This window comes from Bombina bombina, chromosome 4 (assembly GCF_027579735.1).
Source record: "Bombina bombina isolate aBomBom1 chromosome 4, aBomBom1.pri, whole genome shotgun sequence".
NCBI classification, from domain to species: Eukaryota; Metazoa; Chordata; class Amphibia; order Anura; family Bombinatoridae; genus Bombina; species Bombina bombina.
This window is the reverse complement of record NC_069502.1, coordinates 1085896658-1085968746: the sequence shown is the minus strand read 5'-3', so window position 1 is coordinate 1085968746 and position 72089 is coordinate 1085896658.

Genomic DNA, 72089 nt, shown 5'->3' with positions numbered 1-72089 from the left:
AATGCAGGTAATGAAGGTATATATTCTTTATTATACCCCAAAGTACCATTATTCAGTTGGGTCCTGCGTGACACCCGGTACTGAGGTTTATTCTTTTGAAATGTATATGTTTTTCATGTGTTCCTTATAAAATATAAATACATATTTAAAAAAAAAAGATGTGGCATTTAAGTTGTCATAGAGAGATATAAAGAATCAAGAGAAGTCAAGGACAAAAAAAGGACTGGAAGGCCAAGAAAACTTTCAAAATCTGCTAAGAAGTTTCTCAGAGTTCTTCTTTGAGAGACCAGAAGAAGTCCAGCAAGGACCTGGCTCAGCATCTTGCATCTTCATGGGAATGCCAAGTTGAACTTTCTACAGTCCGAAGAAGCTTGATCAGGAATGGTCTGATCTGTTGTATACAGTGAGTTCGTATGGACCCAGTTGTCAGGGCACAGGTAAATACATATATATATATATATATATATATATATATATATATATATATATATATATATATATATATATATATATATATATATATATATATATATATATATATATATATGTATGTCAATAGGACAGGGAAATGTGTTTATGTATGAAACCATATTTTTATCAGATATTACTGGAATAAGGTTTAAATTCTGGTGTCAGGATTTGATTCACAAAACCCCCACAAGTTTGAATAAACATTTCAGGACTAAACTGCAGACAGAATATCTCCAGAGTTTTGACACTAAAGCATCTGCTCCCTAGATGAAAATACAAACATGTTTTACCATAATTGAGAGTTAACATAGCCTTTGAAGCCCACTTCCTGCTGTGTAAAAAGACAACATTTTGATGCATAGATCAGGATACCATTTGTTTTTCAAAGTGGAAATGTGTGATAAACTCCCTACTCCTCACAGAGAAACCTGATAGTATCTCCAAAGTGACATGTTTTGTGAGAATTTCAGCATTACTCTCAGGTGCAAAAAGACCCCATGTGGTGAGTAAAAGACGAAGAGTCTGGGAACTGATTTAGAAGAAAGAGCAGTGGGGGTTTAAAAAAAATGGCCTTTAACAAAAGGCACATATATATATATATATATATATATATATATATATGTATGTGTGATTGAAAAATCAAATTTATTAACGGAGGGGAAGCAGTCGCTATGAGCTTATACTAAGACAGAAAATGACCAACCAGTTGGCTTCTAGGCTAATACTGGTATGGTCTTGAATATATCAATTATATGGTGCAGACCCTTATGTAAAATAGATGATTTTATATAGAAAGAATAAATCCTGGAAAAGAAATAGAAAAGACCAGGATGAAAGACAGGGAATTCAGCACTCTTTTTACAAAATTAAACTAAAGCTCAAAAAACTTATTCAGAATGTGTCAGCCTCCAAGGCTTGTGTAGCTGCAAAGGAGAGAACTCTCTGGCACTTACTGTATATTACATATATATATACAAAGATAGAAAAACGCAAAAAAAAACCCAATAGGTAGATATGATCTCTTTATATGAATATCAAATAGCATAAAAAATACAACATATTATGTTACCAACCTGACCGGTCAGGGGATCGTGTCTATACCAAAACAGAAATTATAAACATGATATGTGGTTATTCTCACAGGCCTGTTGAGCCATGTGTATAAACTGCAGGATAAGAATGGGGGACAATAATTAGACTACTACACCCTACTGCTTGCGGCACCTTAATATGTAAGGCTATATGCCGGGCAGATTACTATATGGGATCTAAGTAGTTACAGTTAGTGTACCCCAACACCTATGCAGAAGTATTGATGTTCTTAAAGACTGATAGCACATATACATGTAACTATAAGATATATTTGTGGGGGACTGAAATACAAGCTACTACACCCAGCTGCTTACGGCACCTTATAGAGTTAAGGCTAAATGCCGGGCAGGTATATGTATGGGATCTAAGTAGGTTGTGGTGCCGTGCCCCAAAATATGTACAAATATCTTATTGTCATGCAAACAAACAATTTAGCACAGTAGTATACAGCCAGCCTCGCTGAGTAGTCACTTAGAGGCAGCTACTCTTGCTATCGAGTGAGAATGTCCCTTTGGAGAAAGGTTATGCAAGCTGAAAAGTTAGTCATGAAGCAAATACAGATAGTTGCAGAAAGCACAAGGTTTAGCCTCCATGTTGCGTAGTATTAGTAAGCTTCAAGCGCATATTAGTAGCATTTCCTCAGGGAATATTTAAGGTATACTCTCTCAACAGGGTATCATCAACCAAGACAGTCAATAAGCAGCCTATTAGTCAGGCAGTGACAAGGTAGTATACGACCTGTTTCCTTCAAAGTTATTTCTGTGACTGATTCTTAGGAGATGAGCCTCATTGGGTATTCAGGAACTCCATTCTAGAAATCCAACAGATATGTTTGTTTGCAGCGTGTCTGTTCCGTGTATTCAACACCTATCACATGCTCCGGTCAGCTTGTCCAATGCCGACGCGCGTTTCACCCGCTAGGTGTGTCGGGCTTCGTCAGGGCGTGATGACGTTGGGAGTGCTTCGTCTCCCTTTAAGGTTTGCTTAATGACACGCCCCTATTGAGGAAATCTCACAGTGCTTCATCAGCAATGCTAGTTAATAAGGGGACAAACCCTTAGAGGTATGCGTTGATTCATGCAAGTATAATAATCATACAAAAAATTAAAGTATGCTCATTTAAAACTGCTTACATACTAGGATAAAGAGATCATATATACCTGAAAAGAACAACAATTGGGTATTTTGTATGTGAAGTATTTAAAAAATATATATATATACATCAAGACATGTAATTTACCTATTTAGCCTTATTGTCCCTAAAGAAGAGATATCAAAAAATATTCTAATACACCCAAATGGGTGATGTAATATACAAAATGTACGGGCATATCTGTACCGGGATGAACAATGGACTTGGAGTGACAAAGACTACAGTCATATTTTATAGAAAGCATGCCATGTCTATTCTATCATTTAACCCTTTAGGTGTCTGTGTTTGAAGGATCGTAATCCACCTGCATTCCTTTTGGAGGAGGACTTTATCATTATCACCTCCTCTGTTATTAGTAATGCCTCTGTCAATGCCTATGAATGAGAGGGAGTCAGGAATACAAGCATGAGCATCTTCAAAATGCTTAGCCACATTGCTTTTCGGATTCTTGTTTTTTATGTCATCCCTGTGCTCAGTGATCCGGTCTTTAATGGCTCTCCGAGTTTTGCCCACATAGAACTGTGGGCAACTACAGGAGAGAAGGTAGATGACACCTTCTGTGTTGCATGTGATGTGATGCTTAAGTTTGTATACCTTACCAGTATGTGTGGAAAAAACTTTAGTTTTTACCATGTATTTACACGCTACACATCTTCCACATGGATGACTTCCCGTGGATCTATGTGTAGTGAGCCAATCAGTTTGTTTTTTTGGTGACATAAATTGGCTTCTCACCAATTTGTCCCTAAGGTTAGGTGCTCTTCTGGCAGTGATATTGGGGTGGTCTCCCACCTCCTTTAATACCCCTTCATCACTTGTTAAAACATGCCAGTTTTTATCAAGTATAGTTCGCAGAGCTGACCAATGGCAGTTATAGTCTGCGATTAGTCTAATTGGACCTTGCACAGGTTTCTCCTTTGGTATCAAGAGTTGCTCACGATTTCGGTGGGCTGCCTCATTCAGAGCCCTCTTAATGACTCTCTTCGAGTACCCCCTGTCTTCAAAACGTTTTTTCATTTCTTGTGCATGCTCAAAGTATTTTGTTTTTGATGAGCAATTGCGGCGTAATCTGAGAAACTGTCCTTTGGGTATTCCCTTTTTGAGATGGTCAGGATGGTGGCTAGTTGCAAGAAGCAAACTATTAGTTGCCGTCTCCTTACGGAAGTTCTCAGTTTCAATCAGACCCTGATTCAATTTTATTTTGATGTCCAAAAAGGAAATTTCCTTTCTACTGGACTGCAATGTAAGAAGGATATTTTTATCGTTCCTATTCAGAGTATCAACAAAGTCCAGGAGACCCTGTTCAGAGCCCTCCCATATGAGGAAAATGTCATCCACATATCTAAGCCATATGTGGATGTTTTCCTCAAAGAGAGGGCTCTGATACACATCCTCCATTTCCCATGCTCCCAAATGGAGGCATGCATAGGTGGGGGCACAAGTCGCCCCCATGGCTGTTCCCTGCTGCTGTACATATATCTTATTATCAAAGAGAAACACATTGTTAGTCAGAATAAATTCTAACAATTCCATGACAAAATCTGTGTGTTTTTGTGTCTGCGTTCCTCTCATCATAAGGAAGTGTCTGCATGCTTTTATACCTACATTATGTGGAATTGATGAATACAAACCTTCCACATCCAAACAAGCCATGATAGCACCTTGAGGGACCGAAAGCTTATCAATTTTCCTAAGAAAATCTGCTGTGTCCAGGATGTATGATGGTAATGTATTTAGAAAGGGTCTGAGGAAGAAGTCTACATAATTGCCTAAATTTTCAGTTAGACTGCCAATTCCTGCAATTATGGGACGACCTGGCGGATGACTAGCGTTTTTATGTATCTTCGGGATACAGTAGAAGACAGGTGTTATAGGGTGCTCCGGATAGAGATATTTATGCTCCGAATTTGTAATAAGCCCATTGCTCTTTGCCTTTTTTAGAATGTTAAACAGGGTATATTGTAGGGAAGATGTGGGGTTATATGTCATGGATTTGTAATGCTTTGTATTCAAAAGCTGACGTTTAGCCTCCAAGACATACAAATTCTCATCCCAGAGGACAAGGTTACCACCCTTGTCCGCTGGCTTAATTAGGAAGCCTTTTGCATTCATGAGTTCACCTAGAGCTTTCCGTTCAGGTTTTGATAGGTTGTCATCCACTATTCCTGTAAGGGATAGTTGGTTGACTTCCTTCTCAACCTGTCTCACGAATATATTGACTGCTGGTACCATTGAGAGTTGTGGCATATATTTTGATTTTGCCTTAAAATCTGAGGTAGTTTTGTTGTAACTAGGAATATTCTTTGGTTGCGTGGGGGTATATTGACTCCCCTCATTTTCTTCGAGGAGGCTTTGGAGAGTCTCTACTGTGGGCATGTCATCTTTAGTGATGTTAACATCCTCCACTAGGTGTCTGCTTTTGCCCTTCATTATCTGAGATAATACAATCTTCCGGGCAAACAGATGGAGATCTTTTATAAAGTTGAATTTGTCAAGGTAATTGGTTGGACAGAACGAAAGACCTTTTTTAAGGACCTTGATATGTTCAAGGTTTAATTTAAATGAAGATAGATTTATTATCTGAAGGCCTTCTTCTGCTGTTTTTAATATCCCCTGCGTCCCCGGTATCGCCGGGGTCTGCCCCTGACAAAATTCCCCTGATTCTGGTTTTGTCTCCGTTGCCTGGAGGGGTATCTCCTCTCTCTTGAGTCTGAATTTATCCCTCCTCCGCCTTCTCTTCCTACCTCCTCTCCTCCTTCCCCTAAAAAATTATGTGATTTCTCTGTGTTTGATCTATGATGTTCAGATTCTACATCAGAGACATCAGTGCCAGAATCATAGGTACCCCTTATTGGTAAATAATTATATACTTTGTTGTTCTTATAATCGTCGTTGTCTCTGGAAAGTTTTCTACCTTTTCTTAATTTTATATCATTTTGCAATCTAGCAATCTGCTCTTTTATTTCATCATTTAATTTAGCAAAATTAGTATTATTGGAAAAGGTGTTAACCACCTTTTGGCATTCTTCTGCCTGTGTGATTGTTATATCCAGTCTTTCTTTATTACGCTTTACCATTTTGCCCATTAGAATGATGGAACAATCAGTGAGACTGGAATTCCAGTCCTCCATGAATGCATCTCCTCCTTCATCCTCCCTTAAGTTAGTCCCCGGGTCTAGTCTCAGACGCAGACCCCTAGGTATAATGTTGTTTTTTATATAATTCTCTAGGCTGGATGTCTCAGCCCTCAATTTAACCTGTTTAACCAAAAGTTTTTTATAGTTTTTAAAGGCACCATATATATTAATCGGTGCACTATTTTCACTCTGACTCTCTTCCAGGCCAGAAATGGACAGAGACGCTGTTAGTTCAGCTTCCCAGTTCTCATCAGACAGTGTAAATGCCATTGTAATATCGTGAATTAGGATAAGGCACAAGTGTCAAAAATATTTCTATCCCCTGCAGCCACCAAGCTTATGAAACATTCAAGAGTTGTACACTCTTATTGGGTTTAGTAGTTAGCACAAGGGGATCACCTCTCCGGAAACCTCTGTAGTGGTCCTTGGACCTAATTGCTAAGGTATGGTGATTGAAAAATCAAATTTATTAACGGAGGGGAAGCAGTCGCTATGAGCTTATACTAAGACAGAAAATGACCAACCAGTTGGCTTCTAGGCTAATACTGGTATGGTCTTGAATATATCAATTATATGGTGCAGACCCTTATGTAAAATAGATGATTTTATATAGAAAGAATAAATCCTGGAAAAGAAATAGAAAAGACCAGGATGAAAGACAGGGAATTCAGCACTCTTTTTACAAAATTAAACTAAAGCTCAAAAAACTTATTCAGAATGTGTCAGCCTCCAAGGCTTGTGTAGCTGCAAAGGAGAGAACTCTCTGGCACTTACTGTATATTACATATATATATACAAAGATAGAAAAACGCAAAAAAAAAACCCAATAGGTAGATATGATCTCTTTATATGAATATCAAATAGCATAAAAAATACAACATATTATGTTACAAACCTGACCGGTCAGGGGATCGTGTCTATACCAAAACAGAAATTATAAACATGATATGTGGTTATTCTCACAGGCCTGTTGAGCCATGTGTATAAACTGCAGGATAAGAATGGGGGACAATAATTAGACTACTACACCCTACTGCTTGCGGCACCTTAATATGTAAGGCTATATGCCGGGCAGATTACTATATGGGATCTAAGTAGTTACAGTTAGTGTACCCCAACACCTATGCAGAAGTATTGATGTTCTTAAAGACAGATAGCACATATACATGTAACTATAAGATATATTTGTGGGGGACTGAAATACAAGCTACTACACCCAGCTGCTTACGGCACCTTATAGAGTTAAGGCTAAATGCCGGGCAGGTATATGTATGGGATCTAAGTAGGTTGTGGTGCCGTGCCCCAAAATATGTACAAATATCTTATTGTCATGCAAACAAACAATTTAGCACAGTAGTATACAGCCAGCCTCGCTGAGTAGTCACTTAGAGGCAGCTACTCTTGCTATCGAGTGAGAATGTCCCTTTGGAGAAAGGTTATGCAAGCTGAAAAGTTAGTCATGAAGCAAATACAGATAGTTGCAGAAAGCACAAGGTTTAGCCTCCATGTTGCGTAGTATTAGTAAGCTTCAAGCGCATATTAGTAGCATTTCCTCAGGGAATATTTAAGGTATACTCTCTCAACAGGGTATCATCAACCAAGACAGTCAATAAGCAGCCTATTAGTCAGGCAGTGACAAGGTAGTATACGACCTGTTTCCTTCAAAGTTATTTCTGTGACTGATTCTTAGGAGATGAGCCTCATTGGGTATTCAGGAACTCCATTCTAGAAATCCAACAGATATGTTTGTTTGCAGCGTGTCTGTTCCGTGTATTCAACACCTATCACATGCTCCGGTCAGCTTGTCCAATGCCGACGCGCGTTTCACCCGCTAGGTGTGTCGGGCTTCGTCAGGGCGTGATGACGTTGGGAGTGCTTCGTCTCCCTTTAAGGTTTGCTTAATGACACGCCCCTATTGAGGAAATCTCACAGTGCTTCATCAGCAATGCTAGTTAATAAGGGGACAAACCCTTAGAGGTATGCGTTGATTCATGCAAGTATAATAATCATACAAAAAATTAAAGTATGCTCATTTAAAACTGCTTACATACTAGGATAAAGAGATCATATATACCTGAAAAGAACAACAATTGGGTATTTTGTATGTGAAATATTTAAAAAATATATATATATATAAATTAATAAATTTGATTTTTCAATCACCATACCTTAGCAATTAGGTCCAAGGACCACTACAGAGGTTTCCGGAGAGGTGATCCCCTTGTGCTAACTACTAAACCCAATAAGAGTGTACAACTCTTGAATGTTTCATAAGCTTGGTGGCTGCAGGGGATAGAAATATTTTTGACACTTGTGCCTTATCCTAATTCACGATATTACAATGGCATTTACACTGTCTGATGAGAACTGGGAAGCTGAACTAACAGCGTCTCTGTCCATGTCTGGCCTGGAAGAGAGTCAGAGTGAAAATAGTGCACCGATTAATATATATGGTGCCTTTAAAAACTATAAAAAACTTTTGGTTAAACAGGTTAAATTGAGGGCTGAGACATCCAGCCTAGAGAATTATATAAAAAACAACATTATACCTAGGGGTCTGCGTCTGAGACTAGACCCGGGGACTAACTTAAGGGAGGATGAAGGAGGAGATGCATTCATGGAGGACTGGAATTCCAGTCTCACTGATTGTTCCATCATTCTAATGGGCAAAATGGTAAAGCGTAATAAAGAAAGACTGGATATAACAATCACACAGGCAGAAGAATGCCAAAAGGTGGTTAACACCTTTTCCAATAATACTAATTTTGCTAAATTAAATGATGAAATAAAAGAGCAGATTGCTAGATTGCAAAATGATATAAAATTAAGAAAAGGTAGAAAACTTTCCAGAGACAACGACGATTATAAGAACAACAAAGTATATAATTATTTACCAATAAGGGGTACCTATGATTCTGGCACTGATGTCTCTGATGTAGAATCTGAACATCATAGATCAAACACAGAGAAATCACATAATTTTTTAGGGGAAAGAGGAGAGGAGGTAGGAAGAGAAGGCGGAGGAGGGATAAATTCAGACTCAAGAGAGAGGAGATACCCCTCCAGGCAACGGAGACAAAACCAGAATCAGGGGAATTTTGTCAGGGGCAGACCCCGGCGATACCGGGGACGCAGGGGATATTAAAAACAGCAGAAGAAGGCCTTCAGATAATAAATCTATCTTCATTTAAATTAAACCTTGAACATATCAAGGTCCTTAAAAAAGGTCTTTCGTTCTGTCCAACCAATTACCTTGACAAATTCAACTTTATAAAAGATCTCCATCTGTTTGCCCGGAAGATTGTATTATCTCAGATAATGAAGGGCAAAAGCAGACACCTAGTGGAGGATGTTAACATCACTAAAGATGACATGCCCACAGTAGAGACTCTCCAAAGCCTCCTCGAAGAAAATGAGGGGAGTCAATATACCCCCACGCAACCAAAGAATATTCCTAGTTACAACAAAACTACCTCAGATTTTAAGGCAAAATCAAAATATATGCCACAACTCTCAATGGTACCAGCAGTCAATATATTCGTGAGACAGGTTGAGAAGGAAGTCAACCAACTATCCCTTACAGGAATAGTGGATGACAACCTATCAAAACCTGAACGGAAAGCTCTAGGTGAACTCATGAATGCAAAAGGCTTCCTAATTAAGCCAGCGGACAAGGGTGGTAACCTTGTCCTCTGGGATGAGAATTTGTATGTCTTGGAGGCTAAACGTCAGCTTTTGAATACAAAGCATTACAAATCCATGACATATAACCCCACATCTTCCCTACAATATACCCTGTTTAACATTCTAAAAAAGGCAAAGAGCAATGGGCTTATTACAAATTCGGAGCATAAATATCTCTATCCGGAGCACCCTATAACACCTGTCTTCTACTGTATCCCGAAGATACATAAAAACGCTAGTCATCCGCCAGGTCGTCCCATAATTGCAGGAATTGGCAGTCTAACTGAAAATTTAGGCAATTATGTAGACTTCTTCCTCAGACCCTTTCTAAATACATTACCATCATACATCCTGGACACAGCAGATTTTCTTAGGAAAATTGATAAGCTTTCGGTCCCTCAAGGTGCTATCATGGCTTGTTTGGATGTGGAAGGTTTGTATTCATCAATTCCACATAATGTAGGTATAAAAGCATGCAGACACTTCCTTATGATGAGAGGAACGCAGACACAAAAACACACAGATTTTGTCATGGAATTGTTAGAATTTATTCTGACTAACAATGTGTTTCTCTTTGATAATAAGATATATGTACAGCAGCAGGGAACAGCCATGGGGGCGACTTGTGCCCCCACCTATGCATGCCTCCATTTGGGAGCATGGGAAATGGAGGATGTGTATCAGAGCCCTCTCTTTGAGGAAAACATCCACATATGGCTTAGATATGTGGATGACATTTTCCTCATATGGGAGGGCTCTGAACAGGGTCTCCTGGACTTTGTTGATACTCTGAATAGGAACGATAAAAATATCCTTCTTACATTGCAGTCCAGTAGAAAGGAAATTTCCTTTTTGGACATCAAAATAAAATTGAATCAGGGTCTGATTGAAACTGAGAACTTCCGTAAGGAGACGGCAACTAATAGTTTGCTTCTTGCAACTAGCCACCATCCTGACCATCTCAAAAAGGGAATACCCAAAGGACAGTTTCTCAGATTACGCCGCAATTGCTCATCAAAAACAAAATACTTTGAGCACGCACAAGAAATGAAAAAACGTTTTGAAGACAGGGGGTACTCGAAGAGAGTCATTAAGAGGGCTCTGAATGAGGCAGCCCACCGAAATCGTGAGCAACTCTTGATACCAAAGGAGAAACCTGTGCAAGGTCCAATTAGACTAATCGCAGACTATAACTGCCATTGGTCAGCTCTGCGAACTATACTTGATAAAAACTGGCATGTTTTAACAAGTGATGAAGGGGTATTAAAGGAGGTGGGAGACCACCCCAATATCACTGCCAGAAGAGCACCTAACCTTAGGGACAAATTGGTGAGAAGCCAATTTATGTCACCAAAAAAACAAACTGATTGGCTCACTACACATAGATCCACGGGAAGTCATCCATGTGGAAGATGTGTAGCGTGTAAATACATGGTAAAAACTAAAGTTTTTTCCACACATACTGGTAAGGTATACAAACTTAAGCATCACATCACATGCAACACAGAAGGTGTCATCTACCTTCTCTCCTGTAGTTGCCCACAGTTCTATGTGGGCAAAACTCGGAGAGCCATTAAAGACCGGATCACTGAGCACAGGGATGACATAAAAAACAAGAATCCGAAAAGCAATGTGGCTAAGCATTTTGAAGATGCTCATGCTTGTATTCCTGACTCCCTCTCATTCATAGGCATTGACAGAGGCATTACTAATAACAGAGGAGGTGATAATGATAAAGTCCTCCTCCAAAAGGAATGCAGGTGGATTACGATCCTTCAAACACAGACACCTAAAGGGTTAAATGATAGAATAGACATGGCATGCTTTCTATAAAATATGACTGTAGTCTTTGTCACTCCAAGTCCATTGTTCATCCCGGTACAGATATGCCCGTACATTTTGTATATTACATCACCCATTTGGGTGTATTAGAATATTTTTTGATATCTCTTCTTTAGGGACAATAAGGCTAAATAGGTAAATTACATGTCTTGATGTATATATATATATTTTTTAAATATTTCACATACAAAATACCCAATTGTTGTTCTTTTCAGGTATATATGATCTCTTTATCCTAGTATGTAAGCAGTTTTAAATGAGCATACTTTAATTTTTTGTATGATTATTATACTTGCATGAATCAACGCATACCTCTAAGGGTTTGTCCCCTTATTAACTAGCATTGCTGATGAAGCACTGTGAGATTTCCTCAATAGGGGCGTGTCATTAAGCAAACCTTAAAGGGAGACGAAGCACTCCCAACGTCATCACGCCCTGACGAAGCCCGACACACCTAGCGGGTGAAACGCGCGTCGGCATTGGACAAGCTGACCGGAGCATGTGATAGGTGTTGAATACACGGAACAGACACGCTGCAAACAAACATATCTGTTGGATTTCTAGAATGGAGTTCCTGAATACCCAATGAGGCTCATCTCCTAAGAATCAGTCACAGAAATAACTTTGAAGGAAACAGGTCGTATACTACCTTGTCACTGCCTGACTAATAGGCTGCTTATTGACTGTCTTGGTTGATGATACCCTGTTGAGAGAGTATACCTTAAATATTCCCTGAGGAAATGCTACTAATATGCGCTTGAAGCTTACTAATACTACGCAACATGGAGGCTAAACCTTGTGCTTTCTGCAACTATCTGTATTTGCTTCATGACTAACTTTTCAGCTTGCATAACCTTTCTCCAAAGGGACATTCTCACTCGATAGCAAGAGTAGCTGCCTCTAAGTGACTACTCAGCGAGGCTGGCTGTATACTACTGTGCTAAATTGTTTGTTTGCATGACAATAAGATATTTGTACATATTTTGGGGCACGGCACCACAACCTACTTAGATCCCATACATATACCTGCCCGGCATTTAGCCTTAACTCTATAAGGTGCCGTAAGCAGCTGGGTGTAGTAGCTTGTATTTCAGTCCCCCACAAATATATCTTATAGTTACATGTATATGTGCTATCTGTCTTTAAGAACATCAATACTTCTGCATAGGTGTTGGGGTACACTAACTGTAACTACTTAGATCCCATATAGTAATCTGCCCGGCATATAGCCTTACATATTAAGGTGCCGCAAGCAGTAGGGTGTAGTAGTCTAATTATTGTCCCCCATTCTTATCCTGCAGTTTATACACATGGCTCAACAGGCCTGTGAGAATAACCACATATCATGTTTATAATTTCTGTTTTGGTATAGACACGATCCCCTGACCGGTCAGGTTGGTAACATAATATGTTGTATTTTTTATGCTATTTGATATTCATATAAAGAGATCATATCTACCTATTGGGTTTTTTTTTGCGTTTTTCTATCTTTGTATATATATATGTAATATACAGTAAGTGCCAGAGAGTTCTCTCCTTTGCAGCTACACAAGCCTTGGAGGCTGACACATTCTGAATAAGTTTTTTGAGCTTTAGTTTAATTTTGTAAAAAGAGTGCTGAATTCCCTGTCTTTCATCCTGGTCTTTTCTATTTCTTTTCCAGGATTTATTCTTTCTATATAAAATCATCTATATATATATATATATATGTGTGTGTGTGTGTGTGTATATGTGTGTATGTGTGTATTGTGTATATATACATGCATATTTTGAAAGCATGAATACCTTAGCCTCTGTGTTTTTAAAGAATATAAATAGATATTTGTGGACCCAAAAAAAAAAAATATTAATAACACTTGCTTTTATTTCAGGTCTGCATGAAGAAGGTTCATACATCCAGGACTTATTAGAAACATAAAATATGGTATATTCATGTTAAAACACAATGCAGTACTGAATATAAAATAGGCTGTTATTTGAATAGAAATGACAGGATACTGATAAAATTGTAATGCATTTTAAGCTAATAATTAGCAGTATTAAATTGCCTTAATATAATACAATGTTAATACAGGGAGTGCAGAATTATTAGGCAAGTTGTATTTTTGAGGATTCATTTTATTATTGAACAACAACCATGTTCTCAATGAACCCAAAAAACTCATTAATATCAAAGCTGAATATTTTTGGAAGTAGTTTTTAGTTTGTTTTTAGTTTTAGCTATTTTAGGGGGATATCTGTGTGTGCAGGTGACTATTACTGTGCATAATTATTAGGCAACTTAACAAAAAACAAATATATACCCATTTCAATTATTTATTTTTACCAGTGAAACCAATATAACATCTCAACATTCACAAATATACATTTCTGACATTCAAAAACAAAACAAAAACAAATCAGTGACCAATATAGCCACCTTTCTTTGCAAGGACACTCAAAAGCCTGCCATCCATGGATTCTGTCAGTGTTTTGATCTGTTCACCATCAACATTGCGTGCAGCAGCAACCACAGCCTCCCAGACACTGTTCAAAGAGGTGTACTGTTTTACCTCCTTGTAAATCTCACATTTGATGATGGACCACAGGTTCTCAATGGGGTTCAGATCAGGTGAACAAGGAGGCCATGTCATTAGATTTTCTTCTTTTATACCCTTTCTTGCCAGCCACGCTGTGGAGTACTTGGACGCGTGTGATGGAGCATTGTCCTGCATGAAAATCATGTTTTTCTTGAAGGATGCAGACTTCTTCCTGTACCACTGCTTGAAGAAGGTGTCTTCCAGAAACTGGCAGTAGGACTGGGAGTTGAGCTTGACTCCATCCTCAACCCGAAAAGGCCCCACAAGCTCATCTTTGATGATACCAGCCCAAACTAGTACTCCACCTCCACCTTGCTGGCGTCTGAGTCGGACTGGAGCTCTCTGCCCTTTACCAATCCAGCCACGGGCCCATCCATCTGCCCATCAAGACTCACTCTCATTTCATCAGTCCATAAAACCTTAGAAAAATCAGTCTTGAGATATTTCTTGGCCCAGTCTTGACGTTTCAGCTTGTGTGTCTTGTTCAGTGGTGGTCGTCTTTCAGCCTTTCTTACCTTGGCCATGTCTCTGAGTATTGCACAACTTGTGCTTTTGGGCACTCCAGTGATGTTGCAGCTCTGAAATATGGCCAAACTGGTGGCAAGTGGCATCTTGGCAGCTGCACGCTTGACTTTTCTCAGTTCATGGGCAGTTATTTTGCGCCTTGGTTTTTCCACACGCTTCTTGCGACCCTGTTGACTATTTTGAATTAAACACTTGATTGTTCGATGATCACGCTTCAGAAGCTTTGCAATTTTAAGAGTGCTGCATCCCTCTGCAAGATATCTCACTATTTTTGACTTTTCTGAGCCTGTCAAGTCCTTCTTTTGACCCATTTTGCCAAAGGAAAGGAAGTTGCCTAATAATTATGCACACCTGATATAGGGTGTTGATGTCATTAGACCACACCCCTTCTCATTACAGAGATGCACATCACCTAATATGCTTAATTGGTAGTAGGCTTTCGAGCCTATACAGCTTGGAGTAAGACAACATGCATAAAGAGGATGATGTGGTCAAAATACTCATTTGCCTAATAATTCTGCACTCCCTGTAATGTAACATATTTGGTATCAGAATAATCAGAAAAAATAATCTAATACTACCCATCTATAATTGGGGTTATATATGATTAGTGCAGAGAGTTATGATCTGATTAAATAACCATTTTATGAGAATAATTAATTTGTTAAAAATGTTTAGAAATATTAAAGGTGAATTTGTTGTGTTGTGCTGTCTGCTGCCAACCAGTGTTATGTTGTGAGGATTGCAGCCATGAGATGATTGGTAATTGCAAGGATGCATCTCCTTGGCAACATATATTCCCAGATGAACCAATCCATGTTCAGTTGTTAAGGGCCAATCCGAGACAAGGTTTCCGTTTTGGGGCGTTTCCAAAATCACCAGTGAGGAGAAACCCATATAAGCTTAAGGCAAGAAAGAGAAAGGGAGATTTGTGCTGAGCTGACTTGTAACTGGATGCTGGCGTGAAATACCATTTACTCAAGCAAAGCTGATCTACTCTTCTCATTGACTGCAAAATTATACTTATTGGTATTTCTGAGGTGAAAACATTCCTATTAAGGAATATTGGATATCGATTGGTGTATACCCTTGTAAAGTATTGAAACTACATGTGATGTTTTAAAATAAGTTATATGCATAGTCACTACAGTTAAACTAAAAATGGAAGATTGGAGAGAGCAAATTGTGTTTTTAAATTGTACTTCATAAGCCTATGTGTTGTTTAAATTTGTATCTGGTAGACTAAGTAACTTATCTGTGCAAGTTCTGATGTTTTAAATTAATACTGTATTAGGATAAATTGCAGTTAAATAGCATAATATATATATTATCTTATTGGTTATAAGCACTGTTAGAATTGTATTGCTTGGATATTAAAAGTGAAAGATTTTAATCTCATTGTAATATTTTAAATGCAGCTCTGAATGAAAGGTTGGTTTTAACGGTACATTTTTCTGGGTTTTGTAAGAAGGATAGCATATCTTAATAGTTGTTTTTAACGTGTATAATAGTGTTTCATATTCTGGAATTACAAATATATTTCAATATGTTCATAGATATTAACTAAAGAATTCAGGTATTTATATTAATTTTATGATTCCTAGTAGATGTATATTGATTGAGGGTTTATTTTAAAGGATAATTATCTAAATATATTGTGTTATAACCCATGAGATAGATTGATATATTATTGGGAAAGCACTACTGAGAATTTTATATAAACACTGACATATTTTTTGGAGGCACTGCATGAGATTTATTAATATTTATCATATTGATATCCTATATTTGTAGTAAATAGAAATTATTATAAAAGAGAGAAAAGGTTTCATATTTCGATATTAATATTTTGAAGATATAATTTTTGAAAAATTGAAATATTGATTTTCATATTTTGAGATTGATATTAATATCTTAAAATATTATTAAAGATTAATTTTTGGAAAATTAATAAAAATATTAATTTTTCATATTTCAAAATTAATTTTTCATATTTTCAAAGTTAATCAAAAATATTAATGTTTCATATTTCGAAAATATTAGTTTTCATATTTCAAAATTAATATTATTTTAAAAAAATATTCTCTCTTTTTATTGTCAAAAATTGTATTAGCGTTATAATTTATCTAAATACTAAACCAATATAATAATGTCTGTAGCCAGAAGTGACTAATTTAATTCTATACATAGCTATGAAAATGGTCCCATCACAATACCCATTACTAAAGGTCAGGTCCTTAAGAAAGATATCTTAAGTTACATTAAAGGGAAGTTTAATATTGTGAAGCTTAAGCGTGTAGAATCTTACTGCTCGAACACAGACGCTTCCTCAATCCGTCCAACCGGAAGTGTGCTTAGGGGCCGCAAGGCCGCTTGGGACTGCCCTAGGAGTGCCGTAGCCGGTGTATGCCGAATCCAGCAACAAAGTAATACAGGAGAAAAAAATTTGACAGGCACTGCAATCCAGGTAAATTTGCATGTAAAAAGTCCCGTTTATTCAAAGATAAAAGGTAAATACCAATCCAAGAAATAGGAGCCTGTAGTAAAGGTAACTCATAACAGGTAAGGGTAACACACAGGTGACTGTCTGACGCGTTTCGCGCCCCCTACTGGCGCTTACTCATAGACACAATACAGGTAATACAGAGATGCTATAAATACACATTTAAACAATCAATTAAGAATGGGATTTAACCCAATAAGGCCTAAACTAAAAAACATAGCTAGGATCAGTGTATGTTAATACTATAGCAAGCAAAAACATATATGTATGAAGAAAAAGCTAAGAAAGGGAAAATATACATACTAAATGTATATATCTAAGTACTCTGGTCTATTAAATAATCCAAATTTGTGCCATAAATGAATATATAAATAATCTTAGAAACAATTTACAGAATCTAACTTATATATTGATAAACTGCCAGGGGACAAGAAAAGAAGAACTAAGTAATAAAACAAAACAGTCTAAAATAAACCTAAATATCTATTATATAAAGCATAATCTGAGGGATAAACAGAGATGTAATACAAACATCCTAGTATAAAAAAAATGCTATCTGAGAACCAGAAAACATATTAAGGTATTGTTTATATAATCTGAATCCCTACTCTTGTGATTATTTATGCAAACATATTGTGATTAATGCCCCTAAGCGGCCCCTAAGCACACTTCCGGTTGGACGGATTGAGGAAGCGTCTGTGTTCGAGCAGTAAGATTCTACACGCTTAAGCTTCACACTATTTGGATCCACAGAATCTGAACTCGCACTGAAGCAACTTACAGCTACACATTAGGTGGTCGGAAATCGGGCAGATGTGAGTATATCAGCGGCATATTAATTATTTATAAGCCGTGGAAAAGTTTGTCTAACCACTTGCCCAATTTTTTTACTTTGAGTACCACTGAACTTTTTATTGCATATATGGAACTATTGTTCACAAAACTGTAAGTTTAATTAAAATATCACGCTTCATTATTTACTTGCTTGGTCACAGCTCTAGTATCTCAGGTTTTTGCTAAGATCGATTGAAGGAATTTGAAGTTTCAACGATCTGTATACTCACATAACATGGCAGGGGTTAACACAGGTGCAGCAGAAGCTAGTGGGGATAGCACTGCTTTAATGGACTCTGGTTTAGCACAAGAATTTATCAACCCAGAAATGTTTTTTCAAATGAGCCACAGACAAAATTATTTTGATCAGATTTTTTCAATGCAAGATAAACAACTTGATAACCCAGATATGAAACGACAATTCAAGTCATTAGAAAATGCAATGTCCAATGATTTGAGACTAATGTGGGACATTGTAGCATTTAACAAGTATATAGACTCACAAAGGATCCCTAGAGGACTCCGTATTAAAAAATATCCCTCTTTTTCATTTGACAATACTGAGGATATGGAGGAGTGGAACACAGCACTCACAGAGTGCTCCTTCAAATTAATTAATATTCTCATACGTGTTAAGAATAGGAAACGTACGCCATTAAGTAACACTATTGGAGAATTGAAGGAAGATTTAAAGCAGTACTCAGCCTCCACAAAATATGAAACACTTCAGAAACAACTCAGTGATAACATTGCTAAACAAGATAAAGAACAAGCCAAAAGAAAAGGGGAAAAATTCCAGAGGGACAAAGAGGACTATGAGTCAGACAAAGTTTATAACTGGGCAGCATTGAGAAAACTACAGAGGAACAACAGGAATAAACATAGAAAACAACAGAAAATACTAAGAAATGAGAATACAACACATGAAGACTCCATAGTCTCTACTGCTCATACTCCCAGATCCATACTAAAGAAAAGGAATGGCCATAAGAAGGTGGTCTTCAGTGGTTCAGAAGGAGAAAATTCTGAGACAGATTCGTCCTTTGCAGGAACCTCTTATGGTTCAACACCCTCTTCCTCTCCATCTTCTGTCATCTCTTCTCTTTCCCCTCCATCTTCTTCTACTATTATTTTTTTACAGGAATCGTCGAGGAACAAATCGCAGACCACACTATCAGATGCGAGACCCAAGACGAGACAGATGTCCAACGTAGAATTGGAAGAAGAAAGAGATGCAGGAAACAAAGGAGCAGGAAAAATGAAAAAAAAAGAAGAAGGGACATTAAATGATTATTTGTCGAATTCACAAGGGGACAGTTCAATAAATAATAAAGACAGCACTGGTTTGAGCATAATTAACCTGTCTCAGCATAATCTTAATGATGATGAAAAGAAAGTTTTAAGCAAGGTATTAGGTTTTGCTCCCACTTCAAATTTTTCTTATTTTAATACCTTGCTTGATCTTAATAAATTTTTTAGGAAACTGGCTCTTAAACGCTATTTCTCCCTTACTAGAGATCCTACTGGGGAAGCCCCACAGGGAACTGTGAATTCTCCTATTCAACCACACTAAGGCCTAGATTTGGAGTTCGGCGGTAGCCGTCAAAACCAGCGTTAGAGGCTCCTAACGCTGGTTTTGGCCGCCCGCTGGTATTTGGAGTCAGTGATTAAAGGGTTTAACGCTCACTTTTCAGCCGCGACTTTTCCATACCGCAGATCCCCCCACGCCATTTGCATATCCTATCTTTTCAATGGGATCTTTCTAACGCTGGTATTTAGAGTCGTTTCTGAAGTGAGCGTTAGAGCTCTAACGACAAAATTCCAGCCGCCTGAAAATAGCAGGAGTTAAGAGCTTTCTGGCTAACGCCGGTTCATAAAGCTCTTAACTACTGTACCCTAAAGTACACTAACACCCATCAACTACCTATGTACCCCTAAACCGAGCTCCCCCCACATCGCCGCCACTCGATTAAAATTTTTAACCCCTAATCTGCCGACCGCCACCTACGTTATACTTATGTACCCCTAATCTGCTGCCCCTAACCCCGCCGACCCCTGTATTACATTTATTAACCCCTAACCTGCCCCCCACAACATCGCTGCCAGCTACTTAAAATAATTAACCCCTAATCTTCCGACCGCAAAGCGCCGACACCTACGTTATCCCTATGTACCCCTAATCTGCTACCCCTAACACCGCCGACCCCTATATTATATTTATTAACCCCTAATCTGCCCCCCTCAACGTCGCCGACACCTGCCTACACTTATTAACCCCTAATCTGCCGAGCGGACCTGAGCGCTACTATAATAAAGTTATTAACCCCTAACCCGCCTCACTAACCCTATAATAAATAGTATTAACCCCCTAATCTGCCCTCCCTAACATCGCCGACACCTAACTTCAATTATTAACCCCTAATCTGACGACCGGAGCTCACCGCTATTCTAATAAATGTATTAACCCCTAAAGCTAAGTCTAACCCTAACACTAACACCCCCCTAACTTAAATATAATTTACATCTAACAAAATAAATTAACTCTTATTAAATAACTTATTCCTATTTAAAGCTAAATACCTACCTGTAAAATAAATCCTAATATAGCTACAATATAAATTATAATTATATTATAGCTATTTTAGGATTAATATTTATTTTACAGGCAACTTTGTAATTATTTTAACCAGGTACAATAGCTATTAAATAGTTAAGAACTATTTAATAGTTACCTAGTTAAAATAATAACAAAATTACCTGTAAAATAAATCCTAACCTAAGATATAATTAAACCTAACACTACCCTATCAATAAAATAATTAAATAAACTACCTACAATTACCTACAATTAACCTAACACTACACTATCAATAAATTAATTAAACACAATTCCTACAAATAAATACAATTAAATAAACTAGCTAAAGTACAAAAAATAAAAAAGAACTAAGTTACAAAAAATAAAAAAATATTTACAAACATAAGAAAAATATTACAACAATTTTAAACTAATTACACCTACTCTAAGCCCCCTAATAAAATAACAAAGACCCCCAAAATAAAAAATTCCCTACCCTATTCTAAATAAAAAAGGTAAAAGCTCTTTTACCTTACCAGCCCTGAACAGGGCCCTTTGCGGGGCATGCCCCAAGAATTTCAGCTCTTTTGCCTGTAAAAGAATAAATACAATACCCCCCCCCAACATTACAACCCACCACCCACATACCCCTAATCTAACCCAAACCCCCCTTAAATAAACCTAACACTAAGCCCCTGAAGATCTTCCTACCTTGTCTTCACCTTCCAGGTTCACTGATCCGTCCTGAAGAGCTCCTCCGATGTCCTGATCCAAGCCCAAGCGGGGGGCTGAAGAGGTCCATGATCCGGTCAAAGTCTTCATCCAAGCGGGGCAGAAGAGGATCTTCCATCCGATTGAAGTCATCATCCAGGCGGCATCTTCTATGGTCTTCCATCCGGAGCGAAGCGGCAGGATCCTGAAGACCTCCAGCGCGGAACATCCATCCGGACCGACGACTGAACGACGAATGACTGTTCCTTTAAGGGACGTCATCCAAGATGGCGTCCCTCGAATTCCGATTGGCTGATAGGATTCTATCAGCCAATCGGAATTAAGGTAGGAATTTTCTGATTGGCTGATGGAATCAGCCAATCAGAATCAAGTTCAATCCGATTGGCTGATCCAATCAGCCAATCAGATTGAGCTTGCATTCTTTTGGCTGATCGGAACAGCCAATAGAATGCGAGCTCAATCTGATTGGCTGATTGGATCAGCCAATCGGATTGAACTAGATTCTGATTGGCTGATTCCATCAGCCAATCAGAAAATTCCTACCTTAATTCCGATTGGCTGATAGAATCCTATCAGCCAATCGGAATTCGAGGGACGCCATCTTGGATGACGTCCCTTAAAGGAACAGTCATTCGTCGTTCAGTCGTCGGTCCGGATGGATGTTCCGCGCTGGAGGTCTTCAGGATCCTGCCGCTTCGCTCCGGATGGAAGACCATAGAAGATGCCGCCTGGATGATGACTTCAATCGGATGGAAGATCCTCTTCTGCCCCGCTTGGATGAAGACTTTGACCGGATCATGGACCTCTTCAGCCCCCCGCTTGGGCTTGGATCAGGACATCGGAGGAGCTCTTCAGGACGGATCGGTGAACCTGGATGGTGAAGACAAGGTAGGAAGATCTTCAGGGGCTTAGTGTTAGGTTTATTTAAGGGGGGTTTGGGTTAGATTAGGGGTATGTGGGTGGTGGGTTGTAATGTTGGGGGGGGGTATTGTATTTATTCTTTTACAGGCAAAAGAGCTGAAATTCTTTGGGCATGCCCCGCAAAGGGCCCTGTTCAGGGCTGGTAAGGTAAAAGAGCTTGTAACTTTTTTTATTTAGAATAGGGTAGGGAATTTTTTATTTTGGGGGTCTTTGTTATTTTATTAGGGGGCTTAGAGTAGGTGTAATTAGTTTAAAATTGTTGTAATATTTTTCTTATGTTTGTAAATATTTTTTTATTTTTTGTAACTTAGTTCTTTTTTATTTTTTGTACTTTAGTTAGTTTATTTAATTGTATTTATTTGTAGCAATTGTATTTAATTAATTTATTGATAGTGTAGTGTTAGGTTAATTGTAGGTAATTGTAGGTAGTTTATTTAATTATTTTATTGATAGGGTAGTGTTAGGTTTAATTATATCTTAGGTTAGGATTTATTTTACAGGTAAATTTTTTATTATTTAACTAGGTAACTATTAAATAGTTCTTAACTATTTAATAGCTATTGTACCTGGTTAAAATAATTACAAAGTTGCCTGTAAAATAAATATAAATCCTAAAATAGCTATAATATAATTATAATTTATATTGTAGCTATATTAGGATGTATTTTACAGGTAAGTATTTAGCTTTAAATAGGAATAATTTATTTAATAAGAGTTAATTTATTTCGTTAGATGTAAATTATATTTAAGTTAGGGGGGTGTTAGTATTAGGGTTAGACTTAGCTTTAGGGGTTAATACATTTATTAGAATAGCGGTGAGCTCCGGTCGTCAGATTAGGGGTTAATAATTGAAGTTAGGTGTCGGCGATGTTAGGGAGGGCAGATTAGGGGTTAATACTATTTATGATAGGGTTAGTGAGGCGGATTAGGGGTTAATAACTTTATTATAGTAGCGCTCAGGTCCGCTCGGCAGATTAGGGGTTAATAAGTGTAGGCAGGTGTCGGCGACGTTGTGGGGGGCAGATTAGGGGTTAATAAATATAACATAGGGGTCGGCGGTGTTAGGGGCAGCAGATTAGGGGTACATAGGGATAACGTAGGTTGCGGCGGTTTACGGAGCGGCAGATTAGGGTTTAAAAAAAAATGCAGGGGTCAGCGATAGCGGGGGCGGCAGATTAGGGGTTAATAAGTGTAAGGTTAGGGGTGTTTAGTCTCGGGGTACATGTTAGAGTGTTAGGTGCAGACATAGGAAGTGTTTCCCCATAGGAAACAATGGGGCTGCGTTAGGAGCTGAACGCTGCTTTTTTGCAGGTGTTAGGTTTTTTTTCAGCTCAAGCAGCCCCATTGTTTCCTATGGGAGAATCGTGCACGAGCACGTTTTTGAGGCTGGCCGCGTCCGTAAGCAACTCTGGTATCGAGAGTTGCATTTGCGGTACAAATGCTCTACGCTCCTTTTTTGGAGCCTAACGCAGCATTTGTTTGAACTCTCGATACCAGAGTTAATTTTATGGTGCGGCCAGAAAAAAGCCCGCGGAGCGTTAACAGCCCTTCTACCGCCAAACTCCAAATCTAGGCCTAAGAGAGTACACATTTATTGTTCAGTGAGGCCTGCTCAGTAGCCCAACTTGCAGATCTCTATAGTGGAGAAAGAAGTGTCACACTACCTTCTGACCTTTTGAAACCTGAAAAGCTGATATCGGATTTTTATCCAGTGCAATACAGGGGCCCACACCTCAATGCATATCAGAGGTTAGTCCAGGAGGACATCTTGCGGCTTAACAGCATGCAGGGTGCACAAGCTGCCCCCCCAAATCTGAGTCGTAAAGAGAGACTAGCTTTAAAGTCACTCCAAAGTAATGATCAGATTGTCATTCGCAACTCGGACAAAGGGGGCAGCATTGTAGTCCTGGATAGGGAGGCCTATTTCAATGAAGCTGTTTCACAATTGTCTGACACTAAAGTATATCAGAAACTCCTTGGTAATCCAACTGCTAAGTATAAAAATGAGTTGGTCAGATTGTTAAAGGATGGTGTACAATTAGGTGTCTTTAAAGAAACAGACATTGAAAATCTGGTCCCCAGTAACCCTCTCATTCCTATTTTCTACCATGTCCCCAAGGTTCATAAGGACCCCACCAATCCCCCAGGGAGGCCCATTGTCTCTGGGGTGGGGTCACTTCTTGAACCTTTGGGGTCATGGTTAGATGGTATCCTCCAGCCCTTGGCTATTAAACAACTATCCTATTTGAGAGATAGCTCCCACCTTATACACACTATACAATCGATTGTTTGGGAACCCCAGTATACTTGGCTGGTTGTGGATATCAGCTCTCTCTACACCTCTATACCACAGCATCTAGGTATAGAGGCTGTAGAATTTTTCTTAGATCGAGAGCTGACCCTTGAACATGAAATAAAAAAGTATATAGGGGATATTCTACGATTTGCATTATCCCACAATTATTTCATGTTCGAAAATGTGTTTTACAGACAGATCTGCGGAACAGCCATGGGGGCAAAATTTGCACCCGCATTCGCAAATCTCTATGTTTCTTGGTGGGAACTCACTTATATTTATAGTGTCCTCAACCCCTGGTTAGAGGACATATTACTATTTGTGAGGTTCATAGATGACCTTTTGATTATCTTTAAGAGGCCTGTGGATGAAGTTTTGTTCAAGACTTTTTTAAGTTTCTTGGATAATAATTTCATGAACCTTAAGTTCACGGGCAATTTTAGTCAAATAGAGGTCAACTATTTGGACCTCACTTTATTTAGTGAGGGTAATAGAGCATACACCAAAACATACCGTAAACCTAGCGCAGGTAACACAATTCTACATGCTACCTCTCAGCACCCTAGCCATCTTATTAAAGCTGTCCCTAGAGGACAGTTTATAAGATTAAAAAGGAACACACAGTCTTTAGAGACGTATGAAATACAGTCTCTAGAACTTAAAAACAGATTGATTTCTAGAGGGTACAGCTCAGCAGCTCTTGAAAAATGCAGAGTTGAGATTAAAACCTATGATACTAGCATACGGCAACCATGTAATAATTCCTTTGGTGAAGCTGTTGTTTTCACTACTGAATTCAGTAGCCAATATGACAAGATAGCAAAAATTCTTAAAAAACATCTCCATGTTCTTCAAGGGGATACCATCTTAGCTCCTCTCATTCAGAATTGTCGATTTGTGGCAAAAAAGCCGAAAAATTTAGCCTGTAGCCTCTCTCCTAGTCAGGTAGTTAGAAAAAACTTGAGAGGCACACAATGGTTGAATAGACATGGAAGCTTCAAGTGCCTTAGTAGAAATTGTGGCATGTGTTCCTCAGTCAAAGTGGGCAACCAATTTGAAAGCAGCAATACACATACAAGGTATACTACCAACTTTTATGCAAATTGTAGTACTCAGATAGCATTTTTTTATACTAGGATGTTTGTATTACATCTTTGTTTATCCCTCAGATTATGCTTTATATAATAGATATTTAGGTTTATTTTAGACTGTTTTGTTTTATTACTTAGTTCTTCTTTTCTTGTCCCCTGGCAGTTTATCAATATAGAAGTTAGATTCTGTAAATTGTTTCTAAGATTATTTATATATTCATTTATGGCACAAATTTGGATTATTTAATAGACCAGAGTACTTAGATATATACATTTAGTATGTATATTTTCCCTTTCTTAGCTTTTTCTTCATACATATATGTTTTTGCTTGCTATAGTATTAACATACACTGATCCTAGCTATGTTTTTTAGTTTAGGCCTTATTGGGTTAACTCCCATTCTTAATTGATTGTTTAAATGTGTATTTATAGCATCTCTGTATTACCTGTATTGTGTCTATGAGTAAGCGCCAGTAGGGGGCGCGAAACGCGTCAGACAGTCACCTGTGTGTTACCCTTACCTGTTATGAGTTACCTTTACTACGGTCTCCTATTTCTTGGATTGGTATTTACCTTTTATCTTTGAATAAACGGGACTTTTTACATGCAAATTTACCTGGATTGCAGTGCCTGTCAAATTTTTTTCTCCTGTATTACTTTGTTGCTGGATTCAGCATACACCGGCTACGGCACTCCTAGGGCAGTCCCAAGCGGCCTTGCGGCCCCTAAGCACACTTCCGGTTGGACGGATTGAGGAAGCGTCTGTGTTCGAGCAGTAAGATTCTACACGCCTAAGCTTCACACTATTTGGATCCACAGAATCTGAACTCACACTGAAGCAACTTACAGCTACACATTAGGTGGTCGGAAATCGGGCAGATGTGAGTATATCAGCGGCATATTAATTATTTATAAGCCGTGGAAAAGTTTGTCTAACCACTTGCCCAATTTTTTACTTTGAGTACCACTGAACTTTTTATTGCATATATGGAACTATTGTTCACAAAACTGTAAGTTTAATTAAAATATCACGCTTCATTATTTACTTGCTTGGTCACAGCTCTAGTATCTCAGGTTTTTGCTAAGATCGATTGAAGGAATTTGAAGTTTCAACGATCTGTATACTCACATAACATGGCAGGGGTTAACACAGGTGCAGCAGAAGCTAGTGGGGATAGCACTGCTTTAATGGACTCTGGTTTAGCACAAGAATTTATCAATCCAGAAATGTTTTTTCAAATGAGCCACAGACAAAATTATTTTGATCAGATTTTTTCAATGCAATATAAACAACTTGATAACCCAGTGTCAGGATTACACTGTCCCTTTAATTTTAGAAACACTCTGATTGCTAGCAAAGCCTTTAAATCCTTTCCACTTCCTTTACTCAGTGCTTAGTAATTTTCTTGCAGCTTACCTGAACCAGGTTACCTGAATTCTCTAGGAAGTACTAAAGCCTTCTAAAAACCAATCCTGACGAATAAGGAATTGTTGTTTCTTTCAATCCGCAAAAGCACTGATACCTGTTCAAACAATCAGTAAGGAAAAGGAAATCAAGTACCGTATTCTGTTATAATTCTAATTCCATATAAACATACAATCTATCCGCAAACTATCCGGACTTTGTTTGGCAAAACCTCCTCTCAATACTTTGCTTAGTACCTTGTCAATAACGAACTTTCAAACAGTCCGGACCGGACCAACGGCTCTCCATTCTCCTCCCCTCTGTGACGTCAGATGCCACCGGACCGCGGTAAGAGTTACATCTCTTTCTCTCCTCTCACAGAGCCTCCGCTACAGCTCATACCTTACTACCGAAGCAGTATAACTACAGAGACGACAACTACTAACTAATACAGCCTCCTGTTGAAAGTGAAAGCCACGAGACCGGAGTACTTTCTGCTTGAAATAAAAGTACAAGCAAGGTAAATCTAAGACTACTAATCTGAAAGTACCTGTATTGTTTATTTATCACAAAGACTGTTTCTCAAATTTGGAGTTTTCTGTTATATTTTCACAAAGACTGAACACCACAAGATTTGTTTCCTTAAGTTGAAGTAATTCAAATTACCTAAGTAATACTTTATTTTTACATACTCTGGAACACTTAGGATTCTGATAATACCTCTAAGTTTAACACGATAAACTGGAGTTCTTGTATATGAAGTAAAATACAGAATTAACCTTTACTAAAACTTCACTTAATATTTACTGTGTCCTTTTACCCTATAAAGGATTTCACATTTATTCAGTGATACACTACAATTTAAAGGTACAGCAGTTGTGTTCCTTAAAAAGGTTCTGATCCTTATATAATTACTAAGCCATAAAAATATGGAACCAGCTGACCTCCCGCAAATCGTCTACAACCTTTCTCAAAAGGTAGACCAACTTGCTCAAGCAGTTCAAGATGTACAGATTGAAAATCAATCATTAAGAACCATTATAAGAGACTCTATTACAGGAAGAACTGCACAACATGAGAATTCTCCCGAACCGCAGGTTTCCTTACCTGAGACTTTTTCAGGGAACAGAAAATTATACAGACAGTTCAAAAGCTCCTGTCTGTTATTGTTTAATCTTAGACCCAGGACATACCCCACAGAAAGAGTAAAAGTTTTAAGCACCATCTCCTTTCTTAGAGGGGAACCCAGGACCTGGGCTGACAACCTCTGTGAGAACGATGACCCTTTGTTAGGTTGCTTAGAAGATTTCTTTACATCATTGGATGAGCTATATCAAGACTCTGATGTACAGATTACAGCAGAAGCCTCCATGAGGAATTTAAGGCAAGGGAAGAGACCTGTGGAGGACTACATCACAGAGTTCAAGATGTATGCAGCCGACTCACAATGGAACCAAGTCTCTTTAAGGAATCAATTCCGTCTTGGATTAGCTGACAATCTTAAAGATGAATTAGCACGTTTTGAATTACCCAAAACATTAGATGCTTTGATGAAATCCTCAGTCCAACTGGATCGTAGGCTACGTGAACGCAGAGCAGAACGCTACTCTGCTGATGTTCGTCCTAAGTCATCAAGTTATCCCCAGACTCATTCTCTCACACCTACGACCAAAAATACAGCCGAACCTATGGAGATTGGAGTGCTCAGAGGACCTTTAACTCCCGAAGAAAGGCTCCGCTGAAGAGTTAAGAGTCTATGCATGTACTGCGCAAATCCGTTGCATACTGTGCAAGATTGTCCTTTACTTCAAAACTCCAAAAGAAGTAAGTCTGCATATCTTAATAACTCTATACAGACCACCAACCATTCTTCTTTTAACATTTTATCTATCTCTCTACAGTGGCACCAAAGACAACTGAAGGTTGATGGCATCATCGATTCTGGGGCATATGGAAACTTCATAGATTACCACACTGTAGTTTCCAATAAAATTCCTTTGATTTGCAAAACAAAGCCTGTTTGTGTTCGCGTCATTGATGGTTCTACCATTCCCACAGGGCCAATTACACATCACACAGAACCACTTCTTGTTTCATTTTTAGGACACACAGAACTCTTATCATTCGATGTGATTCCTTCACCACATTTTTCTATTATCCTGGGTATTACTTGGCTTAAACTTCATAATCCACACATCAATTGGAATCCTTTTACAATAACTTTTTCCTCCACATATTGTAAAAAACAGTGTATACCTGAGTCTTTAATCCTACAGGTTGATTCTCCCAAAGAAACTTTACCGAAGGAATATGAATAATACCACGATGTGTTCAGTAAAACAGAGGCAGAGAATCTCCCTCCTCATCGACCATACGATTGTCCCATTGAGTTACAACCTGGGGCCAGCATCCCCTACGGACATCTCTATCCTATGAGCCAACCTGAATTAGATTACCTAAAACAATATCTCGACGATAATCTAAGGAAAGGTTTTATAAGAACTTCCCCAGCAGGAGCAGGGATGTTTTTTGTACGCAACAAAGACTCAACCATCAGACCAATAGTAGACTATCGTGAGCTCAACAAAAGAACCATAAAAAACAGATATCCCTTACCATTAATACCTGAATTAATCGAACGTCTTTCACAAGCCACCATCTACTCCAAGTTGGATCTGAGAGGAGCCTACAACTTGGTTCGCATAAAGGAAGGACACGAATGGTTAACTGCATTCAGAACTAGATACGGACTCTATGAATATCTTGTCATGCCTTTTGGATTGTGCAACGCACCCGCCACGTTCCAACATTTTATTAATGATGTTTTCCGTGATCTTCTGGATAATTGCCTTGTGGTATGCTTGGATGACATACTCATTTACTCAAAAAATAAGTCAGACCATATTGAACATGTAAGCAAGGTACTTCAAAGGTTGAGAGAGAATAAATTGTATGCCAAATTAGAGAAATGTCTTTTTCACACGAACAAAGTTTCTTTCCTTGGATACAACATTTCTCCTCAGGGAATAGAAATGCAAAAAGAAAAGGTTGAAGCAGTTGAAAATTGGCCTACCCCTAGAAACAAAAAGGAGCTTCAAAAGTTTCTAGGATTCTCAAATTACTACAGAAAATTTATAAAAGATTATTCGAAGATCACAAAACCACTTACACGTTTAACCAGCTCTTTAATTCCTTATCATTGGGACACCGATGCTGCTACTTCCTTTACAGCATTAAAAAACCACTTCACTACCGCTCCCATACTAAAATATCCAAACCCTAATCTACCATACATACTGGAGGTAGACTCCTCTGATTTTGCTCTAGGAGCAGTCCTTTCACAACAAGAAAATCTTAGAAGCCCTATTCACCCTGTTTCATTCCTTTCCAAAATGATGACTCCAGCAGAAAGAAATTACCCAATAGGGGAAAAAGAACTTCTAGCGATTAAACAAGCCTTTGAACATTGGAGACATCTGTTGGAGGGCACTACATACCCTGTTACAGTCTATACTGACCACAAAAACCTTCAATATTTACAATGCAATAAAACTCTATCTGCAAGACAGGTTCGTTGGAGCCTTTATTTCGCTAGGTTTAATTTTAATATCATATATAGACCCGCAAGTAAAAATGGCAAAGAAGATGCCCTCTCACGATTACCAGACAAACCTCAAGACCTTAATAACAATTACCCTATCATTCCAAAGGATCAGTTTATTGGATTCACAAACCTGTTCCTTGAAGATATAAGGAGATTTACAAGTCAAGAACCAGTTCCCCCACATCCATCACTCATAAAGAAAGAAGACAGTTACTATCATGGTGAGAAACTTTATGTTCCAGAAGCAATGAGATCACGAATTCTTAAGACTTACCACGATACACCTCTAGCGGGACATCCTGGAATCTTACGTACGACTGAATTAGTGAAAAGGGATTTCTGGTGGCCAAACATGCAGAAAACTATACAAGAACACATCCAAACCTGTCTGATCTGTACAACCTCAAAATCAGAAAAGAAACCTCCTTATGGTCTACTTATGCCATTACCTACCCCCACTAGACCTTGGTACCATTTGTCAATGGACTTTATAGTTGATTTGCCTATCTCTAACAATCAAAATACTATCTTCGTGGTAATAGACATCTTTTCCAAGATGGCTCACTTTATCCCGTACCATAAGCTTCCGACTTCTTCAGAAACAGCACATCTTTTCATCAATAATATCGTCAAACTCCATGGTATTCCTCCAATTCTAACAACCGATAGGGGATCTCAATTCACCTCTCATTTCTGGAAAAATCTCTGCAAAATCACAGGTATAGAACATAGGTACACCACTGCTTTCCACCCTCAAACCAATGGACAAGCTGAACGTCTTAACCAATGGTTGGAACAATATCTAAGGTGTTTCTGCTCATACCACCAAAATGACTGGATGAAATTCATTGCAATGGCTGAGTTTGCTTACAATAATTCCTTGAATTCCTCAACTAAACTCACTCCTTTCTACGCCAATTATGGGTTTCATCCACCAATCAATATAAGTTCTCAAGTAAGTACTAATTCCCCCCTTGTTGAAGATTTTCAGAATTCCCTTCTGGACAATTTTACCTTCATCCATAATAATATCAAAAAAGCACAAAACATACAGAAATCCTATTATGACCTTCGTAGGAGAAGTCCTCCTTCCTATAAAATCGGAGATAAGGTTTGGTTATCTACCAAGAATCTAAGATTACAGATACCCAGTAAGAAATTGGCAACCTTATTTCTTGGACCTTTTCCTATTGTACGGGTTGTGAATGACAACGCTGTAACCCTTCAACTACCTGACAGTATTAAAGTTCATCCCACCTTCCATGTGTCTCTTCTAAAACCCTTTTTGAGTACTAGACAGGATGCAACTGTTCTACCTCCTCACCCACAGACCTTGGACCCTGATGAATATGAAGTCCAATCGATACTGGATTCTAGATATCATTTGGGTGAACTTCAATATTTAATCCGGTGGAAGAATTATTCTCCTGATGATGATACCTGGGAACCGGCTTCTAACCTTAATGCACCTAGGTTACTTTCTATCTTCCATCACAGACATCCAGATCGTCCTAGACCCGCAGCTGTAGGACAGCTGCCTTGAAGGGGGGGTCATGTCAGGATTACACTGTCCCTTTAATTTTAGAAACACTCTGATTGGTAGCAAAGCCTTTAAATCCTTTCCACTTCCTTTACTCAGTGCTTAGTAATTTTCTTGCAGCTTACCTGAACCAGGTTACCTGAATTCTCTAGGAAGTACTAAAGCCTTCTAAAAACCAATCCTGACGAATAAGGAATTGTTGTTTCTTTCAATCCGCAAAAGCACTGATACCTGTTCAAACAATCAGTAAGGAAAAGGAAATCAAGTACCGTATTCTGTTATAATTCTAATTCCATATAAACATACAATCTATCCGCAAACTATCCGGACTTTGTTTGGCAAAACCTCCTCTCAATACTTTGCTTAGTACCTTGTCAATAACAAACTTTCAAACAGTCCGGACGGGACCAACGGCTCTCCATTCTCCTCCCCTCTGTGACGTCAGACGCCACCGGACCGCGGTAAGAGTTACATCTCTTTCTCTCCTCTCACAGAGCCTCCTCTACAGCTCATACCTTACTACCGAAGCAGTATAACTACAGAGACAACAACTACTAACTAATACAGCCTCCTGTTGAAAGTGAAAGCCACGAGACCGGAGTACTTTCTGCTTGAAATAAAAGTACAAGCAAGGTAAATCTAAGACTACTAATCTGAAAGTACCTGTATTGTTTATTTATCACAAAGACTGTTTCTCAAATTTGGAGTTTGCTGTTATATTTTCACAAAGACTGAACACCACAAGATTTGTTTCCTTAAGTTGAAGTAATTCAAATTACCTAAGTAATACTTTATTTTTACATACTCTGGAACACTTAGGATTCTGATAATACCTCTAAGTTTAACACGATAAACTGGAGTTCTTGTATATGAAGTAAAATACAGAATTAACCTTTACTAAAACTTCACTTAATATTTACTGTGTCCTTTTACCCTATAAAGGATTTCACATTTATTCAGTGATACACTACAATTTAAAGGTACAGCAGTTGTGTTCCTTAAAAAGGTTCTGATCCTAATACCCAGATATGAAACGACAATTCAAGTCATTAGAAAATGCAATGTCCAATGATTTGAGACTAATGTGGGACATTGTAGCATTTAACAAGTATATAGACTCACAAAGGATCCCTAGAGGACTCCGTATTAAAAAATATCCCTCTTTTTCATTTGACAATACTGAGGATATGGAGGAGTGGAACACAGCACTCACAGAGTGCTCCTTCAAATTAATTAATATTCTCATACGTGTTAAGAATAGGAAACGTACGACACTAAGTAACACTATTGGAGAATTGAAGGAAGATTTAAAGCAGTACTCAGCCTCCACAAAATATGAAACACTTCAGAAACAACTCAGTGATAACATTGCTAAACAAGATAAAGATCAAGCCAAAAGAAAAGGGGAAAAATTCCAGAGGGACAAAGAGGACTATGAGTCAGACAAAGTTTATAACTGGGCAGCATTGAGAAAACTACAGAGGAACAACAGGAATAAACATAAAAAACAACAGAAAATACTAAGAAATGAGAATACAACACATGAAGACTCCATAGTCTCTACTGCTCATACTCCCAGATCCATACTAAAGAAAAGGAATGGTCATAAGAAGGTGGTCTTCAGTGTTTCAGAAGGAGAAAATTCTGAGACACATTCGTCCTTTGCAGGAACCTCTTATGGTTCAACACCCTCTTCCTCTCCATCTTCTGTCACCTCTTCTCTTTCCCCTCCATCTTCTTCTACTATTATTTTTTTACAGGAATCGTCAAGGAACAAATCGCAGACCACACTATCAGGTGCGAGACCCAAGACGAGACAGATGTCCAACGTAGAATTGGAAGAAGAAAGAGATGCAGGAAACAAAGGAGCAGGAAAAATGAAAAAAAAAGAAGAAGGGACATTAAATGATTATTTGTCGAATTCACAAGGGGACAGTTCAATAAATAATAAAGACAGCACTGGTTTGAGCATAATTAACCTGTCTCAGCATAATCTTAATGATTATGAAAAGAAAGTTTTAAGCAAGGGATTAGGTTTTGCTCCCACTTCAAATTTTTCTTATTTTAATACCTTGCTTGATCTTAATAAATTTATTAGGAAACTGGCTCTTAAACGCTATTTCTCCCTTACTAGAGATCCTACTGGGGAAGCCCCACAGGGAACTGTGAATTCTCCTATTCAACCACACTCAGAGAGTACACATTTATTGTTCAGTGAGGCCTGCTCAGTAGCCCAACTTGCAGATCTCTATAGTGAATAAAGAAGTGTCACACTACCTTCTGACCTTTTGAAACCTGAAAAGCTGATATCGGATTTTTATCCAGTGCAATACAGGGGCCCACACCTCAATGCATATCAGAGGTTAGTCCAGGAGGACATCTTGCGGCTTAACAGCATGCAGGGTGCACAAGCTGCCCCCCAAAATCTGAGTCGTAAAGAGAGACTAGCTTTAAAGTCACTCCAAAGTAATGATCAGATTGTCATTCGCAACTCGGACAAAGGGGGCAGCATTGTAGTCCTGGATAGGGAGGCCTATTTCAATGAAGCTGTTTCACAATTGTCTGACATTAAAGTATATCAGAAACTCCTTGGTAATCCAACTGCTAAGTATAAAAATGAGTTGGTCAGATTGTTAAAGGATGGTGTACAATTAGGTGTCTTTAAAGAAACAGACATTGAAAATCTGGTCCCCAGTAACCCTCTCATTCCTATTTTCTACCATGTCCCCAAGGTTCATAAGGACCCCACCAATCCCCCAGGGAGGCCCATTGTCTCTGGGGTGGGGTCACTTCTTGAACCTTTGGGGTCATGGTTAGATGGTATCCTCCAGCCCTTGGCTATTAAACAACTATCCTATTTGAGAGATAGCTCCCACCTTATACACACTATACAATCGATTGTTTGGGAACCCCAGTATACTTGGCTGGTTGTGGATATCAGCTCTCTCTACACCTCTATACCACAGCATCTAGGTATAGAGGCTGTAGAATTTTTCTTAGATCGAGAGCTGACCCTTGAACATGAAATAAAAAAGTATATAGGGGATATTCTACGATTTGCATTATCCCACAATTATTTCATGTTCGAAAATGTGTTTTACAGGCAGATCTGCGGAACGGCCATGGGGGCAAAATTTGCCCCCGCATTCGCAAATCTCTATGTTTCTTGGTGGGAACTCACTTATATTTATAGTGTCCTCAACCCCTGGTTAGAGGACATATTACTATTTGTGAGGTTCATAGATGACCTTTTGATTATCTTTAAGAGGCCTGTGGATGAAGTTTTGTTCAAGACTTTTTTAAGTTTCTTGGATAATAATTTCATGAACCTTAAGTTCACGGGCAATTTTAGTCAAATAGAGGTCAACTATTTGGACCTCACTTTATTTAGTGAGGGTAATAGAGCATACACCAAAACATACCGTAAACCTAGCGCAGGTAACACAATTCTACATGCTACCTCTCAGCACCCTAGCCATCTTATTAAAGCTGTCCCTAGAGGACAGTTTATAAGATTAAAAAGGAACACACAGTCTTTAGAGACGTATGAAATACAGTCTCTAGAACTTAAAAACAGATTGATTTCTAGAGGGTACAGCTCAGCAGCTCTTGAAAAATGCAGAGTTGAGATTAAAACCTATGATACTAGCATACGGCAACCATGTAATAATTCCTTTGGTGAAGCTGTTGTTTTCACTACTGAATTCAGTAGCCAATATGACAAGATAGCAAAAATTCTTAAAAAACATCTCCATGTTCTTCAAGGGGATACCATCTTAGCTCCTCTCATTCAGAATTGTCGATTTGTGGCAAAAAAGCCGAAAAATTTAGCCCGTAGCCTCTCTCCTAGTCAGGTAGTTAGAAAAAACTTGAGAGGCACACAATGTTTGAATAGACATGGAAGCTTCAAGTGCCTTAGTAGAAATTGTGGCATGTGTTCCTCAGTCAAAGTGGGCAACCAATTTGAAAGCAGCAATACACATACAAGGTATACTACCAACTTTTATGCAAATTGTAGTACAACCTTTGTTGTGTACCTTTTAACATGTAATCTTTGCCATTGCCAATATGTCGGTCAAACCTCTAGAGAGGTCAGACGAAGGTTTGGTGAACACCTCAGGGACACCAAGAACTATGTCAAGGAATCAGCCATTGCAAATTATTTCAATGGAGAACATTTTACTAACATAGCCAATTTATCTATCAGTATTATTGACATAGCTCTTGTGGCTCCTAGAGGTGGCAACAGGTATACAATTTTACAAAGGAAAGAAATCTATTGGATTCTGCAGCTTCAAACTAGAAGCCCAATGGGTATTAACAGGGAATGTGACATTGATTATTTCATCAACGACACATAATATAACTGATACTCAAGTACCCATTATGTCTTTGTATTCTTCATTTCATTATTATTATTATTATTTTCCTTTCTTTGTTATAATGTCTAGGGCATTAATCACAATATGTTTGCATAAATAATCACAAGAGTAGGGATTCAGATTATATAAACAATACCTTAATATGTTTTCTGGTTCTCAGATAGCATTTTTTTATACTAGGATGTTTGTATTACATCTTTGCTTATCCCTCAGATTATGCTTTCTATAATAGATATTTAGGTTTATTTTAGACTGTTTTGTTTTATTACTTAGTTCTTCTTTTCTTGTCCCCTGGCAGTTTATCAATATAGAAGTTAGATTCTGTAAATTGTTTCTAAGATTATTTATATATTCATTTATGGCACAAATTTGGATTATTTAATAGACCAGAGTACTTAGATATATACATTTAGTATGTATATTTTCCCTTTCTTAGCTTTTTCTTCATACATATACTGTTTTTGCTTGCTAGTGTATTAACATATACTGATCCTAGCTATGTTTTTTAGTTTAGGCCTTATTGGGTTAACTCCCATTCTTAATTGATTGTTTAAATGTGTATTTATAGCATCTCTGTATTACCTGTATTGTGTCTATGAGTAAGCGCCAGTAGGGGGCGCGAAACGCATCAGACAGTCACCTGTGTGTTACCTTTACCTGTTATGAGTTACCTTTACTACGGTCTCCTATTTCTTGGATTGGTATTTACCTTTTATCTTTGAATAAACGGGACTTTTTACATGCAAATTTACCTGGATTTCAGTGCCTGTCAAATTTTTTTCTCCGGACGTTTAATATTGCGGGTGAATTAAATGATTTTATGGATATGCTTGAAACTAGGGCTAAAAATATTACCGTTAATAATAATATGTGGAATGAAGAGAATTAATTCTTCTAAGAATTATTAATGATTAATCAATGCAAGACTCCCAAAAAGCGAGACGAACTAATACTAAAATCTTGGCCCCTTTTAATATGCATTATTGACGAAATGTCGTTTTGTGTCATAGACAAACTATTTCAAATACAGGAGCTAGAAAGTAGTATTCGTTCCTCACGCAGATGCGAAGAGGATTTAAAAATAGACAAAAATAAAATGGATGAATTCGCCCAAAACCTAACCACCTTAGATAAGCATAACATAGACTTACTCGCACAGATACAAGAATTAAATCAACAGCTTGCGCAAAGCCAGAGAGAATTAAGTGTTTTAAAAAGGTCATATCGCCATAATGAAAACCCTTATATTAACAGTGATAATAATGCAGATAATGCTAACTCCTTTAGCGAACGCATCAGGGACGAGGTACAAAAATATATGGAACAGTATAGACAAATGACCCCTAATGGGTCAGAAATAGATTTCCCAAATAGGCAGTCACCTCATGATATAAATCCAGAGGACTGCGGTAATGCAGCTGGTGCGGGGGATGGAAACTCTAATAGAGAATCCCAAAATAAGTCTGATAAAGTATAAGATTCCCATAAAATAATCACCTTCATACAGCGTGCAGTACCTATATTCTCCAATAAGGGAACAAAATCTGTAATTGATCATTTAGAGGTTTTTGAAAATGCATTAGCTATAATGAATGTTACAAGTGAGAAATAGAAAATTTTATTTCTGCCTTGGGTATTTGACAGTAAACATCACAAATTCTTTGCTTCACTAAAGGATATGAATATTCATTCCTGGAGTGGGATAAAACAACAATGCAGAAAGGAATTCGGGCAATATCGCACTAAAACTGCTGCAAAAATAGTGGTATATGGTTTAAAGTGTAGTGCGAATCAAAATCCCATTGAATTCCTTTCTGAATTGAAAAATGCATACAGTATAGCTGAAGATAATCCCAGATTTGATGGCTCAGAATTTGTAAATTTATTTTTTGAAGCACTGCCTACACCCATCAAAATTAACTTAGCTAGAGATTTTGATGAGGACTGCTCATTGGAATGGCTGATCAAAGAGAGTACAAAATTATACTCTATTCAGCAGTCCAGTGAGCAGGGGGTTAAAAAGGAATCAAAAACCAAAATTGTGGCAGAAACTAGGGTGTCACCTAGCCCGCTCAATTTGGAGTCTAAAAAGAAAACCTACGCGGAAGTGGCCAGTCAAAACAGGCCATCTCCACAGAGGTTTAACTCTGCCCCCTCCCCTACACAGGTTGAGGCACAGAGAGACTATAACCAAAGTGGGGGACATAATCAGGTAAATAATTACTCACAAAAAGAATACTCACCAAATAATTGGGTAGATACAATAGACGGCGAAGATATTCTCAGGGTAACCAGACACCCCAGGTATATTTGCTCCCCAAAGTACTAATACTGAACAAGCTGAACCCCAGGGACATCCACGCCAGAATAGAAATAGCGGCCCTGATTCTGAGGGAACCCAATGGTCCAGGAATCATTATCATGGGGCACCAAGAGATAGGCCCAGGGGTAGAGGTAACTTGTACAATCAGGTAGATATGCTGTTTACCCAGTTAAATCGGTTGAGCGAACAATTCGCTAATATGAGTCAACTTTCTACGGCTCAGCAACCGAACAATATTTTGTTAGGGGTACAGCCAGTGGTCAGCAGTGGACCACAGGCACAGTCATAAATACTGCAGTATCACCTGAAGGGGAGGGGAGAGATATACAAAATGTAATAATAAATATCAATGATACTAATCATGTTCTCTCCCCACAGACCGAAAACGGACAATTTAGCTGTGATGATAGGCAACCTCATCCGGGAAAAAATTACAAATCTCTTCCTTTGCAGCACTCCCTTAACCTTATTTCCACAGATGCAGTACACAAGAATCCAGCCGAACCTGTCATAGAGGAGACCGGTAGGTATGAAACTTCTTCTGCATCAGAAAACATGGCGAACTCAGGTAACACGTGGCGAAGCCCACAGATGTATGATAACGCCAACTTTATGTGTGAAATGGTAAAAATGCAGGAAGGTATTATGTATTAGTTGAGCTGCAAGATTCAGTCTCCAACCCTATCATGGGATTAATTGACACCGGATCTCAGGCAACTATCTTATCCCACAGGTACTACACACAGCTAAATGAGCTAACACCCCACAAACCTAAAATAAAACAATTTGATGGTTCCCTAATAGGAGTTGGGGGTGAGTCTCTAAAAGTTTACGGTACTGCCTGGCTAAAATTTAAACTGGGGAACAGGGTCATAAGACACCCTGTCATTATAGTGGATCTGCCAACTGATTGTTTAATTATTTGTAGTGATCTCCTGAAGCAATTAAGCACCATAATTGATTGCATAAATAATGTAATTTGGTCACAAGTTAAAAGGCCTATCAATTATTAAAAATCTGGTATATCTCGCACCCGACATAGCTGTCACGTGGTGGAAGAGAAACCAGATGCTGTGGAGATTCATTTCAGGAATAACTCTGTACCTGAAATCACTATTCTACAAATAGATGATCAGACTCCTTTAAGTGGCTCTGATGGTAATACTTTTAAAATTTTGCCTGGAAAGATAGCGAATATCTCCCTAGATGGCGATGTATTAACCATATCACTCCACAAGGGGAATCATAAAATCCCTAAGGGGGAGGCCACGCTCAATACCTCACAGGGATTGAGAGAGTTAAAGAGGATCTATTTATCCCTATACAAATGCATGACCTTGGTACAACAAAATATGCCAAGTTGAGTTTAAAACAGGAAGCTAGCTATATAAGCGAAGGCTTATTAGCACAGATAGCTGAACCTAAAGTGATTAAATATCTTTCTCCCCAAGACCACAGTGTCAGCAACCTGGATGACAGGTTTGAAAGCTATAACCTCACAGCTAAGTGCTTATTATCTGTCTCTATAGGTAATAAGTCAGTGAAGCACCTGTTTTTAGTTTTAAATACTCCCCATAATCAAATATACATTGGCAATGATATCTTACATAGATATGCCATACAAATAGATTTGATTAATTCTTGCCTCTGGAGCAGGTTAAAGGGGGACCCTGAAGTATTTCAGGATGAAAATACAGCCCTGAAATCAAACCAGCAATTGCCATATGCTGTGAATATGCAGGTGTCTAGCGATGTTATAATTCCTGCTGGGGCTGATCAATTTCCTTTACCATTACAGGTAAAGAGAGGTCAGAAATGAAAAACTTCTGAAACACTTTTTTGCCTCTCCCATCGACTACAAAATCTGGGTGTCACAGTGACCTACACTCCTATGGTGAATATTGGAACTATTCCAATATATATTATTGTGCATAACATGACCCCACAGGATATAACATTATCCAAGGGAACTACCATAGGGTATGCACTGGAATCAAGTTATTACACTTTTGGATTCCAGAATAATGTAATTGGGCTGATCCCTGAAGGATACTTAACTGACGAACAATTAATAGAGCAATCCTTTGCATCTATGCCAGAGGGTCTATTTAATATTCAGTCTATTTATCCCTTCAGCTCAGAGGAAGGCATCTGTAAAATTGAAGAAGCCTCTCTAGTGTTTGATCAACCAATCAAACAGCAAGATTACCCCAATACCCAGAGTCATGGGAGCAATGTAAACCACCATCAAGGGGATCTCACCTCTAGGTTGGAAGAAGCCTATGAAATAGGACAGCCTGAAATCTTTCCAGGATTTCAACAAATAGTTGAAGAGCAAATATCCTTAGCTAATAGCTGTTCCAGCAATGGTGAATGCCAACTGCTGCGAGAACTCCTGTTGGAGTACAAGGATATTTTCGCTAGGGATTCTTATGAATGTGGTACTACAGACTTGCACATTGCAAGGATACAAACAGATCCCAATGCACCACCTGTCTTTGTTAAACAATACAGACTTCCTTTAGCCTCATATGATTCTCTTGCAGAAATCATAAGGAACTTGGAAGAAAGGGGTATCATACGACCGGTGCACAGCTCTTATAATAATCCTATTCTAGGTGTCCTTAAGCCCAATGGACAATGGTGTTTGTGTGCTGACTTAAGACAGCTAAACAAACGAGTGTACATGTCGACCAATGCCTAGCACAAATGCAGGGATCCAAAATATTCACTGCCATTGATTCTGCGTAGGGATATTGGACCATAAAGGTACATGAAGAGGACCAATATAAGCTGGCATTCTCTTTCCAAAAGGTCCAATATGCATTCCAGAGACTTCCATTTGGATACATAAATTCTGGACATGAATTTGCTGTATTCATGCATAAGGCTATGCCTGATGCACTGGAAAGGGGACCTTATCTTATGTTGATGATGTTTTAATCAAAAGCACAGACTTTGAAAAACATGTCGCAGAGCTTAAACACGTCCTCAGCCAACTTAAAAGGGCAGGTGTCAAATTATCCCTACAGAAAGCTCAATGGTGCCGCACTTGTGTAAACTTCTTGGGACATGAAGTTACTTCTGAAGGGTTAAATCCTCAGAAGAAAAAGGTGGAAGCTATAGTAAATTCTAAAAACCCAACTAACTTAAAGGAATTGAGATCCTTCCTGGGTATGACAAATTATTCTCGTAAATTCATTGATAATTATGCAGAATTAGCTAAACCACTACTACTTCTTCTAAAGAAGGACGTGAAATGGCACTGGAGTGAGTCTCAAGAGACAGCCATCAGAGAGCTGAAGAGAAAACTCATTCAAGCACCTTGCTTAGCGTACCCTGAAGGTGGTAAACCTTTCTTCTTAGAGACAGGTTACACAGATATAAGCATGAGTGCTGCTTTATATCAAAAGCATGATTATTTAAGCAAAGCCATAGCTTATGCGAGCAAAGCTCTATCCCCAGTAGAAATAAAATTTAGCGATTGCGAAAAAGCCCTCTTATCTACTGTATGGGCTCTACAAAATTTCCGCAGCTATATACAGGGTGAGAAAATTATTGTAGAAATGGCCCACCAGCCTTTGCTATATTTGCAGAGTGAGAGAATAAGAGATGGGAATTTGTCAAATAGCCGCATAACAGCGTGGACTCTTTCCTTACAAGGCTGGCCCTTAGAAATTCGCTACAAGCAGAATAAAAAGAATCCAGTCGCACAGGGGCTTGCTGAGCTCCACGACTGTACTGCTAGAGATCCCGGGGAAGAATTATCAGAAGATGATTTTCTGGAGGAACAATTGCTTTCCCCATATAAAATATACAATGAGGACCATTGTCAAACATTACCTTGGGTATATGTTGATGGTTGTTCTTACCATGCCACTATAGATAATGAGTGCAGATTTAGTCGCTGGCATTGGTATAACTTGGGCAAATGGATTCTCAAATATATCTATAGGTTTCAACATTGGACCAAGATCCAGCCAAGTTGCAGAACTCACTGCTGTTCTCAAAACCATTAAAATGGCTATTGAACATAATATTCATGAATTTGTGATCATAACTGACTCAAATTATGTGAGTGACAGTTTTGTTGAAAATCTGCCAACTTGGAAAAGAAATGGCATGCAGAAAAGCAATAACAAACCAGTTAAGCATGGCAAATTGTTCTGCGAGATTGATAATCTGGTGGTATCCAATGATTTAACCATTCACTGGAAAAAGACCAAGGGTCATTCCAGAGTTCTAGGTCATGACAAGGAAGGCAATGATCTTGCGGATTCATTAGCCAAACAAGGAGCCATAACTGGAGAACTCCTTAATATTGACCACTTAATGGGTGCAATTCAAGTACAAGACATTACCAGAAACCAGGCAAAACAACAGAGAGAACCTAACCTGGTACAATGGAGTCAGGATTCTCCTAGTGAGGACCTGATCACTAGTCAAAAAGAAGACCCCATTGTAGGCATCTTCTATAAACACATAGAAGATCCTGAAAGCAATCCAATCTCAAAAGATGATTATATTGGCAAAGAAGATCTTAGAATCTTAATGAAATCCCGATCACAATTCAAGTTACAGGATGGTTTGTTAATTAGAACATCCAAAACTGGCATCCAGCAAAGGGTAGTACCCACCAAGTTCAGAGGTCTAATGCTTCATCTTGCCCATGATGCTCCCACATCTGGTCATCGTGGTGCCAAACTCACGTATGAAATATTGCGTGATTACGCTTTTTGGCCACACATGTTGAAAGATGTTCAAACCTACTGTCAAGGTTGTTTAATCTGTCCACAGTTCCAACCCACTGCACCAACGCATAGAGCGCCATTGCAGAAGAGGGGGGTGGTAATGCCATGGTCAGATATACAAATTGATTTTATTGGTCTGGTAACAAGGTCATCAAGAGGTAACAAATACATGTTAACCGTGACATGTCTGTTCACTAAATGGGTAGAGTGCATTAGTGCACCTAACAATAGTGCTGAAACATGTGCAGCGTTGCTCATCAACCATGTATTTTCCAGATTTGGTCTGCCCCAAAGAATTGAGTCAGATTGGGGGACCCACTTCACTAGCGAAGTGATGACCAAAATGTGGAAAATACTAGGGGTAAAAAGAAAGCTCCATATTGCTTATAGAGTGGCCTCAAGTGGTGGCGTAGAGCGTTACAACCAGTCCATTGTGAAAATCCTCAAAAAGTTTGTGAGTGAAATGGGTAAAGACTGGGATGTAAAACTACCTCTAGTCCTAATGGCATTAAGAGCAACTCCAAGTAGTGCTACCAATATGTCACCTTTTGAACTGATGACTGGTAGAAGAATGGCTCTACCTCAGCATCTACTGTACCGTACATCAGACCAAAACTTGATAAACGCTGCCAATACACATCAATATGTGGAGAACCTAAGAAAGCACCTGCAATATGCCTTTGAATTTGCTCAAAGGAATTCAGAAAGAGCCGCAACCGCCACTAAAACCTATTATGATCTCAAAACGTCCAAAAAAGAATATGAAATAAATTATAAAGTTTATCTTTATAACTTTGGAAAAGTCCTTTCATGGAAAGGACTCTCATGGAAAGGTCCTTTTGTCATTACTGACAAAATATCTCCAGTGGCCTATAAAATAAGGATCCCCAAAAATGAAAGTTTCATAGATAAATGGGTCCATATCAATCAATTGCGGGCATGTCATCCCAGATCACAACTACAAGTCATAGAGGGAGAATGAAGTGTCATATCCCCAAATGCACTAAAGACATACTGTAGTTTGAAGATGACTGGCTCAAAAATAATGGACTTTCTACTTAAAGGACTGCCTATGATGTATACGGCCAATATCCTCACTGAGTACCACTGACTTTGATCCAATTCAAATACATGTGTCCTACATATATTTGAATTTGAAAGGGGGAATTATGTCAGGGCACAGATAAATAAATATTTATGTATATATGTATGTCAATAGGACAGGGAAATGTGTTTATGTATGAAACCATATTTTTATCAGATATTACTGGAATAAGGTTTAAATTCTGGTGTCAGGATTTTATTCACAAAACCCCCACAAGTTTAAATAAACATTTCAGGACTAAACTGCAGACAGGATGTCTCCAGAGGTTTGACACTAAAGCATCTGCTCCCTAGATGAAAATACAAACATGTTTTACCATAATTGAGAGTTAACATAGCCTTTGAAGACCACTTCCTGCTGTGTAAAAAGACAACATTTTGATGCATAGATCAGGATACCATTTGTTTTTCAAAGTGGAAATGTGTGATAAACTCCCTACTCCTCACAGAGAAACCTGATAGTATCTCCAAAGTGACATGTTTTGTGAGAATTTCAGCATTACTCTCAGGTGCAAAAAGACCCCATGTGGTGAGTAAATAAGTATATATATATATATATATATATATATATATATATATATATATATATATATATATATATATATATATATATATATATATATATATATATATATATATATATATATATATATATATATATATATATATATATATATATATATATGTATGTATATGTATATATATATATATATATATATATATATATATATATATATATATATATATATATATATATATATATATGTATATGTGTGTATTGTATATATACATGCATATTTTGAAAGCATGAATACCTTAGCCTCTGTGTTTTTAAAGAATATAAATAGATATTTGTGGACCCAAAAAAAAAAAAATTAATTAATAACACTTGCTTTTATTTCAGGTCTGCATGAAGAAGGTTCATACATCCAGGACTTATTAGAAACATAAAATATGGTATATTCATGTTAAAACACAATGCAGTACTGAACATAAAATAGGCTGTTATTTGTATAGAAATGCCAGGATACTGATAAAATTGTAATGCATTTTAAGCTAATAATTAGCAGTATTAAATTGCCTTAATATAATACAATGTTAATAATATAACATATTTGGTATCAGAATAATCAGAAAAAATAATCTAATACTACCCATCTATAATTGGGGTTATATATGATTAATGCAGAGAGTTATGATCTGATTAAATAACAATTTTATGAGAATAATTAATTTGTTAAAAATGTTTAGAAATGTTAAAGGTGAATTTGTTGTGTTGTGCTGTCTGCTGCCAACCAGTGTTATGTTGCGAGAATTGCAGCCATGAGATGATTGGTTGTTGCAAGGATGCATCTCCTTGGCAACATATATTCCCAGATGAACCAATCCATGTCCAGTTGTTAAGGGCCAATCCGAGACAAGGTTTCTGTTTTGGGGCATTTCCAAAATCACCAGTGAGGAGAAACCCACATAAGCTTAAGGCAAGAAAGAGAAAGGGAGATTTGTGCTGAGCTGACTTGTAACTGGATGCTGGCGTGAAATACCATTTACTCAAGCAAAGCTGATCTACTCTTCTCATTGACTGCAAAATTATACTTATTGGTAATTCTGAGGTGAAAACATTCCTATTAAGGAATATTGGATATCGATTGGTGTATACCCTGGTACAGTATTGAAACTACATGTGATGTTTTAAAATAAGTTATATGCATAGTCACTACAGTTAAACTAAAATTGGAAGATTGGAGAGAGCAAATTGTGTTTTTAAATTGTATTTCATAAGCCTTTGTGTTTAAATTTGTATCTGGTAGACTAAGTAACTTATCTGTGCAAGTTCTGATGTTTTAAATGAATACTGTATTAGGATAAATTGCAGTTAAATAGCAGAATATATATATTATCTTATTGGTTATAAGCACTGTTAGAATTGTATTGCTTGGACATTAAAAGTGAAAGATTTTAATCTCATTGTAATATTTTAAATGCAGCTCTGAATGAAAGGTTGGTTTTAAAGGTACATTTTCTGGGTTTTGTAAGAAGGATAGCATATCTTAATAGTTGTTTTTAACGTGTATAATAGTGTTTCATATTCTGGTATTACAAATATATTTCAATATGTTCATAGATATTAACTAAATAAAAGAATTCAGGTATTTATATTAATTTTATGATTCCTAGTAGATGCATATTGATTGAGGGTTTATTTTAAAGGATAATTATCTAAATATATTGTGTTATAACCCTGAGATAGATTGATATATTATTGGGAAAGCACTACTGAGAATTTTATATAAACACTGACACAGTAATGGTTGTAAGCATATCTAGGCATGAAAGTCTATCACCTTCACTATGAAGAGAAAATCCATATTCTTTCAGAGTATCAATGTCCTTGTGGAAATCAATAAGTTATGGTGCCGTGATAATTTACTCAAGCGATCTGACAACTTTGTACTGGGTAGAAAAGTTTATCAGGTAATAGCAGGTAGTACTGCAGACCCACACTGTCCAGTGCTCACAGTTCAAGTGAAAAGTGTTTAATCAGCAATATTGTGCATACCTCATTTTAGTCTTTATATGGCCTCATGGGTCCTCAGACAAAGCAGTGTAAAGCCTCCTGCACACCTAGGTCCTGGTGCCTCTCCGTCCGGGTAGTGTAGCAGGCTGGATGGTACCTCCAGATCACCCCTTCCGCCACTAGGTATGCCACACCTCCTGTGATGAAAACGGTCAGGTGAATTGCTAGGAACGCTGTCGGTACTGGATGGTGATTTGCTTCTCGGTAAGAATCGCTGGCAATAAACAGTACTAGATAATCCAATTGTGTCTTATCAAGTCTTAGATTGCCGGTCTGATAACAGCTGTCTTTAGCTGTAACAAATAACAAATAAATGAAGCACCAAAAGACTGGTTACCTTTTAAATGCTGTAGTAGCAATTTATTCCTTCTAACTTAGAAACACAATAAAAGTGTATGGAGTCTAGTAGGAAATTATCGGATCCATTGTCCTTGATTTCCACAAGGACATTGATACTCTGAGAGAATACGGCTTTTCTCTTCATAGTGATGATGATAGACTTTCAGACCTAAACTAGGTGACTAACAAACTAGATACACTGACAACCATCACTAAGAACTCACTGTATACAACAGATCTTGCTAGTGTATTTTGTAAATTGAATTTACGCACCCAGAATATATTCCCACAGGGGTAATATATGAAAATAAACACAGGCGTATTTTAGGAACAGCCCTGAAAGGCAATGTAGCAATTAGTATCATTAATACAGAGGATGAATTACCTACAGTATTTTCAAGTTTAGAAAAACTCAGGTTCAAAGAAACTAATCTTTGGTGAAACATAGAATTTCTAGATCTTTACATTAATAAAAACAATATCCCACGTGGATTACGAATAAACAAATACCCTTTTTATCCCCTTGAAATCCCATTAATTCACGGAGGAATGGAACAGCACATTTACATTCTGTTCCATGACCCTCGTGAATCAACTCTTGAGTGAGAGAGATGCAATCTTAGTTGAAATAGACAAGATAAATACATTACTTAATCTTTTGAACATTTTACAAAAATATAGGGATTATAAACAACAATTAGAGGATTTCATAAATAGATGAGTCACAGAAATATATCACAGAGATGTGAAAGATTATGAATTGGACATAGTATATTCTTGGCAACAGTCCAGACCAAAAATATCATATAAAAAAGGAAAGAAGGATAGTTCAGTGACAAAAGGAAAACATCAGAGAAGGCAAAGAAAAAGGTGACATTTTCTGTCATAGATACAGATGGGGTGACCCTAAACCCATGATTTCAACTGGAGTGGAGGGAATTGATTTAGAAGGATTGAACAGCCTACCTAGTCTTGAAAGATTTGTTCCCAAATGGGATTCTAAAAAAATTGAATTCCTTGACATAGAAATGTATAAAGGTAATATGGAAACAAGGGTATATAGAAAGCCTACAGATAGGAATACTTTGGTTAAATTTGAGAGCTTTCACCCAAGACATCTATTGCAATCTATGCCATGGGCACAAATGCTCAGAGCTGAGAGACTCACGTCAAATGTGGCAGAAAAAGAAGGAGCAATAGATTACATACATTTATTGCTCCCGACACCCTGGCAGTTATTTTAGAGAGGGGAGAGCGCAAATCTCTGTAAAATTGCCATTCAGATACAATAGGATTAGGGTGACAAAGATTGGCCACTTTGGTTACTCTCCCACAACAAAAAAGTACTCCTAAGAAGGATGCATCATCAACACATAGATACCCCAGCAGGGTAGCCAAAAGAACCAGGAAGAAGTAGAGGCAATACTTAATTTATCAGATGTTTTGTTAAGTCCACCACAAATATCTTTATTGTATAAAGGAGTAACTTTTTCTCCCAGCACAAATTTTGATTTGTTTAACACTATTAATGATGTTAATAAATTAGTATGCAAACCACTCTAAAAAAATACACTTTTTTAATGTTGAAACAACACAAAAAGCCAGCACAAACACTTATGATTGTTCACAAAATGGGTGGGTGGGGTTATTATTTTAAGATTTATGTGATTTAAAGGGATACTAAACCCAAATATTTATAGAAAGAGAGTAAAATTTTAAGCAACTTTCTAATTTACTCCTATTATCAAATCTTCTTCGTTCTCTTGCTATCTTTATTTAAAAAAGCAGGAATGCCCAGCCCATTTTAGGTTCAGCGCCCTGGATAGCGCTAGCTTATTGGTGGCTACATTTAGCCACCAATAAGCAAGAATAACCCAGGTTCTAAACAAAAAATGGTTTGGCTCCTAAGCTTTACAGCCCTGCTTTTTAAATAAAGATAGCAAGAGAACGAAGACAAATTGATAATAAGAGTAAATTAGAAAGTTGCTAAAAATTGCATGCTCTATCAGAATCATAAAAAAAAAAATGGGTTTAGTATCCCTTTTAGTAGTTTCATATATTTATAAAGCAGAGATATTGGCACTCAGGCACAAACAATAGGGTCAGGATTTGTCACAAAAGAACACTCATACTTCTATCCTGCTCAATCAAGAAATCAATTAGAGTCATACCAGGAAGTGATCCAATGGGAAATGATAAATCTGCATGAGAAAATAAAAAATAAAGTTAGAAAATGAAAGATAATCTGACCATGCATCAAAGGTTAGCATTCAGACAACTACAAGATAATGATCAAATAGTCATTACTCAGGCAGACAAAGGGGGGGGGGCACAGTTGTGGTTTTAAATAAAATAGGTTGTTTGATGAAAGTGATATAACAATTGACTGTTGGAGAAAACTGACATTTGATCCCACAACTGTGTACAGACAGGAATTGATTTCATTTCTGGACACAGCTGTCAAGAATCAGTTACTCTTCACAGAATTAGCCACTCATTTTGCAATAAAAGATTAAGTAATACCCACCTGTATTGTATTCAAGTATTACCCATTCTCTGTGTCTTTAGGCACTGAGAGACATGCTTAAGAGATACACTGACTACACTGAACAATTTGTAAAATTGTTTACTTTAGTGACTCAATTCCTCTTGACACATAACTATTTTGTATTTGGATGGGAGTATCATCTGCAGAGATTTGGAACAGCAATGAGGACAAAATTTGACCCCCCCCCCCCACCCCCATGGAATGCATTTTTGCTGATGACTTCCCCTTTAAAGACAACATATGGTCACTTTATAGATGACTTGGTGTTGATTTGGCAAAATCTAAATGAGTATACCCCGAAGTCATTTTTATTGATCATATGAATAGGAATACATATAATTTAATATTTATGTATGAAACACATAAGAAGATATACATTTCTTAGATTTACATCTATTTCTGGCTGAAGACGAGAAAATAAATACTTAAAAATTAAGAAAACCTCTACCTCGAAACACTATACTTAGAACAGATTCCTGTCATGCTCCCTATATGAAAAAGGATATTCCAAAAGGCCAGTTAATTGAAATATTAAGAAATTGTAGGACTATGGAAGGTTACATGAGCAAAGGCAAGTCTCTTACAAACAGACTTGTGGAGAGAGGTTATAATAAACAAATGCTACTTAAATTAGAGAAATACAAAATCTCCAGTTCACAAATATTGTATGTGACCTGCTGTGAAGTGTCAAATTGTGAAAATCAGAAAAAATGATGAAAAAGTAAAAAATAAAACGTGATGAAATGAAAAATGTAAAATATAAAAACCAAAAATCTAAAAATAAAAAGCCAGTCTTGATAAAGGCCAGAGGAAGGGCCGAAACGCGTTGACTGACACAGAACTGGTAAGCCTTATTTCAATTAATTCATATTTGAAAAACTTTCTACACCATTATATCTATCTTCCACAGAAGGATTATACAGATGTCTTCTCCCCACTAAGAAGGGACATCCACATCACCAGGGATTATAATTTAGTTTACATCCAACTCACTTATATTTGGTGTTAATACACTGAATATATTTTCACTTTTTATTTTTATTTTTATATTTTACATTTTTCATTTCATCACATTTTATTTTTCACTTTTTCATAATTTTTTCTGATTTCCACAGTTTGACACTTCACAGCAGGTCACATACAATATTTGTGAACTGGAGATTTTGTAGTTGATTTTTAAGTTGGCTATTTAAGTGCACTTTAGTGGAGTTGTTGCTTATATAAGCGCTGTTTTTCGCCGCTCATTATATACACGTTTGGAACAATTCTGGAATAACAATACTTCTGGAGTAACAACACTTCTGGAGAAATAATATGGTAAAAATCTAAACCAGCCTCACCCCTCCACTGAAATTTACAGAGCACCACATCTGCTAGCAATTTATAGAGCCCCACTGTGGGACTATTCAGGATCTCAACAATCTAGGACAGAGACTATTGAACACAGAGATCACTATTATTGTTTACCTAAAAGGGTCTGTCACACCACTGGTTTAACTCTAAAACACAAAACAGACTAGGATTATTGTTTTGTTTTTTTTAAGTGATATTGTTTTTAAGTGATATTGTTTATTGTTCCATTTATCTACACATTTTAGATTAATGATACAAAATGTACTGTTAGGGTGCATGGATCCATGCTAATTTTATCAGATTGTTTTTAGCAAAGTGTGTGTTTTATGTTTAATAAATTTGCGAGTGCATTTTTAGTCGGTACAAGAACAGTTTTTAACCTTAGCCTCCGTTAGGTAGGCGCTTTGTACACATCCACATCCCACTAGATTCACTCTTTGGCAGCTAGGTGCCAATTGTATAGAGCGATAGGTTCATTGCCTTAGCGCTAGGTTAACATATTTGAAGTTCAAATTAGAGAAATAGCTTTAATGGATAGAGAGAATCTTTTTAGAAAAAGAGATAAACTAGTTATCGATCCTAAAAAGGTAGTGTTTTCGACAAGTTATAGTTGACAATATTACAACATTTGCAATATAATCAAGAATTATTTGCCCATTTTACATAATGATATACAATGGAAAGATATTGTGGATAAGAGGATAAAATGTGTTGCAAAAGGAGCACCTACTATAGGTGGCAACATAAAGAAGCACTTTTATAATAAATATAGGCCCCAATTAACATTTTACCTAACTGGCAAAATATTTAGCCAATAGGATTGAGCTCACATTCTATTGGCTGATTGGACACTAATATTGTGTAATATGTTCTAGTATCAGAAACCTTTAAAGGAACATCAAACCAAAACATTTTCTTTCATGATTCAGATAGAGAATACAATTTTAAACAATGTTCCGTTTTACTTATAAATTATATATATACATATACATATTTAAACAACATTTTTTTTTCTAACACCTGAGACCTTATATCTTTGAGCCCTAAATACATTTTTATTGCAATTTTTTTAAAATACTGGCACACCTCGTTTTATTGCGCTTCACAGATATTGCTCTTTTTACAAATTGAAGGTTTGTGGCAACCCTGTGTCAAACAACTCTATCGGCACCATTTTTTTAACATATATACCCAGGGCCATCTTTAATATTGACTGGACCCTGGGCGAAATTTTTCTTGGGCCCCCCCCCCCCATGCAATTTTGCTCTCCACCCCAACATCCCAAAAAACAACTAAATCAATTTTTTTTAATTATTAGCCCAGCAGTGGATTATCCACTGCTGAGCTAATCATTTAAAAAAAATGAAATAAATTGCAATATGTGAAACTGGACCTAAGCAGTACTAATAAGTAAATAAATATATAAATTCCTCCACTGTGGATTCATTTAATATTCTTTTGAATGTGATTCTGGTGTGAGGTTAGCTGGTTAAATAGATTTAGGGCAGCCAACAGGAGCAAAGCAAGGTAAAGACTGAGGAGGAAGCATGGAGGTGCAGTATAAGTTTGCTGACTGGAACAGCAGAACTACTATGGGAAGCTGTAAAATCTGAGACAGAGAGAAAACAAAAACTATAAAAATAAACCTTACATTAATGTGTGAAGTATCAGCATGACACTATACATCAGCCACAGCAGCACATGTCACTTCTTTGCTAGGAACAAGTTCCCTCTCACCTTGCACTAGACAATGCTGCATGGGGAGGGGTGTAAGTGCACTCACTTATTCTTCCCACTGACACATTTCTACAAAGCACTGTTCCCCTAAAAAACTTCAGTTAGTTGATCTTAGGGCCACAGCAGAAAGAGCAGGGCTAAGGGGACCAGCAGACTGGATGCTGTCTGTCCAAGACTGCATGGATACAGTGTGAGATGAGTCACACAGCCTCAAGACTGAAGAGAGCAGTGTATGCAGCTGCACAGATGCTCAAATCCTCACGTGCTTGCCGCTCCAGCTTTCTGCTGCATGCGCTTACAGTCAGCCCTACCCAGAAACAATCCCCACCACCAGAGCAGTTACTTGGTAACAGTGGTAACCCCAGTAGGACCTTTTCTGATGCAGTGGGAATGGCTGGATGCCGAGTTAGGGCTTTGCATTCAGTGCTGCACAGTGCACATCTAAAACATCATCTGGCAATAGCTTGGCATGTCACATGACACCGGCGCAGTCTGGCACAGTTTTTAAAAAAAATATATAAGCAGAATACTTTTGACTGTGACAGTATTAGGACTGAATGCGTGTGTTCCCCATGTCAAATCAGCAGTCTGGTATGAACCATAAAAAAAAAAAAAAAAAATTTTTTTTTTTTTTTTTTTTTTAGGACTCTTGGGCCCCTCAACAGAAACTGGACCATGTTCTCAATGAACCCAAAACATTAATATCAAAGCTGAATAGTTTTGGAAGTAGTTTTTAGTTTGTTTTTAGTTATAGCTATTTTAGGGGGATATCTGTGTGTGCAGGTGACTATTACTGTGCATAATTATTAGGCAACTTAACAAAAAACAAATATATACCCATTTCAATTATTTATTTTTACCAGTGAAACCAATATAACATCTCAACATTCACAAATATACATTTCTGACATTCAAAAACAAAACAAAAACAAATCAGTGACCAATATAGACACCTTTCTTTGCAAGGACACTCAAAAGCCTGCCATCCATGGATTCTGTCAGTGTTTTGATCTGTTCACCATCAACATTGCGTGCAGCAGCAACCACAGCCTCCCAGACACTGTTCAGAGAGGTGTACTGTTTTCCCTCCTTGTAAATCTCACATTTGATGATGGACCACAGGTTCTCAATGGGGTTCAGATCAGGTGAACAAGGAGGCCATGTCATTAGATTTTCTTCTTTTATACCCTTTCTTGCCAGCCACGCTGTGGAGTACTTGGACGCGTGTGATGGAGCATTGTCCTGCATGAAAATCATGTTTTTCTTGAAGGATGCAGACTTCTTCCTGTACCACTGCTTGAAGAAGGTGTCTTCCAGAAACTGGCAGTAGGACTGGGAGTTGAGCTTGACTCCATCCTCAACCCGAAAAGGCCCCACAAGCTCATCTTTGATGATACCAGCCCAAACCAGTGCTCCACCTCCACCTTGCTGGCGTCTGAGTCAGACTGGAGCTCTCTGCCCTTTACCAATCCAGCCACGGGCCCATCCATCTGGCCCATCAAGACTCACTCTCATTTCATCAGTCCATAAAACCTTAGAAAAATCAGTCTTGAGATATTTCTTGGCCCAGTCTTGACGTTTCAGCCTGTGTGTCTTGTTCAGTGGTGGTCATCTTTCAGCCTTTCTTACCTTGGCCATGTCTCTGAGCATTGCACACCTTGTGCTTTTGGGCACTCCAGTGATGTTGCAGCTCTGAAATATGGCCAAACTGGTGGCAAGGGGCATCTTGGCAGCTGCACGCTTGACTTTTCTCAGTTCATGGGCAGTTATTTTGCGCCTTGGTTTTTCCACACGCTTCTTGCGACCCTGTTGACTATTTTGAATGAAACGCTTGATTGTTCGATGATCACGCTTCAGAAGCTTTGCAATTTTAAGAGTGCTGCATCCATGTGCAAGGTATCTCACTATTTTTGACTTTTTAGAGCCTGTCAAGTCCTTCTTTTGACCCATTTTGCCAAAGGAAAGGAAGTTGCCTAATAATTATGCACACCTGATATAGGGTGTTGATGTCATTAGACCGCACCCCTTCTCATTACAGAGATGCACATCACCTAATATGCTTAATTGGTAGTAGGCTTTCAAGCCTATATAGCTTGGAGTAAGACAACATGCATAAAGAGGATGATGTGGTCAAAATACTCATTTGCCTAATAATTCTGCACTCCCTGTATATATATATACACAACACCAGCAAAATAATGATGACTCACTGAAGGCTCAGACAATAGTATTTTTTTAGCGATTGTGTTTTTTAGTTAGGGTATGTACATTGTTTTTTAGATACCACTGCACACTTAAAGGGCCATAATAGCAAAATGTTTAAACACTTGAAAGTGATGCAGCATAGCTGTAAAAAGCTGACTAAAAAATATCACCTGAACATCTCTATGTAAAAAAGAAAGATATTTTACCTCAAAAGTTTCTCAGTAGTCACATCCCATTGTAAAGGACTTCTAAGCAGCATAACAGTATGTCTGTCCCGGGACAGCGGAAGGAGCAAGCTTTCATGCACACTCATCTTTTTTCCCTATTCAGTGTAAGGAAGTTTACAATGAAATCTCATGAGCGTTAAGTGAAATCTCATAAGATAACAGTAAAAGCATTCATGACCTCAGCACTGTTGATGCTGATAGGCTGCTGTTCATTTCTACATTTTTTTTTATTTTTTTACCTGCAGCTGGGCAGCATCTGAATTATAACTTTTTACACAGAACTTACTCTGCTGAGCTGAGGAGATTGTGAGGTAACATAGTAACATAGTAACATAGTAGATGAGGTTGAAAAAAGACCGAAGTCCATCGAGTTCAACCTATACAAATCTAAAATATATACAAAAAGTTCCAGTTAAGCTTAAATTAGGTAAACTATCTTCCTTTTTACACAGAGATGCTCAGGTGGTATTTTCCTGTCAGCTTTTTACAGTTATGCTTCATTATTTTCAAGTGATTTAGCATATGAGTATTATGTCCCTTTAATAGACAACAGTATAGTGTAAATTTGACTTTTATATGCACTGGGAAATAAAAAAAATAGTGTGACTTACTTTTTTGCTATATTCACTTTATTCCGGTGGTCTGGAACCAAACCCGCAATATCTCTGAGGTATCCCTGTATATTTTTATCAGACAGTGTTATGGGTGAATTGGGGTTTTAACGTATTTTTGATGTATTTTGTGACACTTTTTATTCAAGCGTAGCAGTTAACCAGAACTCAGAGGTGGCGATAACCCGATGCACGTTAATCGTTAAATTCAATTTCAAACACCCACGATAAACCCTTTATAGCTCACACGTAACAGTCAGCACCTAACTTTGTATTTGTCATATATTTAAAATGATTTAAAAGGGGTTTTAGGTTATCTTATGATAAAGGGATATGACATTTTATATTATAAAATAATATCTGAGAATTTCATAGGCAATTAGAAGCATTTATGCTGTATGTTTGTTTTACAAAAATTTGTTTTTGTATTTTTTAGCCTTTGATTTTTTTTAAAACTAAATTCAGCCAAGAATATCCCCATTCCATAATGACTAAGCTGAGTTTTAATGATGACGGTGATGATTTTAAACAAAATGCTTTGGCAGCTCTTTTGGTTTGTATATAAAGTTAGCATGTATTATTTATGGTCTTACATGGCTGACAAGCTTCTTACCAAGGTCTTTATGAAAGACTTGTTATTTTCTCCTAACATATGTGCTATATGAGATCATTTGTTTACTGCTATGACAAATAGATGAAGTAATTAATGCATTTTTTTTTCAATAGTTTGTCAAAAATTGAGAAATCCGAGACAACGTTCTACTTTAACAATTCTATGAAGATGCAGTGATTCTTATTTAATGGCATCTGGTAAAAATACACATTCTGCAGACAAGAACTGGCAGATTTACTCTTTACCCATTGTTTTTAGTGCTGTTTAGTGAAGAATGAAGGTTACTTTAAGGGACGTCATCCAAGATGGCGTCCCTTCAATTCCGATTGGCTGATAGAATTCTATCAGCCAATCAGATATAAAGGTGAAAAAATTCCTATTGGCTGATGCAATCAGCCAATAGGATTGAGCTTCAATCCTATTGGCTGATCCAATGAGCCAATAGGATTTAGCTAACAATCTATTGGCTGATTGGAACAGCCAATAGAATGCAAGCTCAATCCTATTGGCTGATTGGATCAGCCAATAAGATTGAAGCTCAATCCTATTGGCTGATTGCATCAGCCAATAGGAATTTTTCACATTTAATTCCGATTGGCTGATAGAATTCTATCAGCCAATCGGAATTCAAGGGACGCCATCTTGGATGATGTCCCTTAAAGGAACCTTCATTATTCGTTAGCCGTCGGAAGAAGAGGATGCTCTGTGCTGGATGCCTTGAAGATGGAGCCGCTCCGCGCCGGAAGGATGAAGATAGAAGATGCCGTCTGGATGAAGACTTCTGCCGGCTTGGATGAAGACTTCTGCCCGCTTGTATGAAGACTTCTGCCGGCTTCACTGAGGACTTCTGCTGCTTCATTGAGGATGGATGTTGGGTCTTCAAAAACTGTAAGTGGATCTTCGGGGGTTGGTGTTAGGTTTTTTAAGCGTTTATTGGGTGGGTTTTATTTTTAGCTTAGGGTTTGGGCTGAAAAAGAGCTAAACTCCCTTTTAAGGGCAAGGCCCATCCAAATGCCCTTTTCAGGGCAATGGGGAGCTTAGGTTTTTTTAGATAGGATTTTATTTGGGGGGTTTGGTTGTGTGATGGTGGGTTTTACTGTTGGGGGGTTGTTTGTATTTTTTTTAACAGGTAAAAGAGCTGATTTCTTTGGGGCAATGCACCACAAAAGACCCTTTTAAGGGCTATTGGCAGTTTAGTTTAGGCTAGGGTTTTTTTTATTTTGGGGGGGATTTTTTATTTTGATAGGGCTATTAGATTAGGTGTAATTAGTTTAAATATTTCATAATTTCTTTTTTATTTTGTGTAATTTAGTGGGGTTTTTTTGTAATTTAGTTAATTGTATTTAATTAATGGAATTTATTTAATTGTAGTATAAGGTTAGGTGTTAGTGTAACTCAGGTTAGGTTTTATTTTACAGGTAAATTTGTATTTATTTTACCTAGGTAGCTAGTAAATAGTTAATAACTATTTACTAACTAGTCTACCTAGTTAAAATAAATACAAACTTAGCTGTGAAATAAAAATAAAACCTAAGATAGCTACAATGCTAGCTTAGGGTTTATTTTATAGGTAAGTATTTAGTTTTAAATAGGAATTATTAAGGTATTAATTATAATTTTTATTTAGATTTATTTTAATTATGTTAAAGTTAGGGGTGTTAGGGTTAGAATTAGGGTTTAATAACTTTAGTATAGTGGCGGCGATTTTGGGGGCAGCAGATTAGGGGTTAATAACAGTAATGTAGGTTGCGGCAATGTTAGGGACAGCAGATTAGTGTTTACAATACGGGAGTGCCGCGCTTTAGGGGTTAATATGTTTATTATAGTGGCGGCTATGTCGGGAGCGGCAGATTAGGGGTTAATAATTTTATTTTAGTGTTTTTGCGAAGCGGTAGGACCTCGGTTTAGGGGTTAATAGGTAGTTTATGGGTGTTAATGTACTTTTTAGCAGTTTAGTTATGAGTTTTATGGTACAGCTTTGTAGCACAAAACTACTGACTTTCAGTTTATGGTACGGTATGGGCTGTACCGCTCACTTTTTTGCCTCCCAGGCAAACTCGTAATACCGGCGCTATGGAAGTCCCATTGAAAAAGGACTTTTTGAAAGCTGTAGTAGTTACGTTGTGTTACAGCCAAAAAAGTGTGTGTTACAGATATACATGCAAGACTCGTAATACCAGCGGCTGTGAAAAAGAGCCATAACGCTGCTTTTTCACTCATAACGCAAAACTCGTAATCTAGCCAAAAGTTATTAAAAAAGGGAGGTTTACTAGATATTATATAAGGATAAACCACAGATATGTTGTGGACCTATTTGTACATTGATTCAGCTAGTAACAAAGTACCACAGTTCAAGTACAGCACTGCAAGGGGCACAGTATAGTAAAATCACCTTTTCTTTCATTCTTAAAAACATAGCAGACATGGAAGATATCCAAATGCGGGTCATCTATGACGAGATGACCCGCAATTGGATATCTTCCTGGACCATGTCTGCTATGTTTTTAAGAATTAAATAAAAGGTGATTTTACTATACTGTGCCCCTTGCAGTGCTGTACTTGAACTGTGTTACTTTTTTACTGTAGCGATTCTCAATTGATTGCTTTACGTGCACTCCGGGCAGGAAGGAGTTTTTTCAGCTATTACACTCATTTGCGTTTGACTGCCTGGAGCCTCGGCGTGTGAACGAAAGTGATTCAGCTATTAACTCCAACTAATTCTGGATTAATTTAAATATTCATCATCTTACATAATAATTAATTACAAAGGTGTAGATTATATTTATTTGTTTTATAGTAAATCCTTATATATATTGATACCTATAAGAATTAATAACAGTAATTACAGTTTAGTTAGTATACAATTAACATTAGAAGTTTTTTCTTCTTTTTGGTTTCTTTTTGTCCAAAAAATTGTATTTTAGTTTTGTAAATATATTTGAGATTTTATTTTGTTTTTATTTATTTTGGTTAGGTATCAGAAGCCTCTGAGTAGCAAAGCATTCATGTATTTTGTCACTAATATTGTGTAATATGTTCTAGTATCAGAAACCTTTAAAGGAACATCAAACCAAAACATTTTCTTTCATGATTCAGATAGAGAATACAATTTTAAACAATGTTCCATTTTACTTATAAATTTTATATATATATATATATATATATATATATATATATATATATATATATATATATATATATATATATATATATATAGAGTATATAAATACATAAACATATTTAAACAACATAATTATATCTTATATATCTTATATATCTTTGAGCCCTAATAAATTTTTATTGCAATTTTTTTTAAAATACTGGCATACCTCTTTTTATTGCGCTTCACAGATATTGCTCTTTTTACAAATTGAAGGTTTGTGGCAATCCTGTGTCAAACAACTCTATCGGCACCCTTTTTTCAACATATATACACATATAAACACATAAATACACATAAACACATATATATATATATATATATATATATATACACCTTTATATATATATATATATATATATATATATATATATATATATATATATATATATGTATATACACAACATCAGCAAAAAATTATGACTCACTGAAGGCTCACACGTTAGTATTTTTTTAGCGTTTGTGTTTTTTAGTTAGGGTATGTACATTGTTTTTTAGATACCACTTCACACTTAAAGGGCCATAATACCCAAATGTTTAAACACTTGAAAGTGATGCAGCAAAGCTGTAAAAAGCTGACTAGAAAATATCACCTGAACATCTCTATGTAAAAAAGAAAGATATTTTACCTCAAAAGTTTCTCAGTAGCCAAATCCCATTGTAAAGGACTTCTAAGCAGCATATCAGTATGTCTGTCCCGGGACAGCTGAAGGAGCGAGCTTTCGTGAACACTCATCTTATTTCCCTATTCAATGTAAGGAAGTTTACAATTAAATATCATGAGAGTTAAGTGAAATCTCATAAGATAACAGTAAAAGAGTTCATGACCTCAGCACTGTTGATGCTGATTGGCTGCTGTTCATTTCTATATTTTTTTTATTTTTTTACCTGCAGCTTGGCAGCATCTGAATTATAACTTTTTACACAGAACTTACTCTGCTGCGCTGAGGAGATTGTGAAGTAAAATATCTTCCTTTTTTACACAGAGATGCTCAGGTGATATTTTCCTGTCAGCGTTTTACAGTTATGCTGCATTAGTTTCAAGTGATTTAGCATATGAGTATTATGTCCCTTTAATAGACAACAGTATAGTGTAAATTTGACTTCTGTATGCACTGGGAAATAAAAAAAATTGTGTGATTCACTTTATTGCTATATTCACTTTATTCCGGTGGTCTAGAACCAAACCCGCAATATCTCTGAGGTATCCCTGTATATTTTTATCAGACAGTGTTATGGGTGAATTGGGTTTTTAATGTATTTTTGATGTTTTTTGTGACACTTTTTATTCAAGCGTAACAGTTAACCAGAACTCAGAGGTGGCGATAACCCGATGCACGTTAATCGTTAAATTCAATTTTTTTTTATTTATTTTTTTTTTTTTATTGTTGAGGTTCAAAATAAGTATACAAAACAAATGAATTCATTACATCTGGTATCGTAATAGGCATAGTACAAATAAATCCAGACATTGCAGATAAAGCAAAAAAGTAGAAAAATAAATAAATACCAACATGTCTTAAACAAAAAAAAAGAAACAACAATTTCTCTAGGACAGATAACTGATTTTGCCCGATGTGCAAAAAATAGAACCTCTAACTTTTTCTAGTAGCTCCACATAACCCAATATGGGGGACACCCCTCAACTCAAAACAAATCCACAAACATAAAAAAAACCAAACAAACGGACAAACAAACAACAAAAAAAAAAAAAAAAGGGAGATAAGATGAATGAACATAAAAGGCATAGAACTGTTTACCAAAGCTTTAACAGTACAAGTTCAGAATTTCGAAATGGATAAATTAAATAATCAATTTCATTAGGGGAAAGGGTTTTGATAAAAGATGACCATTTTGAAAAGAATACAGAAATGTCTTGTTCATCAGTTAAGTTGGTATCGACCTGCTCTAGGATACATTGTTTTTTCAGACAATTCTTGACCTCCGGAATACTGGGGGTCTCCTTGCTTTTCCATTTTTTAAAAATTAGGTATCTAGCCGCTAAGATGGCCATGTTAACCAATCTATGGTTTACATGCCGATTTTTTGAGTCCTCCTGAAGGAACAATATATATGTCAGTTTTAATGTCAGAGGGGAAATCCCCAATTTATTATTAAGCCAATATTGTAACTTAAGCCAGAATTGTCTAATCCCTGGACACTCCCATAGCATATGTACAAGGTTAGCCGCTAGTAGTGAACATCTAGGACAAGTATGAAAGCTGAGATTTCCATATCTGAAACCTTTATCAGGAGTAAAATATGTCATAAAAAGTAGCTTGATATGAGATTCTCTCCACGTAGCGGAGAGAGTAGTTTGTGTTACTGCAGAGATTGAATATTGAATGAAATCAGTATTGACATGGTTCTGCGGAGAGCTAAACAAAACTGTGGCCCATTTTGAAGAAATATTTTCTAAATTAATGGTACCCTTTAAAGAACTCAAGGTTTGATAGCAAGGGGAAACTGACATGTGTCCATTTTTGGCTAACACAAGCCAGTTTTCCATGTGTCCTAAAGTCCAATTCCAGCCGAACTTATTTGTTAGAACAAATAGAAAGTGTCTTGCTTGTAGATACGCGTAAAAATCCTTTTGAGGAAAATTGAACTCCTCACGAAGGGAACTAAACGTTTTAATACACTTGTTATCAGAATCTAATAATTGAAAAACATTATGTAGGCCTAGCATAGACCACCTTTGAAAGGGTGATGTTTGGAGTCCTGCTTGAAATTGTGGATTACCTATTAATGGCATATATTTAGATACCCCATAGTCTAGATCCATTAATTTAGTAACTTTTCGCCAGACCTGAAGCGGATTAAATATAGTTCTCATTTTTTTCACCTCATTAGGTAGTACACTAGAATTACAATGAATTATTGCTGAAGGCAGGAATGGAGCAATTACATTTTTTTCCAATTCGTTATCTGTGACATAGTCTTTACTGAAAATCCAATCCATCACTAGACGCACGAGAAAAGCATAATTATAAATTTTAAGATCTGGTAAAGCCAGCCCTGCAAATTTTCTAGGGAGGGAAAGTTTAGCTAATGAGATTCTGGGTTTTTTACTTTGCCAGATGAAGTAACTCAGAGCAGAATTGATCTTTAGAATATCATTTCTCTTAAGAATCAATGGAGTGTTTTGGAGAACGTACAGAACTTTGGGAAGGCAGACCATCTTATATAGAGCTATTCGGCCTGATAGAGATAAGGGGAGATTATGCCAATTCTTCAAACTCTCCTTTATTTTATTTAATATCGGTGAGATATTAAGACGATACCACATGTCAGGGTCGGGAGAGATTACAATACACAGATATCTAAAAGATTCGGAGACAATCCTAAATGGTATGTTTACCGGGGGCTTGTTGGGGTATTTAATCCACATAAGTTCAGATTTGGTAGTATTCACCTTATACCCGGAAAAGGATCCAAACTGATCTATAGTCGAAAGAAGTTTTGGGATATTAGAATAGGTGTTTCTAATATAGATAAGGATATCATCCGCATACAAAGCAATTTTCATTTCCTTCTTACCTATCCTGATCCCTTCAAGATGGTGTCTGACGTAAATAGCAAAAGGTTCGATGGAGAGGTTGAAGAGGAGGGGGGAGAGGGGACATCCCTGCCGGGTACCTCTTTTAAGGGGTATATCCGAAGAAATCAATCCATTGACTAACATCCTTGTAGAGGCAGAGTTATATAAATTAGTAATAAATTTGAGAAAACTACCATTCAGACCAAAGCGTTGAAGAAAATAGAATAAGTGGTCATAATGGACTGAGTCAAAAGCTTTTTCTGCATCTATTGCAATAATCGCTAAGTCCGAGGTGTCCCCCCTCTCCCCACCCCCCAACCCCTCCCTAGTTCTAAAATAATCGATGGTGAGAAAAACTTCTCTTATTTTAGCCGAAGAATTACGTTGGAACATGAATCCAGCCTGATCCTTATGTATGATGGTAGGGAGAAGGGACTGAAGCCTAGATGCTAAAATGGAGGTGAATATTTTATAGTCTGTATTTAATAAGGCTATAGGCCTGTATGATTCCTTTTTTTCAGGATCCTTCCCTTGTTTTAGAATTAAAGTAGTATAGGAGGCAGTAAAGCTGGAGGAGGGCTGACTACCCTTGATATACATATCGTTATATAATGAGGTTAAGTGAGAAACAATTACCGGAGATAATATCTTATAAAACTCATTAGGGAGAGCATCTGGGCCTGAGGCTTTATTCAATGAAAGATCCTGAATTGCTTTAAATACTTCAAGCTCCGAAATTGGAGAATTAAGAATTTTGGTCTTTTCATGTGTAAGTGTTGGGTGCAAGATTTTGCTCCAGAAATCTTCACGCTCAGAGTAGTTAGAATTTTTGAGGGAATAAAGGTCTTGGTAATAATCTGAAAAGGTCTTTAGGAGTTCCTCTGAAGTTGTTAAATTTTTACCTCTATCTTGTAATGAAAGAATCAAAGAAGAACCTTTATCCCTCTTAACTAATCTTGCCAGGAATTTCCCGGTTTTATTACCATATCTGAATAGTTTAGCCTGAAGTCTCAGGTCTTGCTGGGAGGTCCTATATAGTAGAAAGGAATCCCTTTCCTGTAACATTAAAGTATACCTTGCCCAACTAGCCGGTGATTTCTCTATTAAATGATTATTATATGCATTGGACACTGACCTCAGGATTTCCTTTTCTCTTAGTTTGACTTTCTTTGTCCTATTAATGACATAGGCTAAAATCTCCCCTCTGAGGACAGCTTTCGCTGTTTCCCAGAATATGGTAGGCCGATCAGAGTATTCATGATTAAAAAGAGCATATTCTTCAAACTTAGAAACAAGCCAAGTTTTAAACTTAAAATCTGTTGCCATATACGCCGGGAAATGGAACCGCAAACTCCTAGGAGCAAAATCATTAAGCTGAAAATCAAGAAAGATGGGGGCATGGTCTGAAATGCATATAGGGAGAATCCCAGAGATGATTTTTGATTTACATAGCCTTTCATCCACAAGGAAGATATCGATCCTTGAGAGTGACTTATGGGCTTTAGAGAGACATGTAAAGTCTCTGGTATCGGGATTCTGTGACCTCCAGAGATCTCTAACTCTGAGATTCTGAAAAAGTCTATTAAATAGTTTTGACTCTAGGTTATCTCTTTTGGTTTTTGGGCTAGAAGAGTTTTGTCTGAGCCTATCTAAGGGATATTGTGGTGCCATGTTGAAATCCCCTCCTACTATAAGATAACCTTCCGCATATGCCATGATATTAGTTTGGAGTGTTTCCCAGAAAAGAGGATTGAAAACATTAGGAGCATAAATGTTACAGAGTGTAAATAGCACCTTATCTAGTTTGATCTTCACCAGAAGAAACCTCCCCTCTGTATCTGTTTTAGTGTGGAGAACCTGATAATTTAATTTTTTCCCAAGCAAAATTGCAACCCCACCTTTCCTGTGTTTGCTAGGGGATGAAAGTACTTCTTTAACCCAAGAAAATTTAAGTTTTAAAACTTCTTCTGGTTTTAGGTGGGTTTCTTGCAAGAAGGCAATGTTAGTATTTATTTTTTTTAAGTGCGAGATTATTGTTTTTCGCTTAATAGGGGAAGTGATGCCCCCAATATTCCAAGAGGTCAGCTTAAATTTGCCTAAAATATCTGCCATTTAAGAGAATAAGGGAAAAAAGACAACAAAACACAAAAAAAACACAAAAAAAACAAAAAAAAAACACAACAAGCGGGCCCCCCCCCCCCCAAAAAAAAAAAAAACCCACACAAGTAATAACCCCTTAGCTTGTTGGACCATCTTCTACACATAGTTAGTTACTAATAGATGAGTATTAGAAACATTAAAAGGAATCATGTCAAGCCCCTATTTTCCAGTGGGAGGGTCTCGGTACAAAATTTCTCAGCCTCTTTGGATGAATCAAAAAAATGCGTTTGATCATCTACCATGATCTTCAATCTGGCTGGGTAAATTATAGTAGCTCTAATCCCCTGATTAATTAATCTAGTACATATTGGGGCCAACTCTCTTCTTTTTGCAGCAGTTTCTGCAGAAAAGTCTTGAAAAATCATAATTTTTGCCTCTCCCAAATAAATGGGCTGATTTTTACGGTAGTAGTGTAGAAGTGTAACTTTATCCTGGAAATTTAGTACTTTGGCTATAATAGGCCTGGGTCTAGTTCTTGCGTGCTCTTTGTCAGCTGTATATGAGCCTAACCGATGTACCCTTTCTACTATAATTTGTGGGTGCGAGTGTGGAATATTTAAGAGTTGGGGTATGGTAACCGTTAATAATTTGTTTAAGTCATCATATTGGTTTTCTTCCGGTACCCCAATAACTCTAAAATTGTTCCTCCGAGAACGATTTTCTAAATCCTCTAGTTTACCCCGGATTTTTAAAAGAGTGATATTCATAACTTCTAGCTTGGTGTTATGACTCAGTGTCAGGTCTTCTACATCAGAAGTTCTCTGCTCTACTTCTGAAAGTCTAGCAGAGAATTGTCTAACCTCTTTAGAAAACAAGGTAATGTCCTGTTTAATTTCAATCCTAAGGGAATCAAATTTAGGGGTCAAAGCATCAGATATGTTAGAGACCAAAGCCTGGATATCCAACGGCTCCCCTGCATGTGACGGATTAGGGGTAGCAGTGTGTATATCTGCCAGAGTCTCAAGAATGTTCTTATTCCTCCTTTCCCTTTGGCGGGCTGCCATAACTGAAGGTGAAGTTTTTGCGTGAGTGGATAAGAATTTATCCATGTGATTAATAAGTGAAAAAAAGGTAATTAAATGGTGATCAGTACACTGAACTATTCAGTGAAAGTGAAGGAGTGGTGGATGGGACCCTAAAAAATTGTGCGTAGTAGAAGTGAGATTGTTACGTGCTTCGAAGTAAGTAGGTGAGGTGCTTAGAAAAGGTGAGGTAGAAAAGAAGAAAAAGAGAAAAAAAAAAAAAGGGGGGGGGGGAGTGATAGGAAGTAGGTGATAGGGGGAGGGGAAAAAAAAGGGGTGTAAAAAGTGAATAAAGACTTTAAGTCAGTTATTAGAGCCTACCATGGAAAAAAAGGGAGGGCTTTTACAGCCAATATTTTGACGGTGAATGGATCAGAAGAGGGTTTAGATCAAGGTTGAGCAAGGAAAGGCCTAGACATTTGTTTCAAGACCTAAATCTTATTCATGCAAGACCTGATGAATAAATATACTAGATTCGGTTGAAAGAGGCAACTTTTAACTGCAGTTTCCTGCTTATCAAAAGAAAAATAAGAAAAAACTTTTCAGCAAAAATTTAAAAGTTTAAAAAAGTAATAGAAAAAGAGAAAAGTCTCAGTTTTAACTTGTAACTGTGTGTATCCCCCAGACTGCTAGAGACAAAGCAAAAAAAAAAAAAAACCCAAAAAAAAAAAAAAAAAAACCCCAAAGAACAAAAACAAAAAACCATCTAATATCAGATGAGAAGAAATAAATGAATAGGTAAATAAATGATTTCTCTCTTCTCTTTTTTTCCCCTTTTTCCCTCTCTTCCCTTCTCACTATATAAATCCTACTAAGGGATGTAATAACAGTATGGCTGGGTTCGATCTAAATAAGAGAGATTTTAGGACCAATAATTAATATTCAATACTTATGATCTGCACAATTATATCAGAACTGATATTGTGGATTTGGGGTTTTCATGAGCTGTAAGCCATAATCGTCCCAATTATGACAAATCATGACTTGAACTATCTTGCTTTGCATGTAATGAGTCTATCTCATATATTAGTTTCACCTTTTAAGTTGCATTAGTGAAATAAATGAACTTCGAGTTGCTTTTAATTACCTCATATACTATTGAGGTTTTTTTACTACAAATACATCGGCAAAGACAACGGCAAAGTCATATCAGTTGTTACACATATCCCTAGAAGACGGAGAAAGTTTCTACTAGCACTACGCGACACTTACCTCATATTGATTGAGGTCAAGGAGTGTAAGTAGATACCCTAAGGGGAACTTATACTCCGGGCCCTGGGGATTTCTGTTTTAATCTATCTACTCTATACGGGGCATCGTTTTGGTGTTTACATCACCCTGCTAATCTGGAATTGTACACATCTGCTCACATACTACTATCATTGAAGCTTATGACATCTTAAGAGACTTTTTCTTTCATCTATATATTCTTGTTGTTTTTTAGTTGTTGTTTTCTATGTGGATTATTTTTGTTATTTATGTAACTTGTACAGTATTGATATTATCTGGTTCATAACAACTTTTTTTCCTTAATTAGGTCGATTTAAAATTGCATAGCAATTATATTCTTAGGTGTAGTTTATTTTGTATCAGCACATTTATCGTTTTTATTGCTATACCTATATACATACATTTGGGTGCATATTCTTAAATTGGTCTGTACATTTTTTTTCTAAACTATTTATCTAAACTATTTATTGTATATTGTAGTGTACAGACATGGAACCCTTTTTATGTATGAGAGATACAGATAGGTTATCATAAGACCTTCTATAATTTTAGTTAGAACTCTCCATCTGGAGGAATTCTATCAGATATACTATTTATTTATTAGTTATAATTTAACATTTACTAGCTGCACCCTTTTTCATCTATCTTTCCTCTTTCCTGTATATTTTTTCTTATCAAGGCTGAGGGGTGTGGGGACCCATCAGTCCTGATAGATAGATTAGGGCTGCAACTGTTTACTAATTCCTTCTACTCTTAAGGTTCTCTATTGGGCTAATTGCACATCTCTTTCTCTTTTTTCTATGATATATATATATATATATATATATATATATATATATATATATATATATATATATATATACATACATATACATATGTGTGTGTGTGTGTTATGTCAGAAATCTTTTGCAAACATATTTACATGTCCCTAAGTTTATTTTTTTGTTCTAAACAATGTTGTCTTTCATATCTCTGTGCTTATTTATACCACTATATGTATATATTGTAAATGTGCTATTTTTCTGAGCAGGAATAATTGTGAATATAACATGTAATCAGAGTATCATATGTATTTATTTGCAATCAATGGATATTTTAAAGGGATAGGAAAGTAAAAATTTAAGTTGCACTAGTGGAAGCTAGCTAATAATTGGTGCCTGCACACATTTGTCTCTTTTGATAGGCTAAATAAATGTGTTCAGCTAGCTGCCAGTAGTGCAATGTTGTTCCTTCAGCAAAGGATAACAAGAGAATGAAGCAAATTTGATCAAAGTAAATTGGAAAGTTGTTTGAAATTGTATGTTCTATCCAAATCATGAAAGAATATTTTGGAGTTTCCTGTCCCTTTAAGAGCTGGGCCAGTTTTCTCTCCGCACCTGTGTAATCCCTCCTGATTGCAATCTATTTTTAAAATCCACCCCTACACAGGTGTTATAAAATGGGCTGGCATATAAGATGACATTTCTTACTGAAAAAGAAATTCAAGAGAAGGAAGAAATACACTTAAAATAGCATGACAGTAAAGAGGTGATTTTAATTTCTGCTGTATCTGAATCAGGACAGTTTAAAGTTAGGTGGGCTATCCCTTTGAGCTATCAGCTTAAGATTCTATTGAATCGAACATCAATTGGAATTTTAAAACCCTTGTCTAAAATATTACACTGTGTGTCCTAATGTCAGCATCAATGTTTATCTTTAATACTAATTTCACATATACATAGATTCAAACTATAATACACAATGTAACTATTGGCACTTACAAGTTCTGATGAGTGATCAATAACACAAGTATCGAGCAATTTGATTCGTTAGTTATAGTTTATAGTGTGCATTTGAATCAGATTGGCAGATGTCATAAATCATGTGATTATGCATATTCCAATCAAAAGTAATGGAAAAATTCACTAGTGTGTGGGTTATTTAGGAGTTTGCATCATAATTGGTGCGAAAAGTGTTTAGTCAAATATGGCGCAAAATAAAAAGTGGGACTTGTATTATATGGCTTAAACATGGTACACATAAATTTTCTCAAAAAAATAAAAAGGAAGTTAGCTATATTATGTTGTGTATTTATTTATTTTTTATCTCTATATCTATTAGTGCAACAATTTTGGGGCAAAACTTTGCACCAAATATGTATAAATAATATTGTCCCCTTGCTTTGTAATGAGAGACCAAGTTGTAGCAATATCCATAAGTAGTAATGTATTTTTCATTTTTATCCATATATCTACTAGTGCAACAAATGTGTATCAATAATATTTTTTGTTTTAGAAAGGGTATACAAATTTAATAAAGTTTCTAATTTACTTTTATTATGTAATATACTTCATTCTCTTGCAGCATCGAACATAAGCTTTCTGTGTTTTCAGACTCACATTGAGTTCTATGGCATCCGTGACCTCAAGGGTGGCGGATTGAAAACTAGATACGCTGAGTCAGAAAAGACGTAAGCATAATGTAGAATTTTTGATAACTTTGTGAGAGCTTCAAATAGTGTAGAATAGGAGGGCGAATAAACACAATTCCGCTCGAATACCACGGTTTTCAACTCGCATCGAACTGCGTCAGATTGAGATCACGGGATCATATTTTACATCACAAATTTCAACATTTGCCGATCTTGACGCTTTGATAACTACGGCAGACCAATCTCGCGACAATTACGATGCAGAATTCCAGCGTATTTTCAGTTGACACTTTGATAAATAGGTCCCTAAAAGTCCAGATTTTCAGGATATCTGAGCTAGATCACAGGTGAAATAATCATCTGATCTTAAACCATGGTTATTAACCTTTTGGCTACTCAGCCATTTCCCACATGGGTGCTAAGCTGGTTTTATTTTTATTTATTTTTTAACTTTTTAAATATATTTATTTTTAACTTTTTAACTTTTTTTTCCAGATACCCAAGACTTATACCGTTGGAAAGGTTAGGCGATTACCTTTCCAACGGTGGGTCTGTAGCTTCTTAGATGCCTGAGATACAGTTTCTAAGCAGCATGCCCCCATCTCCCTATTTTTGTCCAGTGTCCATTTTAAATAAAGTTGCGCGGTGACGTCATCACGTCATTGCGCATGACATCACCAAACAAAATTTGAAGCCCCGGCGATGCTTCTCACTATTCAAGCCGGGGTGGGAGTAGGTGGGAGCCCCCAGATTGCCCTCAAGGTGGTTGAGTGCTAGCGACAGATCTGAGATGTCGTTAGCACCTGACTGAGGAAATTTGCAATGGCCCAGAGCCGTCATTAGCACTCAAGGGGTTAATCTGCTCTCACCCAAGGCAATCCTGAAAATCTGGCCAGTTAGCATGTCCTGAGAACTGAAATTGAGATACTGTGGGCTCGTTTCCACTGATAAAGTCCAAAGATTCAGCAGCGCTCACCAATTAACAAACTTCCATCTTTATTAGAACATCAAGGTAAAAATTAGACAACGTTTCGGACCTCTAGTCTTTAGTCATGTCAAAACACATAATGCAAATATCACACCTTCATATAGGGGTAGGTATACCAAACCACACCTCTAAATTTAACCCATTCTAGTCATGATCACAACTATATACTGTGTGATACACTACTATGATGGAAACTAGTCTACACCACCTAGTGGCTTAAAGATACAACATACATATATATTTACAAAAAATAACAATGTTACAAAAATTCAATTTATGTTAATATAGATACAGAGTATAATTTACAATGTTTCATAGTGTATTATAAAAGCAAAAAAAGCACATAGTACATCAAAGGAAGACTGAAAGGTCATATTATTTATTCATACCCATAGGACTGCAGGTTTCTAACTTATTGATCCAAAATAACTCTTTTTGTTCTTTATCCCCTCCCCTTCTGGGAACTGCTATATGATCAATGATCTGAAATCTTAATTCTCAGATAGTATGACCTGCCTGAATGAAATGTTAAGCTACTGGATTTTTAATCTATTTTGTTCTAATATCAGACCTATGCACGCTCATCCTATCACGGACCATTCTTGTCATCTCTCCAATGTAACTTCGCCCTTATGGGCATTTGATCATATAAATGGCATACGTGGTAGTACAAGTGAACAAACCTCTGATAATATACTTTTTACTAGTGCCGGGATGAAAGAAATATCTAACCCTTGTCATACTATTGCAACTAGAACACACCAAGCAAGGATAACAGCCTAGATTTTTTTTCTTTGATATATGTTTGTGTATTACATTT